The 72,089-nt window shown below is 33.6% G+C and overlaps 1 protein-coding gene across 4 annotated transcripts; it reads right to left on the bottom strand.

The window, feature by feature from the left end:
* Nucleotides 1-15,089: 15,089 nt before the first annotated feature.
* Nucleotides 15,090-68,470, bottom strand: LOC115886294 (transmembrane protein 189). Of its 4 annotated transcripts, none has more exons than XM_030905382.1 (5): nucleotides 68,445-68,470; nucleotides 37,780-38,033; nucleotides 18,662-18,873; nucleotides 15,951-16,169; nucleotides 15,090-15,515 (listed from the first exon to the last, which is right to left on the bottom strand). In XM_030905382.1, the coding sequence occupies exons 1-5, from the start codon at nucleotides 68,453-68,455 to the stop codon at nucleotides 15,255-15,257; spliced, it is 957 nt and encodes a 318-aa protein (XP_030761242.1). In that variant the 5' UTR covers nucleotides 68,456-68,470; the 3' UTR covers nucleotides 15,090-15,254. The 4 variants fall into 4 exon arrangements, with proteins under 4 accessions (XP_030761242.1, XP_030761246.1, XP_030761243.1 ...); XM_030905386.1 differs by lacking the exon at nucleotides 68,445-68,470 and adding an exon at nucleotides 53,856-54,149; XM_030905383.1 differs by lacking the exon at nucleotides 68,445-68,470 and adding an exon at nucleotides 49,985-50,351.
* Between the last annotated feature and the right edge of the window lie 3,619 nt (nucleotides 68,471-72,089).

Here is a 72,089-nt window from a genome sequence, read left to right as displayed (position 1 = left end):
CCAAAAAAACAATGTGAGAGTGTATAGCTTTCCAAAAGATGATGATCTCCGTAAAGAGTGGCTTCGGGCAATTGGTCGAGAAAATTTTGTTGTTTCCAAACATAGCAAGGTCTGTCAGAACCATTTCAACAAGGATTGTTTTAAATGGCATAATACATATACAGATGAAAAATCCGGGAAAGTAATCGAGGTTCCATTAAAATTTCCCAAGCTTAAAGTAGGTTCTTTGCCAACTATTTTTCCAGATAGACCATCACACATTTCTGAATCTGGAGATGAAACTACCGGAAGTGAAGATGAAAATAATGTTTTACGGCATGAACAAAATTTAGTTCAAGTAAAAAAGAAAAGCCCAGAAGTACGTTTGGCACCCGAAAAAGCAGTTACTTTTCAAACTTTTGATGAATTTAATACTATTTTCCAGACCTGGATACTTCCCGATCCCTGGCGAAAAGCGGTTAATGAATACAATGAGATTATTTTATTTAAGATTGCATTCTCTCCTATGCCTGTTGTAACTTATTCAGTAGTCATACATTTAGACCTGAAATTAGAAACCTATTTATATGATCAAAATATTACTGTTCATACAAATGGGTTAAAAACTCCATTTTCTTTAAACAACATAAGCCATTTAATAGATTTATTAAACGAAATCGACACTTTATTGGTTTTTGCAGATAAAGAACACTCCTCTGAAGATTCGCTTCGAAATAAAGCCAATAGTACTACGGAAAAAATTATCAGTCACGCTTGTTATCTACTAGATTCGTTAAAATGCGTTGAAAATAATAAATTTTTAACTTTTATCTGTGATCAGTTAAAGTTACTAACAATACGTAAAGAAAGATATAGATATTCACGAGATACTCTAATATTATGTTCAATATTGAATACTATAAGTTCACATGCTTATAAATATTTAAGAGAATATAGTAGCTTAATATTACCTCATCAAATCACTTTAAAATCTCTATGTAACTTTTTTCTGACAGACCCTACTGCTGAAAAACGGGAATCTTTTTTAACTTATGCAAAAAATATGTTTAAGTATGTAAAAGATAATCATAAGAGACATATGATTTTACTGTTGGAGGAAATTCAAACCAAACCTGATCTTGACCATAGAGGGGGAAACGCTTGGACTGCAAGACCTAATAGCCATTTAGTAAATTCTGCATTTACTTTCACGCTTATTGGAGTACGTTCAAATTTTAAAGAACTCATACATATTTCACCATTTGCAAAAATTGACCCTGATATTCTTTTTAAGCACATAAAATATATCATTATTGGCCTCGAAGAAATTGGATATAAGATTTTCTGTACTATAACTGATAATAATGCAATGAATATTAAAGCAATGAGCAACTTCTCAGTAAAAAAGCAGTTGAGTATTGTTTATCCTCATCCTGCAGGAAGTGAAAGGCCTTTGTTTTATTTGTTTGACTCAGTTTACTTACTAGAATGTATAAAATGTAACTGGATGAATTCGGAACCTGCTAAAATACTTACATATCCCGATTTTGAAAAATCAGACGTTATAAAATTTGCCTCAGTTCAAAGTCTAGTAGCATTAAGCAATACAGAAAGAGATAAAATACTAAAACATGTCTCTTCTTCAACTTTAGAAGCTTTGCTTTCTATAAATTCAGAAAAACCAGATGTTCAGTTAGCATTAGAAATGTTTAATCCTTTTGTCATTCAGGCTCTCTTGAGGTTTGGTACAAATATTATATATTCCCAAGATACCGCTTGTTTTATTGATATCATATTAACTTGGTGGAAAATAGTCAATGTTCAAACTCCATATAAAAGACTCAATGATGTGTATCAAGAACCAATTACCGCCAATTCTTTCAATTCAGGTGATGTAAAAATAACTTTTTTGCAAAATATGTTAAGTTGGTTAGAAATATGGAAAAAATCTGATCTATTTTCGAAAAAACTAATGCCACAAATTAATACCGCTTTACATCATTCAATTTATGGCATGCTGGAAGTGATAAAATATTGCTTTAACGAATTAAATATGGAGTATGTTTTACTAGGAAAATTTCATACTGATTCTCTTGAAAATGTATTTGGGAAATGTAAAGAGTTAGCTGGGGATCAATACAATATTTCTTTTCGGCGATTATATGAGAGTGAAAAGAGACTTAGGATTCATTCGTTAATGTCATTAAAATCCACTTGTTTTGGTTGTATAAAAATTGATTCGTTTTATGAAGCTAACGATACCTCGGTTGAAGATATTATACCAATAGACCTAGATATACCATGCGAAACCAGTACACTGAATTCTGATTGGTTTAACATCAACGTTACCATTTCCGATGAAGATATCGAAAGTGTGAAAGAAGAAATGCCTGTTATAACATATTTAGGGGGGTATTGTTGTTATGATGTCTTAAAAAAAATTAAATGCGATACATGTGAGACTAATTTAACATTTGCGGACGACATTGATTTTGAACAAAATTCAATTATAAAAAGCCTTACCAGATACAGCCTTAAGTTTCCAAAGGACGATGTAACTAATATAGTGTTATATGAATATATAATTTTTAACAAAATTTTACAAGGGAATGAGAAGCAGTTTATTAAAATTGGCAATAAAAAACTATTTTTATCAACAATAAGTTTTGATTACATTAAAAAGAATAACTTTCTATTGTACTTTCCGCGATGTAATGTTCATACTGCAGAAGGTATTGTCAAAATTGTTATAAATTGTATTACAAATACGTTTTTAAAACATTACTGTGGTCAAGTTCATCTTGATAAAAAAGGCATTAAAAGAAAATTAGTTACTGCATAAATTAAATACAATATCGGTGACGATATTTTATGTGGAATGCCAATTTTATATTTTCTCATTCATAAAAATTGCAGCGTAATGGAACTTTATTTCCTATGTGTATGATTAATTAATTAACATTCAAGGCCGTGACACACGGCTTTGAATGACGGCCGCGAGTCGCCCGTGACGCGCGAGCTAGCGAGAGGAGAAGTGATAGCGCCGCAGTGTTGCCACAGCTACCCCATTCGGGGTAGATCTACCCTCTGTAAAACAATTTAATTTCGTTATTTCGTAAAATAAAACACTAAATCACCACGATACACCAAAATATTTTTACTTTTACACTGGACGCGCGTTTCGCTAACCATGTTAGCATCATCAGCAGATGATTAAGACTCAGTGAGTCTTAATCGTCTAAAAAAAAATCGAAGACTAAGTGAGTTTTAATCATCTGCTGATGATGCTAACATGGTTAGCTTAGTATTGTGGTGATTTAGTGTTTTATTTTGCTGTGTAACACCCAAGGTTCCATCCCCCAACTGTAATCTTCGTTATCTCGTGATAATCTAGCTCGATGAAAAATAAGCTTGTGGCTTGGATGGGAACACTGGTTATATAGCCGTATACAGGGTGTCCCAGGCTGAGCGTTCATTAGAAGTTTCTAGAGAACCACAATATCTAGATCGGAGATTTTTTGCACATCATTGTTTCACAATGAGAACTATCGATTAAAAATATTTTCAATATGGCGGCACTTCCGGAAATACCGGAAGTTCAGCAACTTCCTTATTTTAAATTGGTGCCCCCATTTTTTATTACAGATTTAAATTCTCCGTAAAATTCTATGAATTTTGATATTAAACAATCTATACCTAACATTAACCGTTTTTGAGAAAAAAAAATATTTAAAATTTTTGGACGGAAAAACTGCCTGTCAAACATATGTGTATAGTCTAAATGTCAAATTTAGTGATTACCACAGCCACTGTACCAAAAAGAGAAGACGTGTGGCTATCTATTTCAAAAATTAAATTGTTTGAATGTCATATAATAACGACCACAGCTGTCATGCAATTTAGCGATTAAAAAATTATCATAAATCATTTTTTTCAAATGGAAACCCACTTTTTTTATTCAACTGCCGAAAAGGCTTTTCAATTCGTTACTTTTTGACCATACATGTTCCTATACCTAAAATAAGTCGTTTTTAAGTTATTTAAGATTTAGTTTTAAAGCGTATATTTTTCTTGATTGTAACCATAGAGATTTTAACCATCTTTAAACGTCAAGTGATGTAGAACAATAGATCTGGCCATGTTATAAATACACTTTTTAAATAACTCTTGCGCAGGAGCATTTATAATATAGGAAATTCAAATAATTCATTTTCTGACAAATGGAAATAAATTGTCTGACTGTTTGACACTTAATGTCAAAGGAAGCTAGATAAAATCAAGAAAAATATACGTTTTCAAACTAAATCTTAAATAACTTAAAAACGATTTAATTTAGGTATAGAAACATGTATGCTCAAAATGTAACGAATTGGAAAACCTTTTCACTAATCAAATAAAAAAAGTGGGTTTCCATTTGAAAAAAATGATTTATGATAATTTTTTTATCGCTCAGTTCCATGACAGCTACCTCCATTATTATATGACATTTAAACAATTTAATTTTTGAAATAGACAGTCATATGTCTTCTTTTTTATGTCACAGTAGCTATGGTAATCACTAAATTTGACGTTTAGGCTATACACATTTTTTTGACAGGCAGTTTTTTTCGTCAAAAAATTTTAAATATTTTTTTTCTCAAAAACGGTTAATGTTAGGTATAGAGTGTTTGATATCAAAATTCATAAAATTTTACAGAGAATTTAACTCTGAAATAAAAAATGGGGGCACCAATTTAAAATAAGAAAGTTGCTGTCAACTTCCAGTATTTCCCGAAGTGTCGCCATATTAAAAATATTTTTAATCGATAGATCTCGTTGTAAAACATTGATGTGTAAAAAATCTCCGATGTAGATATTGTAGTTCTCTAGAAACTTCTAATGCACGCTCAGCCTGGGACACCCTGTATATGTATAGCCATACGCGGCTAAGAAAATCACTATAATAAATTTGAAACTGTTTCAACCATGATTTCATGCATATTTTCATCGATAGGTTTGTAGCTTCTGAATAACGGTCTAGGTAGAGCATCTAGCTCATTTGCCACCTCAGAATTAGAATTTAGAGTTAGTAACTCGCATTTTCATTGGAGGACACTGTCTTATTTATTTCAAACCAATTATCAACGAGAATATTCGTATGATTTGTGGATCCCTGAGGGTGCATCCATACCATTCTAGAAAAAGCGGAAAAGCGGCGGCGCGGCGTATCGGCGGCGGCGTAACGACCTCGGATAGATTTCCAGTAATTCTATTGGCTGAAATTTGACTGATGAATTTTCGAAAAATTTCAGCCAATAGAATTGAAAATTATTCCATTTAGCTAATACACACTGAATAGTAGTAAAACAGATATAAAGGGAATTTAAATCAACTTTCGTTGCAATGACATCATGATGCGTCGTCTTATGGCGTTATAAAAGTATTATATTTACTCTTTAATTCCTATGATTTAAAATATTTATGTAACTTTTAACGCCTGCCGATATCACATTAAATACTAAGTGGAAAATAAGGAACGAGTTGCATTATCCGTGGGGAAGCAAGTACCAATTACACCCAGAGATGTATACCTTTCCAGCATCACTCCCAGCTCTATCCAGTTGAGTTAATGTTAAATACGCCACCTACCTTCTTGCCTTGAACTTTATTGGGCAATTGAATTAATGGAGATGTATGTATATATAGTAAGCAACGAACCATAAGCCTGGGATAAAAATCGCACTTGTATGGTTGAAGCCCCCAAGTAATTATATGACTCACGATAACCTACGTAAAGAAGATTTTCATTTGGATTCAAACGAAATCAATATCACAGGAATGATATAAAAAGTAAGAAGATGTGTTTGGTTCAGTTTCACAATTACAACGTTTATTCAATACTTTGCGGATCTAAGATAGTAAAAATAAGGATGGAGTACTACAGTTTGCGAAGAATAGGAAGGAGACCAAGGCGATGGAAACAAAAAATACATGGACTATGGGTTTTATAGGCATAGTAGGTTAAAGGTAGCGTATGGCATTACTTGATTGATATGAGCATAAAGTAAAACGGATCAAGGATCAGCCACGGATATGAAAGTACCACTTCGATTACACAGATGGTATCGTGCAGTGTATTTTTGAGATGTACAGGATTAAAGAGTAAATTACTTAAAAAGTCGTTGATTTTGAAATATTTAATAAGATTTGCATATTTTTTAACATATTTTTTAACACTCGATATGTTTAGGTATTACCTATTTGCCTTTTAAAATGTTAAATTTTGTTATTAATTTAGACATTTATTTTCATTAAATGCTATACAGGATTAAGTCTGAATCTAAGTCTTAAATAAGTGCAAATATTTTTAGGGGTAGTAGATATATTTTGACCCCAGAGACACATCTATGAAGTTTTTTTCGCGAAACAATTTTTTTGAAAATTTGGAACTTTTTTTGTATTTCTTGAATTTTTTTTAATGAGAAAATATTGTTACGTTTTTCGTTGGTTCCTTGTGGATAGAAAGTCTAATTTATTTAAACACAATTTATTTTTACACTAGTAACAAAACAATAATGATAAAAGACTTAAAGAACTATTTATAACTATTTATCTAGAAGGAATTTATTTTGAATTTAGCGCGGTAACTGTACGCGTCTATTTGTTTTGTCTCTTCTTTGCACAGGCCTCGGGTTACCCACAGCTAAACAGTTCTCGAATAGTTCATTAGATTATTAGGTGCATAGAGAAGATTTAGAATGTTCTCCTATGTACGCCTCCATTCCAGTGGAACTCGAGTGTTCTCGAACGTTCGATGAATCATTACGGTGTCTATTCTTTAATGCGATTCCAGGTCATATGGGGGCGGGACATATTAGTTAGGTTAGGCCGAGTCCACACGGGTCCGCAACAATATGTTTCTTTTATCGAAATCTACCAACCCAGAAAATATTTGCACTTAAAGACTCACCCTGTATATTTATTGTATATAATGTATAGATTGTAATTTGATGTGATAATAGTATAATTTGTATACAGTCTGTTCAACGAGTCTGGGAAGATTTCGACAGCTATTGTCTGTTATTTTAATATAGATATCCTCTCATTAGACAGAATTTATATATCTTTGTACTTATGCACTTTATGTGCGTATATTTTCTTTTCTTAGATTTGTTTTAATATTTTTGTTCTTTTCGTTATGTAGATTTTCTTATCGTTGAGGGCTAGCCCTCCTTTTTTATCATTAGGACTTTTTTATTATTGTTTATTTGGTATTAAAACATGGGGAAAACTATTCACAAATCAAAATATAAGGTGATCTGAGAACACATTATTGAGTATTGATAGCATTTTATTTGGCTAAATTAATATAAGCCCAACGTTTGGTTTAAAGCAAGTTAAAAAAAAATATGTTTATCATCGTGATCTTCGACAGGTTCAATGAAATTACACTGTAAAATCATGGTGCCGATAACCAGCGATGATTATATTGATATCAAAAGGTACAAGCAGAATATCGCGATTAGTCTAGAATGAGTGTTTCTTAAAGTGATCATGATCTAAACGTATCTTTAAATTATTTAGTTTAACCTCTTATTATGTTATTTGCTTATACTTTTTTGTCATAATAAATTCTTGACTTTGTCCTAGGCCATATGTGTCATATCGCTGTAAATAAACATATTTTTGTATTTTTGTAAATCGCTGTTTTATTTTAAAAGATCCCAATACCTAATGCGCCCCTAGCCGTAATCCAGTAAGCTTCGGTCGCGACTAGGGTGTTTGGTTTCTCGATCTTTTTTAATTCTCGAGGCACGAAAATTCCCGACTAGAATTTCTCGAGTATCTCAAGGAATTTTGAATTTTTTAATAAAACATGATGTTATTTTTGTTTTATTACAAATTGGACTATTGATGACATGAGGTCAATTAAATATGAAATGGTAACTTTTTAGGTACCATAAGTTACACTTCTAAAAATGTTTATAAAATTAATCAACAAAATTACTCTACATAGTAACATTATTAGGTATATAAGGTGATTCACGTCGATGGCACGTTATGGTGCGTCCAGACCTGACGAGACGAGCGCGAGACATTCCAAATCCGCTAAATGTGGACGGGTCTCGCGAGAGCCTCGCGAGACAACCCACGGAGCCTTTGCTATGCGTCCCCTGTCGGTGTTTCGACGGCCGATCAAAGGAAGCTCGCGGCTCAGTCTGGACGTGTTTTTGATAGGCTCGCTCAACTGCGGGATATTAGCTCTGATTTATGAATTTCGACTATTTAAAATAATCGTAATTATAGTAATCTCAAATTTTTAAATGGTACACCCTTCCCATACAGCCACGGTACGTACTATGTACGTACCTGGTACGTAATGTTCGGACGAACGTCAGGTCCCTGGTACGTACATTTTCCAACGCTATGTACGTCCCCGGTACGTCCCCGTGGGATGAGGTAAAGTACGTACTATGTACGTCGCATGTACGTACATTCCAGGTACGTACATTTTATGTTTTGTTCCGGACCAAAACTGGATGTAAAATGATCGAAAGTACGTACAATGTACGTACTATGGACGTACATTTTTCAACGCTTTGTACGTCCCCGGTACGTCCCTGGGATGTGGTAAAGTACGTACTATGTACGTCGTATGTACGTACATTTTATGTTTTGTTCCGGACCACAACTGGATGTAAAATGGTCGAAAGTACGTACAATGTGCTGCTCCATCTTTCTAAAATAAATTCAGCATTACAGTGTAGCCGCATCACTTGAAAAGTGATAGCATCTTTCTTATTTACATAGAACACCCAGTATATTATTACATATTTGGAAACTACTTTCATATCTCATAATTTTTCTTTTATACTAACCTATACATATCTCTAATAGCTTTTGAGATAAAAAGTAAAACGTGTAAATTTGACAAAACCATGATCGTGAATAAGCATTGGCAAAATCATGAATGAATTAAATTTTTAAAGTCGAAATTTGGGTTGTAAGTTAACGAAAGTCGATATATTCGATCTGTCTAAATAAACAAATTGGATTACATAGAGAGAGCAAAAATATTATTTATTTCCATTTGTTGTAAAATTACTCAAATCTTTGTTATTTTAAATTCAAGCCTATGAATATTATTCAAAAAATCAAAAGACTAATGAAATTACTTTTTAACGATAACTATATATCATGTTCCTATACCTAAACCTTCCGGGTTTTAAGTAGAGCTATTTAAAAATGAACAATTCTATTATTACAGTTTCATTTCAAGAATTTCGGTACCAAACAATTTTAGAAATTTAGCACGTAAACTCTAATTGATACATATTATTTCAGTAGTGAATGTTAGAAATTACTAGGAAAAATCTCTTTAAAATACCACATTCACTGATCCAATGCGTAATTGCTATCATTTCCTAGTGAATGCTAACAATTACTGAATTTCTGGCATTCACTGTAACATATACATAGTCGTAGAATCACATTGCGATAATTTAAGGCCACAATACAGGATGATCCAATGTTGCAAAGAAGCTCTAACAGGTTTCCTATTTGATTTTTTTTTCAAATTTCATTTTATAAAATATCCCTTTAATATGTATGCCTGCAATGATAGCGCATATTATTATTTTTTAATACATCTACAAAGTGATTGAAGTATTCCTATAACAGAAGTTATGTTTATTAAAATTATTCTATATTTTTTTCGTTTTGTGTATTTACCATAATTTACCTATTATAAAGTTTGAGTATTTGTCATGGCATCGATTTTCTTTAAACGAAACAATTATAATAGAATTATTATTTTTGACTTTGTTGTCACCACGTATCTATAGTACAGCTTGAATTGAAATGTTATATTTTTAACCTACTGCACCGCCGCTTACATTCGATCACACGATACATTGAACAAATATCTACATTTATAGGAAATATTTCATTAATAAAGAAAACGGTCTATTATCGTCTTTTCCGCAATTAGAATCCCACTCTGTGTTGTTAAAACAATGTCCTAAAATAACTTAATTACACTAATACCGTAATACCTACCTTTAACGTGTAGGTGTGGATATTTTCTATCAGAAGTAATTAAATACAGGTCATTCCTTGAACTAAACAAACAACTATAATTAATATTGCGGAAAAGGTGGGAAATTTCAGTCTAAAAAAACACAAAATTGTGCCTAATATTTTATTGTTCAGTGATAAAAATAGCGTCCGACTATACGTATATAGTCGTAGAATCACATTGCGATAATTTAAGGCCACGATACAGGATGATCCAATGTTCCAAAGAAGCTCTAACAGGTTTCCTTTTTTTTATGCCGGTAATGATAGCGCACATTATTATTTTTAATACATCTACAAAGTGATTGAAGTATTCCTATAACAGAAGTTATACAGAATCCGGCAGTTGTGCGTCGAACATCTGTAGCTCTCAGAATAAAAAACTAGGGAATTTTTGGAAAAGTGCCGACTGGGACACATTGAAAGGATGTCTGAAGCAAGAGTTCCTACTATGATAATGAAACGTGAAATAGGTTGAAAGATAAGGAAGGGTAGACCGAGGACCAGATAGAAAAAGGATGTTGAAGAGGACTTGAGAAGGATAAGAGTAGATGGGTGGAGAAGAAAGGCGAAAGACAGAAACAAATGGGGAAAGATAACCAATCAAGCCATGAGCCTTTTAGGCTTTAAGAGCTATTATATTTTAGCTGCATCATCACAAAATAAATCGTATTTATTAAAATTTTAATTGAGGGGCTTAGAATGAAAGGGGTACAAGTGACTTTTTGTTTTAAATGGACTTAAGTAAGAAAAAAGTCACTGGGGTACAAGTGACTTTTTTTCTAAGTACAGATTTAGATACTTTAGACGCCAATTTATGTGGTATAAAATGGAATTAAGCAATATCCACAGTAGTACTAAGTGGAGAAGAGTTGCAAAATTTGCTCTATTCAATTGTAAAATTAATTCTTTCTCCACCTAATGTCCAATTTTTGTTGCAAACTAACTTCTCATAACTGCATCTATAATTTACAACTTATCAATTTTGAGAGTGTGTATAGACGAAAGTTTAACTAAGAGAAAAAACAACATTTCACTAAAAAATCCACAAGATTAGTGAAAAATTGTATTTGAGTAGTCCTGATATGGCTTTGTTTACACTTTAAGTTTAAATAACAATGCTTCTCTTGACATTTTGACAAGGTATGATTATCATATACTTGTCTTTCTCACGCATCAAGAACTAGCACAATATATGGCTCTGGTGACTTTATTTCCATGGTCTGTATGTACGACCAGTTGACAAAGAGTACATAATAATCGAAGAAGACCAAAACCAATATTTATTTACCAAGTGTAAATACTATATATTTATTTTAGCTGCTTCATCACAAAAGAAATCGAATTTATTAATTTATGAGAAATTTAATTGTATAGACGAAAGTTTAATTCAAAAATATGTTAAAAACCACTCGGTAAATATAACATAGTTCAAATTTTGAAATTAAATTTTTAATAAGATTAGTGGAAAATTGTATTTGAGTCGTCCTGATACTGCTTTGTTTACACTTTTAAGTTTAAATAACAATGCTTTTTCACAATTTGACAAGGTGTGATTGTCATATATCCGTCTTTCTCACGCATGAGGGACTAGCGCTATATATGCTTCTGGTCCGAGCTCTGATCACCTTTTACTTTATTTCCGTGATCTGTATGTACGACCAATTGACAAACAGAGAGGGAAAATAAAAAACGGCGTACGGTGTTGCCGGTTCGTACGTGAAATAACATAATAATCGAAGAAAACCAAAACCAATATTTATATCAAGTATAAATACTAGATGCTTATTTTAGCTGCTTCATCACAAAATAAATCGAATTTATTAATTTGTGAGAAATTTAATTGTAAAATTAATTATGACTCCACCTAATGTTCAATTTTGTTGCAGATTAACTTCCCATAAATGCATCTATATTTTACAACTTATCAATTTTGAGAGTGTGTATAGACGGAAGTTTAATGCAAAAATATGTTAAAAACCACTCGGTAAATATAACATAGTTTTAATTTTGAAGTGAAATTTTTAATAAGATTAGTGGAAAATTGTATTTGAGTCGTCCTGATACTGCTTTGTTTACACTTTTAGGTTTAAATAACAATGCTTTTTCACAATTTTACAAGGTATGATTGACATATATCTGTCTTTCTCACGCATCAGGAACTAGCGCTATATATGGCTCTGGTCCGAGCTCTGATCACTTTTTACTTTATTTCCGTGATCTGTATGTACGACCAAATGACAGAGAGGGAAAATAAAAAACGGCGTACAGTGTTGCCGGTTCGTACGTGAAATAACATAATAATCGAAGAAAACCAAAACCAATATTTACCAAGTGTACATACTAGATGTCCATTTTAACTTCTTCATCACAAAATAAATCGAATTTGTTAATTTGTGAGGAATTTAATTGTAAAATTTATTACGACTCCACTTAATGTTCAATTTTTGTTGCAAATTAACTTATCATAAATGCATCTATAATTTACACCTTATCAATTTTGAGAGTGTGTATAGACGAAAGTTTAATACAAAAATATGTTAAAAACCACTCGGTAAATATAACATTGTAGTAATTTTGAAACAAAATTTTTACGAAGGGAAAAAATATCATTTCATAATCCACAAAATTGTATTTGAGTCGTCCTGATATAGTTTTCTTTACGCTAAGTTTATATAACAATGCGTTTTCACAATTTGGCAAGGTATGATTGTCATATATTTGTCTTTCTCATTCATCAAGGACTAGCGTTATATATAGCTCTGGTCACTTTATTTTCGTTGTTTGTATATACGACTAGTTGACAGAAAAAGAAACGACGTACAGTGTTGCCGGTTCGTACGTGAAATTGCATAATAATTGAAGATAATATATATCTCATCTATTTAATAATGCTCAATTCTGTTCCTTGAGAACTTGGAATATAATATCCCCAGTCACTCTTTTCAAATACCATAGAAATAAATATTAATTTGTTCGTTCAGATAAGTTCATAAATAGTGCTAGTAATTGTATTTTAACGTGTAAAATTTCGTTCTAAAACTACCCAGTGTCACCGAGCTACACGCCAATAGAATTGTAACTGAATTCAAACAGCTGTCAATTTTGACTTTAGTTATTATACTAACAACTATAATTGTTTTTGTAGTTTCACCAGTGACACAACGTAGTTCTGAGACCCAGGCTTAATAAGAATCTATTACAGCTGCAGTAAAATGAGTAACTAATTGTAGAAATTAAAGATTCACCCCTAGATGCAACATCTTTTTTTACCCGCTTGGGCTGTTTGAAATTTTGATGCAAAATCCGGCAATGCCGCATAGAAGAAATGTACAACCCCAATTTTTTCCTCTTTTTAATACATTTAATTTTTCATTAAGTTGTATCCATCACTGTCTTACACGTTAAAATACAGACCACACTACTTATACAATGACCAAAACTGCATGTTGCTATACGGCAACAAATAAGAATCTGTAATATAATTTCTATGTAATATAAATTTGAATCGTCCTGGTTTTGCTTTGTTTACACTAACTATCAATAACAATATTTTTTCACAATTTGATAAGGTATGATTGTCATTCCGTGAACATATTTTTTCTACGACTAGCCTAGAGAATGCAGTATGATACACGGAAAACTCGATCTGAAATTGGCGTTTTGCAAACTGTTGTGTGCTAAGGATTTAGCGCACGACACGTGTCATTTTGCACACGACATGTGCCAACTTTAACACTTTTAACCTCCAATGTTTAGCTGAAACGCCAAACGCAACGCAGCCGTCAGAAAAGTGTTATTACATCGCAAATTATTTCACAAAACTGGCAAAAACTGAGTGAGTCTGCCGCTAATTTGTAGTCGTAGAAAAAATATCGTAAAAAACTCGTTCAAAAACTTCTTTGTACACTCGTTCGACTTGTGGTTTTTGCCTGCGGCTCGAGCCAACAAACTATCGAACTCGTGTGCAAAACGTCGTTTTCGAAACTCGTTGTTTAATATACTATTTAAATTGTGCTCTATGATTACCCGCATATTTTCCAAGCAGGATTGGAGTGAATAAAAAGAAAACCCCGATAGTCAGCTTTTGCGGGACATTGGGCCCACTCTGTTTACATTTAACGATTTTCCTGTAGAAAACTATGTCTAAACTTAGATTGTCTAAATTAAAAATACCTATTATTCATATTATACTTATATACTCGTATTAAAAATACCTACATATATATGGCGTGTATCTCGGTAGAAAAATGTAATATTTTTACGGTTTATCAATACAAAAATATTAGTTTCACAAGCTTCATTATAAAATAATCTTCGACCACGAAATAATTCATCATCAATCATAGGTGCGCAGATTGATAAACTGCTACATTTATCTTTATAAAATAATCTGGAAAGATAATAGTTAACCTTTTCAAAATTTACATGAGATTTCCTATGTCCCCTGTTCCGATGCACTACACGGTATATTCTATTTTCATTTTATCACAATATTGTAGATATTATTTAATTTTAAGAACTCTTCTGTAGATTTAGTTTTAACAAACCATAGAATTTGCATAGATTAACACGCTACAAGATATAAACAATACTAAACTTATTATGTAGTGATTTTTATATTATTACTGAAACATAGAATGTATTGCTGAAGAGCTTATATAAAATATCACAAAAAAATATTATAAATGGTACGTTACTGAAAATAGTCATCCGTCATTAGTTCATTATATCATTAAACATAACACTGCCACGAAACGCTTATTCTACGGTGTTTCACGGTTTGTAATTAATTAAAGAGCGGAATATATAGTTGCTTTTCCGCACTAGCTAAACAACCGTCGGCGGTATTGGTATAGTATACAAGAAATACAGTCATTCGGTGACATTATATTTCGATATCTGTAAATGACGGTGGAAAATTGAATTAATTGCACATCATAATACGACCACCAGCAAACTCCATAAGACGACGCATGGTGTCATTGATGACGTGCAACGGAAATTGTTTTAATTTCCCTTACTTCTAAAAATAAAAATGATATAGATTCATATAGGATTATACATTTATATTCTGCCCTTTAATATAACATATATTTTTTCTTTGGTCAAATATACATATCTACTTCGATTCACATTAAAAAGCTTCTTTGGACCCATTAATTGACACCGCACAGGTATCGTACGAACACTTTTGAACTAATACCGATTTGCACTGTTCACTTGCGTTTTTCCGCCCATTTGAGATCATCGGCTCTGGGTTTGAAACCAGTCACTGCTTCGATTACTACTTCCAGGCCGCTCCAGAACCGTAGTTTTTCCAGTGGCCAATTCAGCCAGCCTGTCGTAATACAGAAGTACGTTTCGTGCGGCGCCACGTGGTGAATTCTGTGGTGGCGACGGGGTAGTATTATATGGTACTCTTGTAGGAACACCACCCAAGACGGAAGGCCAAAGTATGTGTGGGACCATTTGTGGATCTAGAAAAAGAGGGTAGCAATTTAGGAGCTTGTAATGAAGCTATATTTTTTTTTTATTATTTATTATTATACCGTTGTTAAGTACTGGTCAAGCAGGTCTTCGTGGAGAGGTGTCAGAGGTTCCGACTATGGAGCGCGAGACCTGTGTTCGAATCTTGACCGGGGCAAAATATTTTATTTTATTATTTATATATTCAGACACTGTTGTTCTTGAAAGTTATTGCCATTATAAAAAAGGAACAGTTTGTTCTTTTTAAGCCATATTGTATACAAGGTGGCGCACCTCATTCGCGTCGATTGATTTTACGAAAACGGAAAGATATAGAAACAATATATTTTATGGGTATATGTGGACAGGCAATGTGCACAATAATAAAAGCAATAGCCACATATTTTATATTTTAAAAATATGATCACATAATATGAATACATTACTTGGTTAGTCATAGCGACAAAAATTGCCAAAAGGAACACATAACAGTTCCAAGCAAATTTCTTCTGCACGTCTTCTTCTGTGAGTGCAATAAAGTCCCATACCATGCGACTTAAAAATGGAATGGTCACCATAAAGTTATCACCGTTGGTTTCAATGAAGTCATGCCTAGTTATGGAGGTGGGATCGATATGATGTTCTCTGAATGGTCGAAGAAAATTCTGTAACAGAAAATTTACAAAGATTGATTTAGTAAATTTGAGAAATTCTAAATAAAAAAAATATTCATATATGAAAAGAAAAATACATATTATACAGGGTGGACCGAACTCCCAGTGAGCATTTTATTCCTTTAAGGGAAATGTGTTCTAGGTGACGTGGTTGTTACGTTACCAGGCCCATCTTTTGCCTGATATAAAGCAATAAAATGCAGATACCTAACTGTTCCCTGAATGTGACAAAACTTTGCTCATTGGGTTGTATTCATATAGCATATTCTTCTAGCATTCAGGCATATTTTGCAGATAAAAATAGATAAAATATTCGTATAAATATATACTTTACGAAAATGGTCTCGACAACAAAACTGTGATTGAATATGATGAGCTTACATCGTTACATATGAAACAAAATTGTTTTCAATTTAATAACAATTTTTTTGAACAGCGGGAAGGTACAGCAATGGGTAATCCATTGTCTCCATTTTTGGCTAATTTATTCATGAGCAGGTTTGAAGTGGAGGCTAAAAATCAGTTTGAGTATTTTCCAAGAGTATGGTTTAGGTATATGGATGATATTTTTCCTGTTCTTGACACACATTCAGACACCATAGATAGTTTTATTTCTAAGTTAAATAATCGTTTCCCTTCCATTAAATTTACACATGAAATTGAGAACAACAACAAATTACCATTTCTAGATGTATTAGTTATTAGAAATACTAATAATTGCCTGGAATTTGATATCTATAGGAAAAATACTACTACGCGCAGATATATTCCTAATGAATCATATAATAGTGTTGAACATAAAATGGCTAGTTTAAATTTCTTAGTTCCTCGATTACTTAGTATTCCACTTACCAACGAAAGATATAAAATAGAAAGAGATTACATTAGGAATGTAGCTGAGTGTAATGGATATTCTCCTTCACTAGTTGATAAACTAATTAGAAAACGTAGGTATAGGTTAATGATTTCTGAAAATTCGACTTGTCAAGTGGAGAAATATACAAATCAAATGTCAAAATTTTTTCAATACCGTTTGATAGAGAGTTATGCCGTGGTCTAAAAAGAATTTTTAAGAACGTCAACTATAAACTTGTGTATAGTGCTAATAATAAATTACAACAATTATTAGGTAATCCAAAGGATAAAACACCTCCAATGGAAAGGTCGGGTATTTATGAAATTTCTTGTAAAGATTGTAATCAGAAATATGTTGGGTAAACTAGAAGATCAATATTAATTAGATTTAAAGAACATTTAGCTCTGATAAGATATGGTTGACCGGATAAATCTTGCGTTGGTGAATGAGAAAGAACATTGTATAGATCTTAATAATTTAAATTTAATTAAACAAGTCTCAAATTACAGGCAATTAGATGCATATTAAAGCATCAGAATTAATAAATGTAAAGATAGTAAGACCAGAGACAACGGAATTCCTTCAAGTTCTTTGTTCCTACTACTCTAGTGGCGGTAATCCAACTGTTACGCTCGGTGGGCTCTGACTCATCTGGCTAGATCTTGCCACGCGCACTCGGTACCCACTGAGCCAGTATATATAAACGCTTAAATTGTGCTTTTTAGATTAGTCTTAATCATCTGCTGATGATGCTAACATGGTTAGCGAAACGCGCGTCCTGTTAAAAGTAAAAGTGTTTTGGTGTATTGTGATGATTTAGTGTTTTATTTTGCTGTGTAACACCAAAGGTTCCAACCCCCAACTGTAATCTATAAATGTATGTCCTAAAATGCTTAGTTTTGGAGATACAGGGTGTAGAAGATTCATTTTTATTTCGATTTTTTCCAAATCGTTTCTGAAGTAACGTCGATCTTTGGATAAAAATTGGTTGTCTGGGAGTTTTTTGACATGACAAAATTTGATTTTGATGTCAATATGACCCTTTTGGCGCCACCTACATAACTGCTTTGAAGAGTAATAACTTTTGGTTTGTACCTGTATAAAACTACAATATGAAAGAATATACATATAGGGAAATTGGAACGACTTTCGTTGCATGTCATCAATGACACCATGCGTCGTCTTATGGAGTTTGCGGGTGGTCGTAGTATGATGTGCAACGAAAGTGATTTTAATTTCCCTATATTTGTCATTGTTTACGTATAAAATGACTCTTGATAAAAATCGCTGCGAGTAACCGTTCTAAGATAATTGAAGTGTAAATTATCATTACATATCATCATTAACTTTTAGGATATAACTTTTTACGAACTTTTTTACTTATTTTTATCTGCAGAATACGCTGCCGAAGTTTCCCGAATTTCAGACCACATTTCGATATGATATGAACAACATTTCGGACCACCCTGTATGCTGTTCTGGGTCGTGTTTGTGAGATATTCGAAATTATTCATCTCCCCCTCAGTCATACTCTTAGTTCGCACCAAATTCATTATCTGTGGTTCTCACTCACGACAAAGTCGTCAAATATCATCCTATATTTGACGAGTTGTAGTTTAAAGCGTACCTTTCCTATCACCGGTAACTCGACTGATCCCCACGTATCTGCCGCCCAATGGACGAAACCGGAACAGAAGTCGGCAGTTACGATTCCAAAAAATGCAACAACGAGGACGAAACTGAGCCTTTCGATTCTAATATGGAAAAGTATAAAAACTAAATTAACAGCCATAAGGGTTAGACACATTGCCACGCATATACATTCTTGGATTCGCTTTCCTGCAAGAGAAAATAAACAATTAGAAATTGGAATTTGTAACAATAATATATGTAATTGTTTTTAATAATTATTGAAAACTGTAAGAAAATATAAACTTGAAAATTATAATAACGTCCATTACCTATTTCATTGATTAGCTTAATAATAATAGATATAATTAAAAATTTACTGATTAATTTTATTTGGACATATATCATAGTTAATATCGCGGTTATAGTACGGTTTTTATTATTCCGTGAAAAAGGAGAGCGGCAAATCAAGTAAAGTATCATTACAGAACTGCTCCCATAACTTTCTTTGGCTAGTTTCCATTATTTTATGTATGCTTTTCAGCCAAAACGTATATTAAATAAAAGAAGAAAAGGTTAAGTCCCTTAAATTCGCCGCAATGCTGCTTTATACAGAGTCTCATTTTCAGAGTTATAAAAAGTAGATAAAATTTCGGAATAATATTGATTTTCCATATTAAAAAAATAGATTAGAATTTAGAATAAGTGGGAGGGGGGTTAATCTCTGCGACCTTAGAGATCTATTGTGTCCCCCTTTCTTGAGTTATAACTCATCATACAGTCCCAGGACTTCCTACGGAGACCCGTGTCCTTCACAGTCGAGGAGCTACGACCCAGACCGGGTAGACGAAACGGTAGCTTGTGTCGCCTGTTGGGTTTAGAGGTAGGAGGTAGGCTCCCGACCCCTGGAGGAGGTGGTAGCTTGTATGCCACTTGCAGGATGGTCTCACGCAAGTGTCAGCCACCTCTCCTGTAGTTCTCTTAGGGTTTGGCTCCTTGGGACTTTCATTGTTACTGTTCCCAGTGTCGCTAGGGGGTTTCCCCACAGCTTCACCGGTGATGTTTTTATTACTATTATTACCAGATCTCATAGTGTTCCCATGAGTCGCTAGGGACAGTCGGTCCACTTCTACAGAGCCCCGCATGTAGAAGTAAGGGGTAAAATACAATGGGGTGGCCTCCGATGCCCCAAGGTTGAGGCTGTCCGTAGCCTCGCCCGGTATCGTTATATGTCTTGGTGCAATTCCCTGGCCACGACACTACAGTCAGGGACAAGACGATGAGTGAGATGCTTCTTAGACCAAGCCAAGTGCTAGGGGGGATTCCCCCAGCACCTGACCAGGAGCTTCCCCACCAACAACAAGGTCTGCCATCTCCTAGGGGAAGTAAAAAAATAGATACAAATAAAGAAACGAGATTTGGTATGTTAGTATATGACATAAATTAGGGATTGGTTGACGTATTCAATAGTTTTCCGTCACTTCCTGTTTGACCGGAAATGACTACAACTTTTAATTTTTAAACGGCGCGGCACCCCTCGCATTTTTTTACTTTATTCAATAGAAAATGACACTCTGAATCGAATGACATATCATATGTCAACTTTTGACATAATCGTTCAATAACAAATTATATTTTAAATTTGAATCTAGGCTGTGTTTAAAACATTAATTTTTAATCAAGGAGCCTTGGGAAAATAGATTTGATCGTCTCATGTTTTTAGTGTCTTGTCCTGGCCGATTAAAAGATGCCCAAATCGTATTTTTAATAATATCTCAATTCATCAATATATCAATTTTTTCAAATGGAACGAGGATGGCTCATTAGAATATTTGGAAAAAGCATTTTTTTACGAATAATTTGATACCACACACATTGTATTTCGAGTCAAATTGTCGTTATGAACCATAGTTTATGAACCGCATGTTACAATTTTTAAAATCGGAACTGGCCGAAAATAATTGACTATGTCAATCAATCCTAATCGGAAATCAAATCTCGTTGTTTTATCTGAAAAAATAAAAAAAGTATAGGGGTGAGCCACTTTTGAGATGCACCCGGTATATGAAATAACACAGGTATTATATGATTTTTTCATGTATGATATGATAATAACAGTTTTTGATCTTAAGGTAGCTAGAAATAATATACTGCACAAGATCGGTAACAGCTGGGGAGCAAACGCCAGGGAACTTAAAACAACTGCAATGGCCCTCGCATATTCGGTGGCAGAATATCGCTGCCCTGTCTGGTACATGGATCATACTCATCTTATTGATTCATTCTTCTTCACTCGTCTTAACAGCGCGATGAGAATTATAACGGGCAGTATCAGAAGCACTCCGATCCAGTGGCTCCCCCTATTATCAAATATTACTCCCCCTCATTTGAGAAGACAGGCGGCCCTAGTTTGGGCCAAGTTTTCTTGACCGTCCTGCAAGTGCTTGAAGGTTCCCTTCGATGTTCCTGTAGCCTGGAACCCAAAGCAGGTTTATGTCGTATTTATTTGCAATGTTCATCTTCCCACCCATGATGATTGCGAAAATTTCTTGAATCGCCTGAAGTCCAGAAAACCGCCATGGGTATTAGGGCAGCAGCTACTAAATTCCAACTTTCGGGCTGAAGACTGCTGGCGTGAATGGTCACAAAATAATCCTGACCTTCATCACTTGATAACTGACCCAGTACTCTGCCCTCCCGGATTCAATTTGCCAAGAAAAACGTGGACAACACTCAATCGGTTCAGAACTAACCATGGCAGAACCCGCTTCTGGACACACAAATGGGGACTAACCGACTGTCCTAACTGCGATTGCGGACATTCTGAACATACACCTTTTCATATCGCAACAGAGTGCCCATTAACAAAGGCGCAGTTCTCTTTAAATCGTCTTCATGAGGCTGACCTGGATGCTATAGAATGGATCGCAGAGCTAAATCTTGTAGTGTAAATTTACGAGCCCTAACAACTAAATGTTCGGACAAACAAAAATTTATTATTTTTTTTTACTTTCATTAACTGAATTATTTACATTTAAGAAATACTTTTAAAATATATTAAAATCCAACATTTCTAATGAGTATTTAAATAGTTTAGTTTCTATAAACATTAAAATAAACTGTAGGCCAATAAATAAACAAAAAGATTGCACAAAATCGTGACAACTAAATGTTCGGACACTGAAAAATAACTGTTCTAATATGGCGTTACATCGGCATGAACTTTTGCAACCACTGCAAGCCTGTTTGGCATTGTTTTTATTAATGGTTGACATACGCCAGAATAAAAATTTTGCCATAATCCACTTAATACCATCGTCAAATGGGCAATGGTTTCTTGGGGATGGTGGCACAATTTTTGTTTTGTTTTATGTCACATGTCTCGATAACATTAAGGTCCGGACTGTGCAAAGGCCATGAGGCAACCTTGATGTTCATGTCCCTAAACCATTTTTACTAGTTTTAGCTGTATGGCATGCCCCGCCATCCTGTTGAAATATAAAATTATTGTCCTGGTCTTTACCAGAACAAATGGTTACAAGGACCTTTGTCCTTTCCACTTGACACAAGAATATTTTTCAAAGTTTTTTTGATTTTTTGACGCATCAATTATGCTTTCTACCACCTTATACTTTTCTGGGCCTATTTTGGACATACACCTTCAAATCATAATGTCTTTAGGAAATTTCACTGTCCTTTTGAGGCAATCTTTATCAAATAGACACTCTAGCGGTGTTCGATTATATTTATTATATCGATATATTAAGGTGGCTCATGTGCACATGTAACCCGTGCACTTGCCATTTGCGATTGGAATTAACTGCAAATTCAACTCAAAAATGTTTTTTGTCCTGACATGTAATGCTTTACATTTTATTTTTTAATTTCAAATCGGTGAGTTTTATCAAAAAAATACAAGAGATAAAAAAGTTTCTAAATAAACTAAACTATCAAAAATATTTTTTTTGCATGTGTTTGATAAGATTTTTCTTTAAATTTCATTAACAAGAATGATAGGGGTAGTTTATTTCAACCCCTTCCACTCATTTTAAAAAAGTGAAAAAATTACCAGAAAGTGTATTTTCATAACAGTAATTCTTCCGTAAAATTTCATTAGTCTCTATCTCTTTTCGTTTTCAAGATAAAAAATAAAAACAATATTTTTCCGCCATCTTTGTACCGCGATATCTCCCTAATGGTTGACTTTTGACCCAACGTTTATAAAGCAAACTACCCTTTATTTTGAACAAGGAATCACCCCCTGAAGTTTTTCGCATTTGTTTGAAACACCCTGTATATCTTAAGGTGCTTTATAAACAGCATTGCAGATTGTTTACTACTAAAGACTTTAATAGAAAAAACCTTACAAAATGTACATATTGTTAGTCGCAGCTTTCTCCAAGTCGTAATCTGACCGAAATTTTTTGGTTTTTATGGATTAATTGTCTCTTAAGAAAAAAAGTTATTTTTTAACTGCGTCTAAATCGCGACCGAAATGTCGGAAACTATTATCAATATTTGTCCGCTAATAATAGTGCGGTCAGTCAACTTTTAACCGCACTATACAGGGTTAATCAATGATTGCTAAAAGTATATTTACGCGGACGCGGTAACGTAACAAACTGCGAATAAACCATTAAGGGAGTTTTGTAGAAGGGTTTAGAAAATAATAAAATAAGAGATGCACTAAACTTAAGAGAGAAGTTGTAGGAATAACGTGTTTTTCAGTAGTTAGTGAACCATTATAACCACTATGAGAGAGAGTTTACAGGGTGTCCCAATATTGCGACTTAGAATTACGTATTTTTGAAATCAAAATAAGTTCATTGGACACAATTTACCTCTATACAAAAGTGCTTCGTTTGGGCATCAAGTTTAAAAAAAAATAAACACATTTTTTTAGATATTTTAAAAACCGCTATTCCGATTTGAATGAGGTTTAGGGTGTCTATGCTTTGCTAAGTGCTTTAACATTTTTTGACTTTCACAAAAATCAAGAAAAAGTACGGGAAGGGTAAAAATTACTCCCACCTCCCACCCCTATATAAATTTTAGTATAAATATTTTAATATTTTCTATACCGCCGACAGATTTTCTTTTCGTAAAAAAAGGTCCCTCTAGTATTTACTACATTTTTTGTCTCTTGTATAAAAAGGCCCCATCGCATATTCTTCGCCATTTTTGGGGAACTTATTTTTCCAAAGCAGACTTATCAAAAATAATTTTCATAAGCTCTTTATGAAGCTTATTGTCAAATATAATTTGTGATACTAACATAAAATTCCATGTTTTTGCCAACTAGATTATTAAGGCATATAGAATTTATGCGCTTCTATAACCTGATGTGACAAAAACATTTTTTGGAAGTCAGCTCAATTTTTTTCCTCAAAAAGTATGCGCGGTAGCGTTTTTTTTACAAGAGACAAAAAATGTAGTAAATACTAGAAGGACCAATTTACGAAAAAAAAATTGGTGCGGGGAGGCAGGTATAGTCGCCCATACTAAACTATGTTAATAAAAAGTTGGTAGGCAGTTCTTTTAGTATCAAAGTAAAGGAATTTTTCCAATTTTTTTTATCTCAAAAACAGCGACTTTGACTGATTTTGATGTTATTACAAATATTGGTGCAAATATTATTTCTAATCTTAACCCCCTCCCATACCTCCTTACCAACCCCCCACCCCCACGTAAAACTAATGGCCAGATTCACAGGTGCCGCAGTATTTTTGTGCTAAATTTGGTTAAAATCGGTTTAGCGGTTTTTGAGATATCGTGTTACAGACGGACGGACGGACGGACAGGCGGACAGAGAGACAGACAGACAAACACCATGAAAATAATTTGTATTTAGGTCATTTATGACCCAAATAACTCATTTTGAGTGAAATTAAAAAAACTTTTTTTTTGCCGATCTTAATAGCCTACCATACCTGTTGGTATGGTCGGCTAAAAATGTGATTATTTTTTTAAAATTTGATGTCCTCTAGCGGACAAACGAAGTACTTCTGCATAGGGGAAACTTATGCCCAATGAACTTATTTTGATTCCAAAAGTAAGTACTGTAACGTTTATAGTACTAGTTCTATGTCCACGGAGTATTCGGACACCCTGTATAAAGTTATTCACCGTCAAGGGTCGTTTACATTGGTATAAAAAATGATAGTAGAACTATCTCACTATTAGAATATTGTAAAGAGCTGTGGTGCTAGTGACAGTATGGTACTATAGATAGTCTAGGGGAGAGTAGAGTAGGTAGCATGTGTGAAAAAGGGCAGATGACGTCCATACTAATCCATTTATTTCACTAAAAAGTTAACTATGGATAGATTTTTATATAAATCCTGTAAAACCTGGAAAATAAGTTGGTTATAATAATGGTTTTATAATTCGGAAACTCTCTATTTATTTATCTAGTAATGCTAAAACACTCTATTTTAAAGTCGATTAGAGAAAATAGTATGATTCATTGGCAAGTAATGTAAACATTTACGATTCGGTAAAATTGTGATGTAAGAGGAGGCTTGGCTTGCCTACGGCGGTTCAGTAGTAGACTGGCCAGCCGGCTGTTGTGTTGTGTTTGTCATAGAGCTGATATTTGAGGGTTGAGAGTCTTTTGACTATAAACGTTGCAAGTACTGTAAGGCAACGGGTCGTTTGACCGGAAGAAAACCTCTGGTGACGTCTTTCCTTCGAGGTTGGTCTTGAGAGTTTGAGGTCTCCCGATTGACACGATGCGGCGTTGGGGTAGAGAGACTAGTGAGGTACCCCAATTAGCTTATTCGATTGGGATGCGAATCTGTTTAGCGGCAGAGTTGCGTCCGGGGGAAGCCCCTATACTATTTCAGGTGACACTAGCTAGTTGTTGAAGATTATTAACCAATATATAACCGAATGATATTTGAATTAGATGGAAAATATGGAATGTGATATATTGAATAGAATATATCAGTGGCTAGGGGGCGGAGTATCCCCCGGTGAGTCTTACTATTTAGATCAGTAAATGTTTGTTTTGTTATTTTCATGTACAATGAGATAGTGCTTGCCAATGATCAACTAAATGGATATTTGAGGTGAATTTGCATTGTGAGACCCGGTTGAGTAAGCCCCAGAAATAAGCGATTTTACAATCCGTCATGCGTCGCGTCGTCTCTTGTTGTTTTTAACCAGTTTAATTAGTTTATTTAAAAAAATATTTTAAATATTAAAATTTTAATGATTTAATAACAAACTTTATAGAATAGTATTCAGTAAATTAAATAAAAAATATGCGTCAACAATATAACGATATAAACATAAACATATTAAATAACAATATTATTAAAAGTTATTATTTAAATTAGGTAATCAGATGGAACCCACGTGCAATTAATTAATGTGAAAATGTTTACTCATAGTGGCTAATAAACTTTACATACTGAGTGATTCTCTTGGAATACATTCAGTAAATCAATGATATTTGATTTCATAGTAAGGTAATAATTATACTGGGACACGTCGATATACTATTGTGATTTTTTTATTGCACTTTAGTGATATAAAAAAATGTTAGGTAGGTATTATAGTTTCTAAAAACTTGCTTTCAGAGCTGCAAGCTCACTTAAGTCTTTTTTTGATTTAAATCATTTTAATTACTTACTTAAGTCATTTGATTTTAAGCTATTGTCTGAAAGCTGACTTTTTTAGCATTTTGAAAATGACTTAAATATTCCAGTGATAGCCTATATGCACGTCCCTGGTGAATATATTGACACTTTTTAGCATTAAAATATGTCGCACTTATATTAACTTTTACCCTCAAAATTCTATTCGAATCGCTAAAACCACTTGGAAGAAAATTATAATAAATCGAAAAAAAATTAAGACTACTACTGTAAGAATTATTTAAATTTCGCGCCAAAACCTAGGTTGATAACTCCTTCCTGGAAGCATAGAATTATGGGTAGTTAGTTGTTATGGTGCTATCAGTTGTTATTATTGATAAATAAACAAAATTGGAGAATAAAGAACGAAAATTATTTAAAGTCGTTTTTATTGAAAAGACAATAAAAATTCTCTCTTTTATACTACGAAACAACGTAGAACATCATGGTCCAATGTTGATATAAAATTTAAAATTTATTTTTACGTGAGGAATCTCCCACGTACATGTTTTTTGAACCACCTTTTATACAGGGTGGCGCCTTTCATACACCGCGGAAGCTCCAAGAAGAACGGTAGTTTATATCGAAATGAAATTTTGGCAGCATATGCAGGTTAACCGAAAGCATTTTATAAAAATATATAGAATTATACAGAGTGTCTCCAAAAAAAGTTACACATCAAAGTTGTGTTTTTTTCTAATGGAACACCCTATATATTAATTGATTTTCGGGTTCTAGGAAAAAAATAAAGGTGAGTTTTATTAAAGAAGCATATACCTAAAATCTAAGGATTTTGACATATTTCACATTTTGTGAAAATGAAGAGTAAATTTTAAATTTTGATAATAGCTACCTACATTTTAGTCGACCTTGTGTAGCCTGATATTTAATTACAGGAACCATTGTATGTTAAACCAAATTGAAATTTGACCCGAAAAGTTATACAGGGTGAGACAAAATTGATATGGAACATTAGTCATTTTTAAAAGCAAGTTATTCCTTTGTTTTAAATACAACACCCAGTATATTTTTCCGGTATTCAATGGGGAATTTATATATCTTCAAAATATTATTAAGGTTGCCTACTCCTCAGACAAAGATTTTCCTAGATATTATAATTTTTATGATTTTGCGTCAGTAGATTTTTAGTATTTGATAAAATCTAGGTGGCTGTATGAACCTTTTGTTAATTTAACAAAAATTAAAGATTGTAGAGTTAAATTCTCAACGGTAATAAAAAGATACACGTTTAAAACATATTTTAATTATTACAGAATTAAAACTAGATATAAACCTATAATTATATATGTGACAAAAATTAGCTAGATGAAATCAAATGCTTAAAATGCTCCATTTCCTGTTAACTGCATAAAATGATTGTCTTTTCAAAACAAAAAACGAGATTTGGTATGTTAGTATATGACATAAATTAGGATTGATTGACGTATTCAATTGTTTTCGGTCACTTCCGGTTTCACCGGAAATGACTACAATTTTTAATTTTTAAATGACACCCCCGGTATTTTTTTACTTTATTCGATAGAAAATGTCACTCTGAATAGAATGACATATCATATGTTAACTTTTGACATTTTCGCATATGGTTTATTTGAAATTATAACTTCCGGTTCGTAACGAAAATTTGATTCGAAATACCAAGTGTGTGGTATCAAATTATTCGTAAAAAAATGCTTTTTCCAAATATGCTAATGATCCACCGTCGTTCCATTTGAAAAAATTGAAATATTATTAAAAATACGATTTGAGCATTTTCTAACTGGCCAGGACAAGACACTAAAACATTAGATCATCAAATCTATTTTTCCAAGGCTCCTTGATGAAGAATTAGTGTTTTTAGCATAGCCATGGCACCCTAGATTGAATTTTAAAATACAATTTTTTATTAAGCGGGAATGTCAAAAGTTGAAATATGTCATTTTCTATCGAATAAAGTAAAAAAACCGAGGGTGCCATTTAAAAATCAAATGTTGTAGTCATTTCCGGTGAAACAGGAAGTGACCAAAAAAAATTGAATACACCAATCAATCCCAATTTATGTCATATACTAACTTACCAAATCTCGTTTTTTTATCTGAAAAGGTAAAAAAGTTATAGGGGTGAGCCACTTTTGAGACGCACCCGGTATACTCACAAAATTTCATTTCAGCACAAACTGTCGTTCTCCTTGGAGCCTCCGCGGCGTATGAGAGGCGCCACCCTGTATGTATAGTTAATACAAATTTACAGGCTAAATAAAATCAAATAAGATCTGGAAAGAACCAAAATTCAGAATTGAGAATAAACTCAATACTGCTCGCGCGTGAAAAAAAAGAAATAGTGCTTATTTAAAAAAGGAGACAGACAAAAAATGGGGAATTAAATATCGAATACATCAAACAGGTATTTGTCTTCGAAAAGCCACAAGCGTACACGACTAAAGGGCCGTTTAGACGCTCAGATAATTTATTTCGTCTTGAAATTGAAATAAATTCATTATAGATATTATAATTTTATCGTCAAAATCCGTAGAGGAAGTTAAACATAAAAGCATTACCAATAAGGTATGAAAATTGATTGGTGCATAAAGTATCGTGAACACAATGGAAGAGACGCATACATTTTTTACAAGCGGTATTAGAGCAGCAGGACAGGAGGGGTATCGTTTCCATTAACCCGCGCCTTTTTCATGTCTATCGATTGAACTGGAAAAGATCGATATTGTGAAATCTTACTTAATAGGTATTTTATTGTTTTGTTTGCTACTGAAAATAGAACATGTAGGTATTGGGATATGCTTGTAAGAATATATAATTAGCAATTAATGTCTTTTTTTAATTAGCCACTTGTTTTTGGATTTTTTTTGAGTACCACTTCCGTTAAAATATCTTTGAATGGCATTATAGGATTATCGATCTCGTGTTTATACTTGTTGAGCACTATTTTTTTTTGTTTTAACATAAGAATTGTAATTTTTAGAAGGGGAAAATAAATGTTTAAGCATTTGTGAGCTGAGTATATACGAATTAAAACTACAAGCACACTGACTTCCGTTATGCTCTTCCTGATATCTTCAAGCTTTACGAAGCTGTAACCTCCGAAGAAAAGATTCCGGGTACTATAAAAAGCCGGACAGAGGTACAGGATATGCAGGACCGTTTCTAGTCTAAGAGCTAACAACGTTTTCGAGAAAGTATTTTAACAAAGCTGGCTCTAATATATCTTTTGCTATGCTCTCTGGAACAGCGTGCGAGTCGTCTGGCTGCCGATAGACGGTGCGTCCACTACCGCGCTAAAAGATCCTATAATTTTTTATTTAGTCCGTTAAATTCTAGTCTTAAATATAAATCTAACACGTCTCCATAGCGCGGCGCGAAAACGTTCCGCCTATAAAGCGAGAAGTTCCTAGTTCAACACCGGCTCGGGGAAAACTTTTTTTTTATTTTATTTTTGTTTATATTCTGATATCGCAGTAAAGTAATAAATAATTGTTTTTTTGATCACCAGAATTATTTAATACTTTACTATCAGAATATAAACAAAAATAAAATAAAGTTTTCCCCGAGCCGTTATTGAACTCGGGACTTCTCGCTTTATATGCGGAACGTTTTCGCGCCGCGCTATGGAGACTTGTTCGATTCATATTCAATACTAGAATTTAAAGGACTAAATAAAAATATAGGAACTGTCCGCTGTTGCAGAGAGCATAGTAAAAGATATATCAAAGAGCCAGCTTTCTTAAAGTACTTGTTTTCCAGACGTTGCTAGCTCTCATACTATTCGAGTCCTTGCAGCTTCGGCAAACTTCGTTAAAAGGGATGCCCATTCTCGCCGCATGTTCGCCAATTGGCCAGTTTCCCGTATATACCGCAATTATCCACGCGACTTAATTATCAGCTTTCTTAAGGTAGTATTTGGCCAAGTTTTCTTGGCTGTCCTGCAAGTGCTTAAAGGTTTCCATTTACTGTTCGCCATAGACAGAAAATGGAGGTAAATGTCTTTTTTATAGTTTGGGGGGAGTAAAATCTTCTTCTGATATATCAAGGCACGATTCTCACCTTGAAAGTTCATCACCGCGTTCGTTCCCTTCGATGTTCCTGTAGCCTGGAACCCGAAGCAAGTTTATGTCGTATCTATTTGCTATGTAGGATAACTTGTCGCATGTTTTTTTGACTATTTTGGAGGATATGGTAGATGTGGTAGTTCAGCGCCGACATGGCAACTGAGTTGTCAGTGATTATTGCAGTTTTGCGCCCATAAGGTGTCTCCTCGCTCAGCCAATCGCAGGCCTTCCAAATGGCAGGTATCTGCCCAGAAAACACTTGATCTGTCCGGAAGCCAATAAGACCTTGCGAGGTTAGGCGTAAGTGAAAAAAAAGCTACAGTTAATAGTTCCATACATAATACAAAAAATCGATAGGATAGGATGAACAGATACTCGTAAGTGGTGGTTTTTGTAATATCGCCCTTGTTGTGTGACATAAACTTTATAATCGTCAGGTCAATTTTAAGGTCAGGGGCTTGGAACAATCTCAAAAATAAAATTCCACTCCTCCAACTCCTAGTGGATGACATACCAAGAATTTACAACTTTGAAAAACACCTCACAGTAGTATTGAGCAATAAAAACGATTGGAAGGGCATGTACCTTTGCTCAGCATGTAAAAGACCATACAATAACAATGTATACTGATGCTTCCAAAACCAAAGCAGGAACAGGGATAGGAGTATTTGGGCCGAGAACTAAATACGGCGAACCAATAGGCACCTACCAAATAGCCATCTTATCCGGTAGTCAAGCAGCACTAAAAGCGATCAACTACGTAACCATCAATTCGAAGTTGGTCAAAGAATGAGTAGAGAACCTGAACAAATTAGGCAAAGAAAATAAAGTCCACTGCTATGAGTGCCCGCTCACCAAGGGATAGATGGCAATGAAAAAGCAAATGATCTAGCTAGAAAAGGAGCAAACACTCCGCTAACTAGACCAGAACCGTTCTGATTTCCAAGCGGACACCAACTTAAAGCAGAACTGAAGAACCTGACAGATTCCATCCGTAACCTGGAATAGGAATCCTCCAACGGCATCGGTCTAAAACACTCAAAAATGTTCCTTATAACTTACGACCGCGAAAAATCAAAGATTTTCCTTGATCTAGCTAAAAATAATCTTTGGATTGTCACGGGGTTTCTAACAGGACACTGTCTCCTCAACAAACACCTCAGTAGATAGAAGCTGAGAAACAACTGAGACTGTATGACTGTATGATGAATTATAAGTCGTTATAACTCAACAGAAAGGAAATTGCCATCCTATCCGATAGTCATGCAGCACTAAACGCGTTCAACTCAGTAACCATCAATTCGAAGTTGGTCAAAGAATGCCTAGAGAAGCTCAACAAGTTGGACAAAGAAAATAAAGTCCTCCTACTCTGGGTGCATGCTCACCAAGGGATAGAAGGCAATGAAAAAGCAAATGATCTAGCTAGGAAAGGAGCGAACACTCCACTAACTGGACCAGAACCGTTCTGTTTTCCAAGCGGAAACCAGCTGAAAGCGGAACTGAAGAATCTGGAAGACTCCAACCGCAACTTGGAATGGGTGTCCTCCAACGGTCTAAGACACGCGAAAATGTTCCTCAGAACCTACGACCGAGGAAAATCAAAGGTTTTCCATGATTTAAGTAAAAACAATCTTCGGATTGTCACGGGGTTCCTAACAGGACACTGTCTCAGTAGGCTGAAGCTGAGAAACAACGGCGAATGCAGATTCTGTGGGGAATATGGGGAAACACCAGAACACCTCATCACTGAGTGCGCCGAGATGACGACCATTCGTGCCATGAACTTTGGTACGACTGATGTCAAGGATGGAGAGCTGGCCTCTATGGAGCCGTCTCAGATACTGACTTTTGTTAAAGCCTTGAGACTGTATGATGAGTTATAACGGGTGATAGCTCAAGAAAGGGGAACACACAATAGATCTTTAAGGTCGCGGTGACTAACTCCCCTCCTAAACATTCTACATACTACAACTTAACGGAACACACACTAGATCTGTAAGGTCGCGGTGATTAACACGGGCCCTCCTCTTAAACATTCTATATTCTACTCCAACCATAAGAAGATGATTAAAACTTCAGTTTTAGCCACCTGAGGATATCATGGTTAGCAAAATGCACGTTCGTGGTTTAAAGTGTTACGGTATATTGTGGTCAACTAGTGTTATATTTTTCTAAAGACGATATATTTGTTTATTAAATGGAAGACAAATAAAATACTGACATTACATTTTTTTTGAATTAATTTTAAAGCTAATCAATAATGACCGATACAACATGTTTAACCTCTAAAGTGAAGAACTTTCTTTGTTACTAACTGAAACTGACCGAGATACTGGAAGGAAAATGTAAAAATGTCGTGTAGTGTGAGCTATTTCGGCTTTCTCTACGATGTTCCATAGCCAAAAGGTGTATTTTTAAATAGCCGTACCACGACCACTGACCGATTAGAGACCGTCTGTCGCCTAAATATGCACGTTTTATATTTTGGAGTAAAATTTAATTACCTACTAGGAAAACATAAAATATTTTGTGTAGAAGGTATATTACTACTTTATGGGGGTGTAGGTACGCAATTTTTAAATTCCTTATTTATGTTTACTACAATAAACATAAATTACGAGGATCTTTCAATGGTTTTAGTACAAATAGAAGGGGTGTTAAACTCTCGTCCACTATCTCCATTGTCATCGGATCCACAAGATTTGACCCCATTGACTCCGGCACATTTCCTGATTGGAAAACCATTGATCGCAGTTCCAGAAAAAAATGTTTCTAACATACTGGAAAATCGTTTGTCAAATTACCAACGCCAACAAAAAATAGTTCTACAGTTTCGGTGAAAACGTGAATGTATTTCAAATCTTCAAACACGAACTAAATCGTTTAGAGAGTTTCCAAATATTCTTAAGTTGGATACTTTGGTTGTAGTAACTAACTAAATAATTAATTAAAGAAGATAATATACCCCTATTCAAATGGAAACTTGGTCGAGTTATTGAACTTCCCCTGGCTGTATTGCCGTGGCCAGAGAATTGTGTCAAGACATATAATACGTCATACCAGGCATCATCTACTCTCTGTGGTCATGTCTCACGGGTAGAGGGTGTTGGGGAGTCTTGGCTTAACCGCCCGGACCATGAAGAGACAACCTCGCCAAAAACCTAAATCCTACGATGGCGGGATCAGGTCAAAGGAATGCGTGACTAGATAGAAGACTAGCTTTACCGGTCTTAACCTTGGGGCACCAGGGGGCACCCCATTTTATTTACCCCTTTCTTCTACATGCGAGGCTTTGTAAAAGTGGACCGATTATCCCTAGCCACTCGTGGGAACACTATGAGATCTAGTATTAAAAACACCACCGATGAAGTTGTGGGGAAACCCACTAGCGACACTGGGAACATTAACAATAAAAGTTCCAAGGGACCAAACCCAAAAGGAACTACAAGAAAGGCGGCTGATACTTGCGCCAGATAATCTTCCACAAGTGGCACATAAGCTACCACCTCCTCCAGTCCTCGACCAAAGGTCGGGAGCCTACCTCTAGACCCAATGCTACACAGGCTACCATTTCGTCTACACGGCTTGGATCAACCAGGCGGTCTAGACGATCCTCTGAGAGTAGGTCTTAGCGGAGCAGAAGCACGGGGATACCTCCGACTGCTCCACGAAGGACGTGGTCCAGAGGAAGCAAAAGCAAAAATACCCCTCGGAAAAAAGGAAAGTAAAGGAAATAAGAAACAGCCTGGCGCATTTCCACCAAAGGACAAAAGAGGGAGTGAGAACCTTTCACCTCTGCTCCCGGTAAGGAGAGAAAGAAGCCAGGATGGAACACAACGATCGCAAAACAACGATCTACAAAACGCAACACAACGATCTACAAAATGTGGACCAGCTGCGTTTTGCGGGGATACCTATACTTTCGGGTGGACATGATCTTCATTGATTGTGTATCTCAAGAATCGGCGGATTGGTTGGTGGAAATCGCACCTAAGCTTAAAAATTGGCAAGGACCGGGACTGGTTGCAGTGAAGGGAGAAAGTAGTGCTAGCCACATTGCCTTCCTTGTATACCGGACGGCTCTAGTATGGCAAGCTGTACCATGCTACTCCCAAGGCGTTAAACGCTATACACGGGAGCTATTATATTAGTATAAACTTATCGGCAAAAGCATTTTCGTAGTTCCAATTTTCGGAGTCGCGCATTAGTTAGGTTACTAGTTTGCGCACATAGCACGCCCACTTATGGCCTCTAAAATTATGCACAGCGCCTGACCGGCCTAGTCATTACGCTGTTTAAACGCGAGTTTATTTTTGCGCACAGGAAATTTTACTCGTTTGCTCAACCTCATAAAAAAACAATTTTCGTACCACGAATTAGGGACAAGATTTTTATCTGTATACATATAGTATACCTAATCTGTGGTCGCAGCATTAACCCCCCTCTCACTCATTCTATATTCTATATTGAACTTCATGAAGGTGTCGATAAAATTACGCGTGTTGTAACACTCAGATGTAGTGATGGTTCTTTGTGTGTAAACGTTCGGTTACAAAATTATGTGTTCTTCCCACAGGAGACTTTTTATTGATATAAATATTTCAAGGCCGGCGGTATGTTAGATGATAAGTATTTTTATCATTTATATGAAGATGCCAAAAATTACCGTTGTCATCGATACATGGTTATTATATAGATTTTTATTTTTTTGGTCTGTCAAGATAATTTTTTGAATTGTAAAAAGTACAAATATAATATGCCAATAACAAACGGACCCAAATCAATTTAGTTTACAGGGTGCGTCTCAAAAGTGACTCACCTCTAGAACGTTTTTATTTTTTCAGATAAATAAAAAACGAGATTTGGTATTTTAGTATATGACGTAAATAAGGATTGGTTGGGCGTATTCACTTCCTGTTTCACTGGAAATTACTACAACTTTTGATTTTTAAATGACACCCTTGGTATTTTTTTAATTTATTCGATAGAAAATTCTCTCTGAATAAAATGACATAGAATATGTCAATTTTTGACATTTTCGCCTGATGGTGGGAACTAAATCTTCCCTATTTAAGTTACGTTCTTTTTACCAGCTTTCAATATAAAATTGTCAGTGATCAGTCCCTTTGATATCGACTCCTCAGATTAAAAAAATATTTAAAATACTTTACTTTTCATATATCTAGTATTATTGTACGTATACCTTCGGAGTACGGATATGAGAGTACGACTATATATCTCTATTCGATGTTTTCCGTGCTACACTCGCTCTGAATGAAATTTTTGCCAGCTGACATAATATTTCGCGACACTCTAATTTTAGAAAGAGGGCACCAACACGTGTATCGTACGGTGATTTTCATCTTCACTGGATATACTTTCTAACGAAAAATTAATAGTTCGATCGATTTCACTTTTGTTTATGTATTATGATTGATTGAATGATTGATTAGCACGTGTCGCCATCAAATTATCTCTTTAATAGAAAACTAAAAATAATTAAAATTGTTTTCTAACATATTAAGTTTCTCGCCAACTCAATGTCATTCACATCATACTCACTTATTTATACAAAGTATCCCAATATTTCGTGGGCATAGAAGTACTGCATATTTTTGGAATCAATATTACTACCAGAGTATTATTAGAGTTATTAGAGTTTTAGAAAAGTGCAAATATTTTTAGGGGTAGTTATAGGGGTAGTAATACAACTCTCTGGGCACCGAATATAAACTGTGCTCTGGGTCTACACTTAATTTTTCCTCGAGTTTTCCTTCACTTAATTTTAAAAACACAAAACAAACGTAATAACACGAACCAAAATGCAAAAGCTAATAATGTTTATAATTTTCCAGGAAGCAGGTTAAAAAAGTCCTGAAAGGGTAAATTTCCCATTGATTATCCTTATAAATACAGTAATTTCAACAAATGACTAAAAAGCAGTGATGGGATAACTCGAGCGAAAATTCGCTTGAGTATTCGATTATTGAAATAACCGACATCGTTCGATTATGAACGAGCAGTGCAAGTGACGAGTTACGAACGACGAACGCAATCGATTCTAGAATTAAATAAATTGAAATCTGATTTTAATGTGACATACTCGATACAAAGCCGAGCGAATTTTCTACATACATTGCAGGTAGCAAATTTATACGACGTTATCCGCTGCGTATCTGAGTGACAAAAAAGACCCGCATCGACAATTCTTTAAACCAAACTAAATCAAGCGAACTACTTGTCGCTTGCTACTTGCCATTCATCACCGAAAGAATATGAGCTCTCCGCACGCAACTTACTGCTTGGCGTTAAAAGCGACGGGCGAAAAACCGTATTTTCAAATACGAGCAAAATTTCGCTCGAGCGATCGTTTAAAACTCGAGTACCTACTCGATTATTGAAGTTAATCGGTTTTTCCCATCACTACTAAAAAGGTAGGTCTTTTTTACGTAAAAAAGTTGCTCTTCGTTTAGTCAGAAACTGTGAACGGTTTTCAAGATATTTACGTTTAAATATTACGATGCGTCGATTTTAGCATTAGAAAATTGATAAAATGTAAATAAATTATCAATTAATTAATCTCACGATTTCGCTAATATGTACTTTGCTAATACTAAAATCGATGCATCATAATCTTTAAACGCAAATATCTTGAAAACCGTTCACTGTTTCGAATTAAATGAAGAGTCATTTCTTTGTATTCATTCTATTCATTCGTAAAAAAGTCCTAGCTTTTTATGTCATTTGTTGAAATTACTGTATCTATAAGGATAAAAGAAGTACCACAAGTAGTACCTTCTACCCTAATGGAAAGTACCCTTTCAGGGCTCTTAACGGAATTTTACTATTTACTATTTTTTTGACACCCTGTATATGTTGTAGATTAAATTTAGAACGAAAACAAAAACCCAGAAAAAATCCAGTGATTCTCAACATTTAAGTATTTTTTTAAAATTTTTCACAGTAACATAAGTTGATTATTTTAGACTTATTTGAACAACGGTAAAGAGAAAATATGTTTCTTTTATCGAGAATTACCAGCCCAGATAATATTTGCACTTATTTAGGACTCACGCTGTATATAATATAATCATATAATAATAGGCGAATTGGACACAATTTACTTCTATACAAAAGTTCTTCATTTCTCCGTTAAATGGTATCAATCAAAAATAAACCTAAAAGTTAATTAAGTCAAAAATTAGTAAGCTCATTGTCAAAGATCATTTGTGGCGCTGACATAATAATCTCTTTTGAAAGTTTAGAGATGGTTTAGAAGTAAGTTAGTTCTCTCTTGCCAACTGTTTTGTAAATTATATAAACTATGAAGATTGGTCTCATAGGTGATAACATAGTACAACTTAGCAGACTCTCTGACTAAACAAAACAACTACTATGAAAATGTGGTTTACTTACCACCACTATAAAGATTAGCCAACTCTTGAGCCCCTCGATGTTGGGGACCCCATCTGGGACCGGTCACCACCTCCTGAGGTTCTGCCACAGCACAATTCGCGTTCGGGTCATCCTCCAGCATAGAGTTCTCCAGAATGTCGCGTTCCGTCTTGACCGGTGCCAGCAGGTTCGTGGCCACAGCGTCCACCAAGGGACATTCTAGCACCTGGTTGACTTTCGGCGAACAACTGAGAGGTATCGTTGGTAACGCCATCCTGGAAAATATACGACACAAATTATTTCCAAAATATCAGGAGAATAACAATTTACCTGTCACTTAAAACGGGACATTTATGTCATTTTTGACTGTTGGCTGATATTTAAATTAACAATGAAAGGTATACATGGAAACATGGTAACTATGTCTAAATCTAGAATTCCATTATTATAATACAGATTTATCGTTCATAATTAAATAGATAGAACGACGTAATCTATACTAATATATAAAATCCTTAAGTGACTGACATACTGGTTAATCACGATCCCGCTCAAACCGCTCAACGTAAGAAGCTCAATTTTAGCATACAGGTTGATTCTAGGGTGTAGAGGTCCGATAAGAAAGGATTTCACTTCCAAGAGGGTGAAACCACCCCTCAAATATTACAATATTTTTTATTTAAAAAACAGTAAAGTTTCTGAAAAAACGCTTAAACAAGTATATTTTATTTTGTTTTTTTACATTTTTAAGATTTTTTAAAAATGTATACAGGGTGTCTCGAAAAATGTGGTCATTGATTAATCACGATCCTGCTTAAAGCGCTTGACGTAAAAAGCTGATTTTTTGAAAACAGATTGACTTTAGGGTGTAGAGGTTCGATAAGAAGGGATTTTTCGAAACTCGAATTCTAAGGGGGTGAAACTATCCCTCAAATATTAAAATATTTTTTATTTAAAAACCGGTGAGTTTTTCGAAAAAACTCTTAAACACGTATATTTTATTTTGTTGTTTTATATATTTTAAGATTTTTTTATAAATTTATACAGGGTGTTTAATAAAATACGCAACCATTGAGTAATCACGATTCTGCTTAAACTGCTTGACGTTTAAAGTTGATTTTTGGCAAACGGATTGACTGTGGGGTGTAGAGGTTCGATAAGGAGGGGCTTCTCGAATCTCAAATTCCAAGAGGGTGAAAACGTCCCCCAAATATTACAATATTTGTTATTTAAAAAACGGTTAGTCTTTCGGGAAAACGCTTGGACAAGCATAATTTATTTGGTTTTTTTACATATTTTGAATTTTTTTAAAAAATCATACAGGGTGTTCCAAAAAGTTGTGTAATTTCTTAACCACGATTCTGCTTAAACTGCTTGACGTAAAAAGCTTATTTTTGGCAAACAGATTTTTCCAAAGCCAAATTCCAACAAGATGAAACTACCCCTCAAATATTACCAAGTTATATAATAATATCGCCATATTATTTTTTCTCATGCTGACATAAATGTGAGAAAATTTTATCCAGTTTGTATGTTAATGGAAATTCTTGCTTTGCTTTATCATCACCGTTACAAATGATTAATTCGACGCGAACGAAGTCGCTGGTACACGCTAGTTAAATAGATATAGACGAACGAAATTTAAAATTAGATTTATCACCAGCAGCGTTCAAGCAATTAGATTTATCACCAGCACTCTACTAAAGTATGTCCCCGGATTGTTCTAACAAGAAGAAAAACTTTTTTATTATTGACATTTTGAGAAAAATCACCCATAAAAATTTTTGCTTCTTCTAAAATAAATCTTTTTTATACTTTTCCAAATTTCCATAGAGTTTTAGTTAAAATAAAAAAAAAATAAAAGTGTAATTGATTTTTTTTGAAGTCCTAAAAATTAAAACGTGTATCTATGGTAATATAATTCCGTTTTCATTCTTTCTGGGATACTTTAACAACAGCAAAAAATATCACATTAAACAAAATTAATAAAAACCATCTATCAAAGAACGAAATCTAATTTTTATTAACACAGAAAAGATTTTTAGGTCTTCAACCAGAGAATCTTCCATATTTTCATGTTCCTTTTTAATTTTTTCTAAAACAGTATGGAAATTTGGAAAAATATAAACGGGATTAAACCATTTTAGAACAAGCAAAAATTTTAGTGCAGAGTGCATATTTTTCGAAATGTCAATATTAAGAAATCTTTTCCTCTTGTAAAGACAATCCGGGGACTACTGTATACTGGGTGTTGTCAAAAATGGCTCACCACTATAACTTTTTTTTCGGTAGAAAATTACACTCTGAACAGAATGACATGTTCAAATTAAAAAAATAGCATTCATTCATTTTAAATTTCAGTTGAGGGTGCCATGGTCATAAATGTAACGGCAATTTGATTCGAAATATCAAATGTGTTTTGCCAAATTATTTCCAAAAAAATGCTTTTCCAAATATGCTGATGAGCTACTCTAGTTCCATTTGAAAAAATTTTAATTGAAAATGCAAATATCTATTAAAACATAACATAATAGATAAATATTATAGGACCTTAAACGAGAAAAGAGTTTGATTTCGACCGATAGAAAGTATCAAAAAACTTTTTCATATAACACAGGGTAGTAGTAAAAAATAATATTTTAATTATTGTTACCGAGTCCCGAACGAACAGGGAATTTATTTCGAGGCAAAAAGATCTGAACCCTATAATTGGTAGTATTAATTACAGTTTCCGGAACCGTACTAAAATATTTTCGTTCAGTGATTGTGGAGTGCGTCAATCAGCATGCAAGAATTGAAAATAATATCAAATTATTAAGTCATGAGAAAGTAAACATGAACACAAATGAACACAAGCGAAAAAAAAACGAAAACACATAAATAGCTTAAAAATTACTTCAAACAACATCATCCAACCTCGAAACCAACCTAACTAAATTTGAAAGAAAAACTTACATTTTCATTTAAAGATGCAAATACCTATAAAAACTTAACTCAAAAAATATATAATATAATACATTTAGCAATATTATACTAAATAATAAAATAACATTATTTAAACTTCAATAATTGCTAATAAACATTACAGAAACTTCAAAATAACTTCAGAAGTAAGAACAGTAAGAGATAGCATCACTACTTCTTTAGAAGAGTTTAATTTTTACAGTGGCGGATACAGGGGGGGGGGGCCCATGGAGCCCGGGCCCCCCCTAAAATCTGACAATTGGGTTAAATATTAGGCTTTTAGGTTAAAAATGGCGCCCTAAATGGCATATTTGGCATTATTTTTTATTTGGCCCCCCCCCTAAAATAAATTTTTTAATTATTATTTCCGAGTCCCGAAAGTACCAAAAGAACCGGGAATTAATAATTTTGTGTCCCGATTTTTTGATCTCTCAAAAGAGCCGGGATTCCCGGTACTTTCGGTAACGGGATTTCCCGGTTCTGAACACTAGTTCATTCCCATTATGTGGAATACCAAATAAATAATAAAAAAATCAGCCCCGATTCACAATGCAATTTAACGAAATATATTAACGTCGATGAAATCAAAATAAATTTTGCTTTCATTCATAAAATTGTAAATATATGAATCTATTAAAAGATATTGTAAAATCGGGCACTGATCCAACAATATATTTATAATATTAAGACGCTTCTTGTCCACACCTTTTATATTTAAGTTAAATAATCTCAAGAATCATCATATTTTAACTAAAAAATGACATTCCTTTAAATATGAATGACACAAATCGTAACATTTATTTAATTAAAGTCTGTCCACCATGACAGTAACAGTTGTTCAAAGAATATACTAAGTCAATGTCTGTCGTTTTAATTTTTTTGTGTATCAGAACTTAAATTATTGACACTGACACTATCCAACGCTTTAAGACACTCGAAAAAGTTCCTCAGAACTTACGACAGAGACAAATCAAGAATTTTCCTTGATTTAAGGTGATTTAAGCAAAAACAATCTTCGGTTTGTCAATATGACCCCTACTTGTAGAGGGCGCCACCTACGTATTTTTTGACTAGTTTGAAGAGTAATAACTTTTCGTTCGTAGTTGTATATAAAACTACTGAGTAAAAAATACATTTACGACGTTTTTTACGTATACAGGGTCTTTTGGTAAAAATCGCTACGATGTAATGATTCTCCAGATATTTGGAATCGAAATTATCAATACCTGCCATCAATGATAAATTAAACATATTGACTAAGTAGTTATTAGACTGAAATTATAAATTTGAAATGTTTTTGTGCTTGAACGGATTTGAAAAGTTCAAGGAAACTGTTTTAACATCATTTTTTCGAAGAAAAATATATGACTAATTTGAAAAAATAAAGACTTCCCAAATTTGTCATTTTATTTTTCAAATAACTATAGGTATACTCAACATGTTTATTTTTTGTCAATAATTACATGTATTGACTATTTCCATTCTAAATATCTTAAGAACGGTTGTTCGTAACGATTTTTACCAAGAGACATTTTTTACGTAAAAAAATCACGAAAATGTATATTTTTCCACTCAGTAATTTTATACAGGTACGGACGAAAAGTCTGGATTCAAGTTCAGTACGGACTGTACGAATAGTTAAAACACATGTAGGTGGCGCCCTCTGCAAATAGGAATCATATTGGCATCAAAATCAAATTTCTCGTGTGGAAAAACTCCTAGACACCAATTTTCATCCAAATATTGACGTTACTTCGGAAATTATTTGGAAAAAATCGAAATAAATATGAAAGTTATGTAATATGAACCCCATGTATTTCCGAAATTAAGCATTTTACGACATATACATTTATACGAAGTTTTTTACTTATTTTTATCTGCAGAATATTCTGCTGAAGTATCCATACAGTTCGGACCACCCTGTATATTTTTATAACAATTTTAATAACTACTAACATTTATTGTTAACTACAACGTAAAATGAAACAATAAATTGTTGAGTCATATTTGGGTCTGCCCTGTGTTATATTTTACATATTTTAAATAAAATTAGAACGGCACTCGTAAACCGAAATTTAAGTCAGCCATATTAGGTCCCTATCACCCTCACCCAATTTTTTTTTCTATGTCCCTTCTTTTTATTCAAAGATTAAACCTGTAAAAAAAAACAGACACCTGTTATTGCTGTTTATTTATCGATAGACAGACATTGTTCTTCAATTTGAGTAAAATCGCAAATAATACAAATAATATAAACTCGTAAATAATATGACATATCTTTCTCTAAATTTCAACACTAAATAAAAACTAATAGTAGATAAAAATTGTTGAATAAGCGATTCGTCGTTGTAAGGGTTGATTGCGGTCAACGTCAACTATATAAATGACTCCTACTACTGCTGAACTTGGCACGAAACAATGACCTTTTAATTTAATGAATTGCCACGCTGCAGTGTCACTGCCTACAAAATAAGACGGAGCTAAGCAGTGTAAAAATTATGCAGGTTTATTGCAACGTCTTGTTGGATTTTTCTAATAGCTGTATTCATTCAATAAAATTAGTTTTGTATTATTGGCCCCTGGCCTGGAAGTTGTAGACAACGATGAATTTTTTCTACCTTTTTTCTAATTTTGATATTTAAAGTGATGTTTTTCAATTAATCCTTTGACGTTTTGAAAAACTTTTATTATTGTCAACTTTTGTTATTTCGGCAAAACTGAAAAACCTTTCAACGGGTGCTGATGACGGTACGAAGGTGTTACCTATATCTTAAAAATAGTTCTGGTATAACAGGAAATCGATCTAATAATTTCAGGTCCATACTTTGATACTCTGCGTACTCTGCAAAATCTCAAGTTCAAATTTCCTTCTATTGCAACTTTGAAGAGTTTCCGGAGAGTCGGAATAGTCTAATTCAAAGATTTCACCGGTAGTGCAACTAAGGAATGGATCCTGAAGCTCTTTAATTATTGTCTTCAATTCAATAGGATCCCCAAAGTATGGAGGAAGAGCAAAGTCATCGCTATCCCCAAACCCGGGAAGAGTTTGCACGACCCCAAAAATTTTAGGCCCATCTCCTTACTGTGCACACTCTATAAACTGTTTGAGAGAATGTTATTAAATCGTATCAGCCCTAACATCGACGATCAGATAATACCGGAGCAAGCGGGATTCAGACCGGGAAAGACCTGTACCGCTCAAGTTTTGAACCTCACACAACATATTGAGAATGGCTTTCAAACAAAACTGGCTTCCGGAGCTGTCTTTGTTGACCTATCGTCAGCATATGACACAGTAAATCACAACCGTCTGATATATAAGATTTATCAAATGACGAAAGACTATCAACTTGAATTGGGTAGTGATCGAAGCCGCTGGCGGATTCAAAAGAATGGCTTACCACAGGGGAGTGTTTTGGCTCCAACTCTTTTCAATATCTACACAAATGACCAGCCGCTAAGTCAACACATCAGAAGCTTTATTTACGCAGATGATTTAGCAATAGTTAGCCAAGATAAGGATTTCTGTAAAATTGAAGATAATTTAACATTACACCTGATCGCGCTAACCCAATATTACAGAGAAAATAGCCTTAAACCAAACGCCTCGAAGATTGTCACTAGCTTGTTCCATCTAAATAACAGGGAAGTTAACAGAGCCATAAATATCAATTGGAACGACCAGCAACTGAGATTTTGCCCACGGCCAACTTATTTAGGTGTCAGATTAGACCGGACCCTGTATTTAAACATCATGTCGAGAAGACTAGGGCCAAAATTTCTACAAGAAACAACCTGTTTGGAAAGCTGGCAAGCTCCACCTGGGGGGCTAATCCGCACACACTAAGAACTACTGCTCTTGTACTCTGCTATTCTGTTGCCGAATATGCCGCACCAGTTTGGGAACGCTCCTGCCATGCCAAAAAGATAGACCCGATGCAGAACCAATCGTGCCGTCTAATCACCGGATGCCTAAAACCCACATTGGTCCAACAGCTACACCTCCTCAGCGGGATAGCTCCACCCTACATAAGGAGACAAGTTTCCAGCATGAAAGAGAAACAGCAAGCTCTTTCCGATACCCGGCACCCGCTCTTCGGACAATACGCCGCTGGACCCAGGTTGAAATCTCGAAAAAGTTTTCTTTCTGCCGTACAGCCACTTGATAGCAGCACGGCATTCGCAAAGAGACTAGAGTTGTGGTCAGCAACTTCAACAACTCCAAACGATTTTGCTCTAAAGCCAAAAGAGAGCCTACCACCTGGTGCGGAACAGGCATGGCCGGTGTGGAGGAGTCTGAACCGTTTGCGTACTCAGGTTGGCAGATGCAAGACAAACATGAACCAGTGGGGCTCCCTTGACGGACCTGTATCCTGTGAATGCGGAGAGGAACAAAATATAAGGCATCTTCTCGTATGCCCAAATCTCCCTAACATATGCAATAAGAGTGATCTGGCGGAGGGAAATACCAACGCTCTGGAGTGTACCAAGTACTGGATATCCTGTATATAACCGCTGTGTGCATATACATATATTTTTTGTAGTTTGTCTAATTCTGTACAAGTTTTGTTCCTATTTATGTTGATTGTTTGACTATGTTTTTTTAAATGTATGATGTACCTTTTTTATTAATTTGGCCGTTTTGTATATTTTATATGTAAAATGTTTTTGTATTTCTTGATTTTTTTTCATATACTGAGTTGGATACGAATAAATAACCGGTAGTGTGTATTATAATTTTGTTTTCAATGGATACACTTTTCGTTGCGTCTATTTTCCGGGCTGTCTCTACTACAAGTTTATGCGTATATATGAGTTGATATCGCCAAATTCACCTTCTCTGCAAACAGATTCGTTAGATATAAAATATCCATAAAAGGTATTTTTTCACATCGTAAACTGTCAATATTGAATTTGCTAAATGTTTCGAGATTCGGGCAGTAGTCAATTAAAGAAGCAATTTCAACATCTCTGAGCATCTGATTTTTAATACCCATCTTTTCGAATAGCTCTATTAAACAGTCTTATTCTTGAATAATTTATGTTAGAGCATAATACAGAGAATTCCAGCGTGTTGTCCCTCGATAACTTAATGTGTGGCTAAGGGTTCTTGAATAATTTCCGCGGCTTTGGTTCGACTTGCCATGTTACATCTTTCTGAATTATATTTTTTATATTGGTAGTCGCAATAAGATTCAACGTATGTGAAGTACATCGAATGCGTTTAGGTAATAAGATTGTGATATTTGATTCCATTCCTTCCAGATTTTTTGAGATATTTTTAAATTCTAAATCCCCATTTTCTTCATCTTCATATTCTTCATTCATATACCCAGTTGTAGTCCGAATATTCCGTTCTTAAAAGCATTCAGAAGTTGAATCCGTTATACGACACGGTAGCCAGTAGTTTTCCAGACCTCAAATTATGGAAATTTTTAAGGATAAAGGATTAAAATTTAAAATTTATTCTTCATTTTTAAAAAATTCTAAATATTTCAAAAACTTTACATTTTAGCCACATACTTTTCTAATGAAACTCACCTTTATTTTTTTCTGGAATCCGAAAATTAATTAATATATAGGGTGTTCCATTACAAAAAACACAACTTAGCTAAAATTACTGATTTCATTTGCCCCCCCCCCCCTAAAATAAATTCCTGTATAAGCATCTGACTAGTGGTATTGAGCATAGCTTTTTATTCTGTTGCTCGGCTGCCGCCTAACAGCTTAAAAAGAAATACTGCTTTTAAAAATGTATCATAAAATATATATATAAAAATCTGACTTAAGCATGTTTTTATAAGAAGACTTAAATCTTTTTAATGACTTAAGTCTTTTCTAAAAAGACTTAAATCTTTTTCTATTTCGGAATAAAGATTTAAATCTCAAATAAACTTCATAAAGACTTGAAAAATAACTCAAAATCAAATGCAAACTTAATGGCATTAAAATGATTTAAATCAAAAAAAGACTTAAGTTTTCTGTGAGCTTCTCTGCGTACATGAACGTATCAAATGGACGAGTCGGCGCTTATGGAGCTTGACTGTTATTTCTCGAATATTTTATTTGACGTAAAAACGGAAGTATTACTAACTAACTAATATAACATTATGTCATTGTTAAGTATATTTAATGGTAGTAATTAGATCAACGAAAAAAGACTAATACGTTTTAGCACTTCCTCATCATTGCTAGCGAGTTCATTTCCAGACAGTGGTAGCAACTGCTTCAATCCGCTGCAAATTAACACGGGGGCACCGTTCGGTCATGCTCTATTTAAAAGAGTCATAAAATCTGACTCATAAATAAATTGGTATTGTCGCCGTTTCGCATATGGGCTTGGATGTGAGCACCATTCTCTTTAAGTTAAATATTTAATTAGCGTTTTATTTCTATTCGGATTTTATTAAGGTGTTTATGATCTGATAATTTTCGTTAAAGGATCTAAATAAATTTATTATTAATTTGTTTCTACAATATTTAAGTTTTTGTGACTTATTCTAAAATCTCTTGTTGTTCGTCTAGGGTGTCCCATTTACGTGTGTTTTATGGGGTTTCTCGTTTATGAGTGAAAAAATAAAACAAAAAAATTATATACAGGGTGTCCTATTAAAAAAAAATAAGTCTGAGTTATATTTCGAAAGTGAAAAACTAGTTACGCACTGGATTCTACGTAAAAAACTCTACAGAAATCACTTTTAACCCTTTCGATAATTTATACGATGTAGAATGTAGAATGAGTGGGAGGTTGTTAATCACCGCGAGCTTACAGATCTATTGTGTCCCCTTTTCTTGATACATCATCAGAGGGCTTTGACAAAAGCCAGTATCTAGGACGGTTTAACAGAGGGTAGTTCTCCGTCTCCGATATTAGTCGTACCAAAGCAGTGTTTCCCCATTTTTCTCACAGAATCGGCATTCGCTATTTCGCCACTGAGGCGTTCGTTGAGGAGACAGTGTCCTAAAACCCCGTGACAATCCGAAGATTGGTCTTACTTAAAACAAGAAAACTCTTTGATTTTTCTTGGTCGTAAGTCCTCAGAAACTTCTTCTCGTTGCAATATTCCCATTCCAGATTACGGGTGGAGTCTTCCAAGTTCTTGAGTTCCGCTTTTAGTTGGTTTCCGCTTGGAAAGCAGACCAGCTCTGGTCCAGTTAGTGGAGTGTTCTCTAGATTCTCTAGCATTTTACCTAGATTATTTGCTTTGTCATTACCTTCTATCCCTTGGCGAGTTGACACGAAGAGTAGGAGGACTTTATTTTTTTTGCCTGATTCGTTCAGCTTTTCTGTGCAGTCTTTGACCAACTTCGAATTGATTGATACTAAGTTGATCGCTTTTAACGCTGCTTGACTATCATATAAGATGGATATTTCTTGTTTCCGATGGTTCCTACCTAAGATAAGTTGTACGGATCTTTCGACAGCGTAGATTTCTGCCTGCAGGATGCTAGGGTAGGCCCCCATTGGTTCGGAGTATTTAGTTCTCGTCCCAAATACTCCGATCCCTGTTTCTGAAGCATCTCTAACAAGAGTCCAAAAGTAGTCCACAAGCATGGAAGGATTACAATTTCCCTGGTACCTTTTCTCCATTCTTAACATGCCTTGATGAAAGCGAAAGCGTTCGCTGTGTTCATCACTTACAACTCCGCAGCTGTGGGAAAAAATGTCCAGGTGTGAGTGAAGAAAAAGAATCTTCAGAGACATATTGTAACCCATTTTTTGATATGATGACAGCGTATTTTTAAGCAGAGGAACGTAATAATCAGCTTTTTTATCTCACAAGGTAGTGACCACCAGGCGAAAATCAGTTTTTTTTTAATATCTGTTAAAGTGTTATTAAAATGTTCGTCTTTAAGGATATTTCGGATTTGTGGCCCAATAAAAATACCTTCTTTAATTAGTACTGAAAAGCTGGCCCATCTTTAGTTAGTGCTTTAGCAAAGATTTTCATTAGGTCCAATTTGATTTGGTTTTATACATTTATTTTGTTTGCACATTTATATTATTTTTGTACAAAATATACATAATAAACCATATTCGTTCTTGCCCCCCCAGTATATATTGTAGTATTAAAGAAAAACGCCGCAACTACAATTGAGATACAAGTATGTAACTAAAAAATTAAGGTACCTATATTTTCCAAGGAAATCAGAAAAATAAAATACCTTATTTTGCTTTATTTTGGGAGATATAATGAAATATATAACCCTAAAGTGTAAATCTGGCGGTTATATTTTACAATTAGAACGAAAAAAAGAACGGCGTCAGAGATGGCTGTGAAATGAAGATCACTGTCATTTTGTACGCAAAGTTATATGGGGAATGTCATCGATCGTCATTTCCAAGCCAACTTTTGTTTACAAAAAGAAAACAATTTAAATATTTGTAAAAGAATACACCGATTAAATTACACCATCATTATTTCCGCCCAAATATGAATTAATTACATACTTAATTGTGTCAGTTAATAAATTATTCTAAATAAATATGGATTTGAATCAGAAATCAATATAATAATAAGTTATGAATGTGATGTCTCTGTTGTTATAAATAAACATTCGTCAAAATGAAATAAGATTTATAAGGTGTTACTTTTTACCACACTGTGTAATACGTATACAAAATTCAGTTTTTTAAGTATTTCGAGCAATAATTATTAATCAACCCAAACAGTCATTTAATGTAGTTGGAATACTGAGATATTAATTGGTCCTCTTTAACAAACATTTAAGCAGTTTTTTTATTTTTTAATGAAATAACCGAACTATATCGACAATAAACTGTCGTATATACAGCTGCCGTATGCCATTCTGCCGAAACTGTGATACTGTTATAATGGGTTTTATATTGTGTATTATTATGTACCCTGTATATTATTACTATATCGACACTATATACAATATAATATGTGTTTTTTGTTACATCTTTAAAAATAATGCAAAAAATTATAAGGAAAATGCTTTTTCTATAAAAAAAGAGATAGGTAAAAAAATGGTATAATATAATTTGATAGACAATTAAATTGTGCCATCTGGTTCTTGTAGAATATATAGTGTGTTCTATTTAAAAATTGATTAATTTTCTAAAAATCTAATCGTGGGCCTACAATACTGTGTGTGAATAACCCTGTAGTAACAGTGTCGAATAACCCTGTATATCTTCTGTTGCAATATTATGATGGTAAACATATATTTTACCTAATATTACTGTCTATAGTATGTAATGTACATTTAATTAATTACTCTAAACTTACACACTTACCTCATCTCTGAGTAATACCTGCCAATCCCATTCGAAAATAATAAAATCAAATAGTAAAGTTTAAATTTACTAGAATCTAAAATGATCTTGTTTTACGGGTGATGACATCGTTATTATTTAAGTACGTTACGTTACTCCTAAACAAATCAAACTTGTCACTGTGTAGCATTTTACGATGTTTTGTGTTATAACAAATATTGTTGATGGTTTTTATTAACATTAGGATGCTATTTCACTTTTTCCGAGTTTAATTTTAGTTAATTGGTACATTAATTAACACTTTCCATTAACACTTTCCTTTTTTTCCTAACAGAGCTTATTTTAAATTTAAATACTCAAAAAACATAAAATTCACGATATCTTAAATGATTCCGCTGAAAAAATATCGCGTAAACACTGTCAGCGTAGGTTTGCGACTGAATGAATTAAAATTAAACGGTCTCAAATGATTTTACGAATGACGATATTGTCGCAAACATTTTACGATTCTGTTCAGACAGTCATGAATTGGCCTAGTCATAGACCTACCACAGCCTACCATAAGTTTCATCAAACGAAACTTTTTCTATTTTTTACCTACAGTGCGTCTGTCCGTTCTGTAGCTACGGGGTATCCGTGAGAGGGGAAATGATATTCTCTCGATGCTTTTCGTAAAAAAATTAGAGGACGCGTCCCATCAATAAAAATTCGACAAATTTTCAAGTAGCCAATAAAATGAATGGGTGGAGCGATTTGCGGTGACGTACTCGTCAAGTCGACGTATAAAATATATTGCTGTTTATTTAAATGTTTTTTGTCCGCATTCCTTTCATAGACACAGATCCCGCAGACGCACTTTATATGTATAGATTATACCATAGATATACTGAATGCGTCTGAAAAGTGGCTCACCCCTATAATCACGCCGACACTAGATGGGTTTCTAAAGCTAGAGCCGTTAAAGCTTTAAATATGCAACTGCCCCAAATCTGGTGCGTACTAAAGATTTTAACTACCAACGATTACAATGCAGAAACAATAGCTACAGCTGAAAGCATTATGGGTCTATAATAAACTATAAATTTATATGTACTCTGCCAATTTAGGATCAAGTTTTGGAGTATGTTGATAGGGTAAGCGTTGCTTTACAGTCGAAAACTCTTGCTATCGACAAAGCCTCTGAATTAAACAAGGAATTAACAAGGCAGATTCAGAATATTCGCGAGACTGTAGATAACGTTTTCGAAAAGGCAAAAAAAGTTTGTGAAGAATGTAAAATTGAAGACAATTTTCCGGAAAGACGTAAAAAGCAAGTAAAAAGACACTACCTAAGAGAAAGCTCAGATGCCGGCTACGATATTACACCACAGCAAAGTTTTAAAATTAATATACAGGGTGGTCCGAACTGTATTCCGGAAACTTCAGCAGCATATTCTGCACATAAAAATAAGTAAAAAAGTTCGTATAAATGTATGTCCGAAAATGCTTAGTTTCGGAGATACAGGGTATAGAAGTTTCATTTTTATTTCGATTTTTTCCAAATAATCTGTAAAGTAACGTCAATATTTGGATGAAAATTGGTGGATGGGTGTTTTTTGACATGATAAATTTGATTTTGATATCAATATGACTCCCTTTTGTAGGTGGCGCCACCTAAATGTGTTTTAACTGTTTTGAAGAATAATAACTTTTCGTCGGTACCTGTATAAAACTACTGAGTAAAAAAATATACATTTGCGATTTTTGTTGCATAAAAAAGGTCTCTTGGTAAAAATCGCTACGAGTAATGGTTCTCGAGATATTTGGAATCGAAATTATCAATACCTGTCATCATTGACATAAATTAAACATGTTGACTAAATAGTAATTAGACTGATCATAAATTTGAAATCTTTTTGTGTCAAAAGTTCAAAAGAAATGTGTTAATCATCATTTTTTCGCAGAAAAACTTATGATTAATTTAAAAAAATAAAAATTTATTATTTCAGTCAAATAACTATACATAACGTGTGCTTATTTTTTGTCAATAATGACATGTATTGAGTATTTCCATTTTAAATATCTTTGTGCTCAATCAACGTTGAAATTAAGCGTTGAAATCACTTTTGGTCGCTACATTAAATTATACCAGCAGAAAGAAAAATAAAGGTGTAAATAAAAATAAGATGTTTTCTCTCGGAAACGGGAAGTAGCTAAACGACCAGTAAATCCCCTATGGATAGGTTAGGTTAGGTTAGGCTAGTGAAGCTCTATATTCGCCTCGTTTAAACTGTGTTTTGAAAATGCACAGTTTCCAAGATATTTAATTTGGAAGATTTTGATTTTCGATCTTCTGAATACACTATTTTGAAAAAATCGAATTTTTTATTTATCAACTTTCTCCACTTTTCTCACCTGGTACAGTTAGAAGACGTTAATGAAAGAATTTGTAGTGGTTTTGCATGTTATTTGATTAAATTAATTAATTAATTAATCTGTTTGTATGATTGTTGAAAAATTGATTATTGTGATGTCTAGGTAGTTTTTCTTAGGTAGTTATATAGTCAGCCATGTTGTTCACAATGTTGTTGTTTCCTTGTTTTTTTGGCGGGATGGACCGCTTTCTTCGTAGCTACAGATTGGTTGCTTGTATGTTGCCAACTTAAGTTTTGTTTTGGCATGGTGTGTCACCACAAATTCTATATGCAATTTGAGCCGCTTTTTAGTTTATGTTGTATTTTAACAAAATTGCCGAAAAATAGTTATATTATTATAAAAAAAATCTGTTTTTATTTTTGTTCTCACCCTGTATGCACTTTTTTGACAATCTGTGGACACTAAAAAATTTAACTGATCAATCTGCATCGATTGTCACCCAAAAAATCTTTCAAATCAAAATGAAATTTTTTAGTATCCCACAGTTTGTTAAAAAGTATCTACATACAGGGTGAGAAAAAAAACACGTTTTTTTTCATTTTCGGCAATTTTTTTTAAATACAACGCAACCTAAAAAGGTGGTCAAATTGCATTTAGAATTCTTACATTATCGTTTTTTAACCGTAACAGGTGAGAAAAGTGGAAAAAGTTAATAAATAAATAATTCGATTTTTTTCAAGGGTTATATCCAGAAAGTCGACAATCGAAATCTTTCTAACTAAATATTTCAGAAACTGTGCGTTTTTGGAAACACAGTTTAAATGGGACAAATATAGAGCTTCACTAGCTCTCTCCGTAGATGCTTCACTGGGAGGTTTAGCTACTTACCATTAACGAGAGGAAACATCTTATTTTTATTTACATCTTTATCTTACACCTAGCTGGTATAATTTAACATAACGACCAAACGTCAAAATTTTCGAAGTGACTTCCACGCTTAATTTCAACATTAACACCTTAAAAATTATTTAGAATCATTAGAGATATTTTTTGTTTTTACTTAATATGTAATTACAAATAGGGTTCAAAATTAAAATTTAAATTTATTTAATTTTTTAAAATTGTTTATTAAATTAAATTATTAATGATTTTTGATTACTTTTTTTCCTTCCTCAAAATTTATTCTACTGCTTATGTCATATTATCAAGGTATTATGTTTTTTAACTAAAAATGAAAAAAAATGCAAAACATTTTCGAATAATAAAAAAAAACGTAGAAGCGTACCTGGAACGGTACTGGAACATATTATTCCTAAAAATATGTGCACCTCTTTAAAATTCATCCTGTATATGATTTTTAATTTTATTAATGTAGAAATATTTTTCAACTTTGGAAAAATAAATTTACTTAATTTTTATGTTGCGTCAGTAACGCGCGTTTTGAGTTAATATACTTTATATATATTATTCTTTCATTTTATTAAAGAAAAATCATTATTTTTGTTCTATTCTATGTAATTTAGATTAGAATATTCACCTGCACAAAATTTATGGTAATCACCATCCAAGGCACAACAAATGTTTCTTTTTCAACCCAAACATTATACTTCTAGCAAATAAACGTCTATTACACCGGTTGTTTAATTAAAATCTAGATATTTTTTGGTAATACATTATTACTTTTTAACTTTATTAATGAAGTAATCTTTTACAACCGGTAAAAATTTTATTTCTTATTTTCTTATGCTTCATCGAAAGCGCGCGTTTCGAATTTCAGCTTGTCCAGTCCACGATTGCGATCGCGCTGAAAAAATTGAGCCACCTGGCTGCTTTCGATGCCAGTTCGCGACTGAATTCCGAATAAACGATCTGAAATTGTTTCATGACAGGCGACAGGTCACCCACACTTTTATTCTATTGTCGATGGCCCCACGTTAAGCAGTAAAACATTTTTAACCCTTAAAGAATAATAATAATACATTTTTAATTTTGATTTCTATGATACAGTTTTCTATTTGGGTTATAGGTCAATAAAAGACACTTAGAAGTTCTTAATTTTATATTTTGTCAACGTTTCGATCAATGTGTGATATTTATCAGGACTATAAGGTTTTCAGAATTCTAGCGTTTATTCAATTCTGTTCTTTATAACATAGAATTTAAATTTTAGAAACATTATCGCAGGGATGTAGGTAGTAGTGGGAACTATCGAATGAATACTATCGAAACATTCGATAGTTGCAATTCATTCGAATAATTCGATAGCTAGTAAAAAAACATTCGTTGAAAACTATTCGAATAAAAATTATCGAATAGATGCGTCATCTGCCTTGAAATATTGTATTCTAGTAATTCGGCAGCAAAAACCATTCATTTATAAAATTCATTCATTTATGAAATTCATTTATTCTCAGGATCGATTATAATAAAATATTAACTGGATTTTAGTTGTCGCCCGGCGACGTAGGTTTCTTTCCGAGAAACCCGACAGCGGTCGGTGGCAATGCTATGAAAGAAGCCGGCATCTTTGATTTTTTGCGGAATCATATAAAGATAAGGACACATTATTTTTTTTATTGAGGTGCTAGTCGCTAGTATGTACACAGAAAATACATTATGAAGGGCGCTATTGCCATATATTGGTATTAGTTGGTATTAGCAAAGAATATTATTGTTTGGCTTTAGTTAGTTAGGGATAGTATGTCTATATATTTTGCATTTTTTTTATTAATATTCTGTTGTTACACTGCAATAATACTTGTTATTTTGGATGTAGGAAAATTATTTTTAATGTTTTTGAGCAAAGACTGGTTTAATAAAAATAATAATAACAGTAATAATTTGTTATACCTATTAACAACAAAATTTAAAATAATTTAATATAAACATTTTTTTTACGTAGTAGCAAAATATAAACAACAAATTAGATGTCAAAATTATTTATATTAGATCCTATTTAAAAATAATATATCTAGTCTTTAAATTTTTTGTGGCCAACGTTGGTTTATTAAATAATAATAATTACAGAACTAATTTGTTATATTAACAACAAACTTTAAAATCCTGAAATATAAACATTTATTAATTTTCTAAACATGCAGTGTAATGGAAGAAAAATATAAATAAAAAATTAGAAATCAAAATTATTTATATTAGGTACTTTATATTACTATTTAAAAATAATATTTACTTTTACTGGCATTTACTTTAAAAAATAAATGAAATATTTCTTCGCAAAAACTACATGTAAGAGAATTAGCATAAACAAAATACAAACATGGTTAACTTTTTTTAAATTGGCACGTGTAAAATTTTCAATTTAATTTTCTCACCCCATAGTTTGAGTTCGATAACCATTTACTTAACCACATTACTTAAATATGCTTATTAAGTTCAACTAATTCATATTATTAAAACATCTAAAATACAAATATGTATTTTTAAAATTAATTCTAAGTTCATCTCATCTCTCTTAAAAATTGCTACTTCTCAAAATTTCCCATTAAAAAATAGACCAGATATACCATATAAAATAAAATAATTGAAAGATCGGGCTACGGAAAATCACACAAATTTTCCGAAAGATTTTGACACCTGCACACACACAATCGTCAATTAAAAAAAACTACTATTTTAGTATTTTAAATATTTTAATAAACGCAAAAATAGAACAGTATTTATAAGGTGAAGTTATAAAAATTTAGAAGAACTAATAATGCCCTGACGCACACAAAAATCAAACGAATACTAAATTTCATTTATCAAAAGCATTCGATAGTCATGGCTCAACGATAACCATTTAGTCGCACAGCGAGGTTGTCACATATGCTTTAGTATACAAATGAATGAAACCTAGATAGTTGAAATCATTCATTCAGTAACCATTCGATAGTCTAATTCATTCGATAGTTCCCATCGCTAGATGTAGGACGTAGAATGAGTAGGAGGGGGTTAATCACCGCGACCTTAAAAATCTATTGAATCCCCATTTCTTAAGTTATAACTTATCGTTCTTTCTTAAGTTATAACATCATACTGTCATGAAAATTTTACTGTTGTCGAGGGGACAGGACAAGCGCGCTTTTAGGGGAGGAGTAATGGAGGTAATTACCCCCCAGACCCTAGACCGATCAAACTTCAAAAAAATAATTTAGTAAATTTTACATTAACTTGAATGTAGGTGTACCTATCTCAAAACGTCATTTTTTACGCTTGAAAGAGAACTGTGTATTCGACGCAACACTCCCTATGACTCCGACTTCCGACTCCACAGGGCGTCACGTGAACGTCTATCCGTTTCGACGATCACTCCTCGCATCCGCTTGTTTAGTGATTGTCGTGAGGCAAATGAGTTTTCTCATTTGTCTCACGAACAGTCGAAGGGTCCCAATAACCACTGCTTTCTATATACCGGGTGCGTCTCAAAAGTGGCTCACCCCTATAACTTTTTTATTTTTTCAGATAAAAAAACGAGATTTGGTATGTTAGTATATGACATAAATTAGAATTGATTGACGTATTCAATTGTTTTTGGTCACTGTCTCACCGGAAATGATTACAACTTTTGATTTTTAAATGGTGCCCTCGGTATTTTTCTACTTTATTCGATAGAGAATGACATTCTGAATAGAATGACATATCATATGTCAACTTTTGACATTCTCGCTTAATACAAAATCGTATTTTAAAATTCAATCTAGAGTACCATGGCTATGTTAAAAACACTAATTCTTAATCAAGGAGCCTTGGAAAAATAGATTTGATCGTCTGATGTTTTAGTGTCTTGTCCTGGCCAGTTAGAAAATGCTCAAATCGTATTTTTAATCATATCTCAATTTTTTCAAATGGAACGAAGGTAGCTCATTAGCATATTTGGAAAAAGCATTTTTTTACGAATAATTTGATACCACACACTTGGTATTTCGAGTCAAATTTTCTTAACAAACCGCAAGGTATATTTTCAAATAAACCATATGCAAAAATGTCAAAATTGACATATGATATGTCATTCTATTCAGAATGTCATTTTCTATCGAATAAAGTAAAAAAATACCGAGGGTGCCATTTAAAAATCAAAATTTGTAGTCATTTCCGGTGAAACAGGAAATGACCAAAAACAATTGAATACGTCAATCAGTCCCAATTTATGTCATATACTAACATACCAAATCTCGTTTTTTTAACTGAAAAAATAAAAAAATTATAGGGGTGAGCCACTTTTGAGACGCACCCGGTATACTTTTCTACTATTTTGAAAATCAAATTTCTCATGTCAAAAAGTTCCCAGACACCAATTTTCATCCAAATATTGACGTTACATCAGTAATTATTTTTAAAAAATCGAAATAAAAATAAAATTTCTAAACCCTGTATCTCCGAAACTAAGCATTTTAGCACATACATTTATACAAACTTTTTTACTTCTTTATATCTGCAGAATATGTTGCCGAAGTTTCCGGAATACAGTTCAGACCACCCTGTATATATCCGCTGTTTTTTACGTAAAAAATGTCTCTTGGAAAAAATCGCTATGGATATTCTCAAGATATTTGGAATCATGGATATTGGTTCTCAAGATATTTCAAATTGAAGTAATCAATACATGTCATCATTGACAAGAATTAATATGTTGACTAGATAGTTGTTAGATTACAGTTGAGGGTTGGAACCTTTGGTGTTACACAGCAAAATAAAAACACTAAATCACCACAATACACCAAAACAATTTTACTTTTACACTGGACGCGCGTTTCGCTAACCATGTTAGCATCATCTGCTGATGATGCTAACATGGTTAGCGAAACGCGCGTCCAGTGTAAAAGTAAAAGTGTTTTGGTGTATTGTGGTGATTTAGTGTTTTTATTTAGTTGTTAGGCTCAAATAATAAATTTGGAAATGTTTTTGTGCCAAAGGTTCAACAGAAACTGTTTTATAAATTATGACAATATTGATTTGATTTTTGATAAATGATTTTCTAGAAAAAGTTATGATTAATTTAAAAAAATAAAAAGTGCCACTAAATAACTGTCTAGTCAACATAGTCAACATGATTCGTCTGTAATTCGTCTATGATGACATATTTTAATAAATTCCATTCCAAATATCGTGAGAAGAGTTGCTCGTAGCAATTTTTACCATACTCGTACTTTTTTTACGTCAAAATAGCGGAAATGTAAACAGGGGATACGCCGCGCGCCGCGGAAGCTCCAAGGAGAACGTTAGTTTATATCGAACTTAAATTTTGGCAGCATATGCAGGTTAACTGAAAGCATTTTTTAAAAATATATAGAATTATACAGGGTATCCCCAAAAAAAGTTATACATCAAAGTTGTGTCTTTTCTAACGGAACACCCTATATATTAATTGATTTTCGGATTCTAGGAAAAAATAAAGGTGAGTTTTATTAAAGAAGCATACACCTAAAACCTAAGGATTTTTATATATTTCACATTTTGTAAAAATGAAGAGTGCATTTTAAATTTCGATAACAGCTACCTAAATTTTAGTTGACCTTGTATAGCCTGATATTTAATTATAGTAACCATTGTATATTAAACCAAATTGAAATTCGACCCGAAAAGTTATACAGGGTGAGACAAAATTAATATAAAACATTAGTTACTTTTAAAATCAAGTTACTCCTTTATTTTAAATGGCCTAGTATATTTTTCCGGTGTTCAGTAGGGAATTTATATATCTTCAAAATATTATTAAGGTTGTCTACCCCTTAGACAAAGATTTTCCTAGATATTTTATTTTTTATGATTTTGCGTCAGTAGATCTTTAGGTATTATTTGAAAAAATCTAGAGTGACTGTGATACAACACTGTCTTTAACATATCCCCATAAAAAAAACAGACTAGATAAAATCAGAAGCATTTAAGTATTCTATTAATTGGTGGATGCACACTGCATTTACCAACTAATAGAATCATATTAATTCTCTCTGATGTAGGATAAGTTTGCATTTTCAGCAAATTTCTGAGAATTTTTTTTGTTTTAACTGTTTTTAAGTTGTTACTCTTCAAAACAGTTAAAAAACATTTAGGTGACACTCCCTACTAGTAGGAGTCATATTAATATTGAAGTCAAATTTCTCACGTCAAAAACACAATCAATTATCAAAAAACCGATAGATCTCGTTGTAAAAGATCGCCCATCTTGATATTAAGTAAAAAACAGAAAGAAAATAACTTAAAATCTCGGCATAGTAACTGGTAAAAATAACTCAAATCTTCTTCTGCTTTTAACTTATGGACCGTTTCTTTAAGATAATGGAAGTCTTTTTTAGATATTGTAGTTCTCTGGAAACTTTTAATGCACACTCAGCCTGGGACACCCTGTATTATTATTATTATAATTCTTTTTGTGTTTGGAAAAAGTTAAACGATAATCAATTTAGCTCGAATTAAGAATAGTTTTATCATATATTAAATTCATATAGGTTTTAATTTGATATCTAAATCTTTTTACAAGAAAATATTATAATTATCTAAATGTGACCTAATTGCAGATATTATACTAAACCTGAAAAAATACATTAATTTATTTGTGAATCATTATTTCATTGGTAGGTTCTATAAACATTTTCTTGCGAGTATAGTATATAAACTATACACAGAGTCAACAGAGTCGCCTGTCTGCTTGTTTGAAATTCTTGCAAAGTAAATTAACGGCCTTGTTTCTTACCAGTGTGTCTATATCCTTAATTTATTATTTAACAGCAGTTACAAATCGATAATATGAATGATTGATAGTAATGATACTTTACATAAAAGAGAATATTTAGGTTATTGTATTTCTTTCAATTATAGTTTCCTTGTGTGGGAATATTAGTAGGTGCTTAAACAATGGAAATATTTCTTTACTAAACCAAATATTGAAAAATAATGAAAAAAATAGTAATTTATTTAAACAAACGCATATTTACTAGATAAATAGCATATACTACGATATAATATTAGGAATAATTTTAATGTAGTATGTGTTTAGAAAAACACGTTACAATGGATATTTTTGTGTAGATTTCGTTTTTTCAACATTTCACATATAAAATGAGATGAATTTTTATAATGGAGAAACACCAAACATCTCATCACTAAGTGCGCCGAGAAGACAACTCCGTACCAGACATTAATGTCTGGTTCTTAGGATTGGCAAGCTAGGAAATTCGTCTTTGTCCTGGGTTTCTTTTTCCCTCAATTTTTCGTATTGTAAAAGTTGTGAAATTTTATAAATTGTAAAAAATTATTGCGCAAAAATGTTCTCGGCTTAATTCCATTTTTCGACTGACTCATAAATTTCAAAAATTCAGTTTAGGTACAGCTTTAAACGAAGCCGTCTAAAACTTTGGCGTTAAGTTAACTAAAAATGACAGATAATTTTGACATTTGATATATGTTGACAGGCGCCTACTACGTGTAAATTCGTGTGCAAAAAAAATAATATTTTTAGGGTTTAATAAATGATCAAGAGTTTGACCCATTCATTTATTTCTATTGGTTTTTAAACGCTTTTGAAAGGTCAAAAGGCATACAAAAGGCAGTAAAAAAGTAGATCAACTAGTAAAAAATTGCGTTATATTATGGCTTTGCGTGTGTTGTTTTTTACGATTTCATTATGATAGAGACACAACGGCGCCAAACTCGCCAACTTAACGTTCAATTAAAAAAACTATCTATGTATTATATTGTGTAAGTTTTATAGTTATGGAATTGATATAACTTCGAAAACACTTAAAAGTTTAAATTAGGTTTATGTTTGATAAGTATTTTACGAGCTCTAGACATTTTATATAATCTATCTAAAATTTATTAAGTTTAAATGATATACTTAACCATGGAGTGCTGAAGTAATAAAAATTTTTTTTTTGGGAAGAAAGTAATTACTACATTTTATAATTTTCATCGCAAACTATATGAATATTTTGTTAGTAACCCCAAAAGAGTAAAGTTGTTTTTTATTGATTTTAGGTCAAATAAAACTCAGATTTTTAGTTTTGTATTTGGACGTTTCAATATTGTCTTCTACTTCTTAAGGACGAACATATGATTCGATGATATTGATAGGTCCATATACAGGGTGAGTTTTCTACGATGTTCTCTATGAGTATCTCGGAAACTACTGGAGATAGAGGGTGCGTCTCAAAAGTGGTTCACCCCTATAACTTTTTTATTTTTTCAGATAAAAAAACGAGATTTGGTATGTTAGTATATGACATAAATTGGGACTGATTGACGTATTCAATTGTTTTTGGTCACTTCCTGTTTCACCGGAAATGACTACTACTTTTGATTTTTAAATGGCACCCCGGTATATTTTTACTTTATTCGATAGAAAATGATATTCTGAATACAATGACGTATCATATGTCAAGTTTTGACATTCACGCTTAATAAAAAATCGTATTTTCAATTTCAATCTAGAATGCCATGACTATGTTAAAAACACTAATTATTAATCAAGGAGCCTTGGAAAAATAGATTTGATCGTCTAATGTTTTTAGTGTCTTGTCCTGGTCAGTTAAAAAATGCCCAAATCGTATTTTTAATCATATCTCAATTTTTTCAAATGGAACGAGGGTGGCTCATTAGCATATTTGGAGAAGGCATTTTTTTACGAATAATTTCATACCACACACTTGGTATTTCAAGTCAAATTTTCGTTAGGAACCGCAAGCTATAATTTCAAATAAACCCTATGCGAAAATGTCAAAAGTTGACATGTGATATGTCATTCTATTCAGAGTGTTATTTTCTATCGAATAAAGTAAAAAAAATACCGAGGGTGCCATTTAAAAATCAAAAATTGTAGTCATTTCCGGTGAAACAGGAAGTGACCGAAAACAATTCAATACGTCAGTTAATCCCAATTTATGTCATATACTAACATACCAAATCTCGTTTTTTATCTGAAAAAATAAAAACGTTATAGGGGGTGAGCCACTTTTGAGACGCACCCGATATATGTCCAAGTTTACAGAATAATAATATTTATTCTGTAAACTATGACAGTAGTGACTGTAAGTAGAGGGAGATGGCCGATTCACCATCCTCCTCAAATGTGCAGAAAGCGACGTCATGTGACGTGAATCAGCTGAAAACATGCAAAATACGCTAATAAACAATAATAAAAAGTTTTAAACAGGAAACGCTTTAAAACAGAAATATACGAGTTTGAACAAAAAATTAACAGGTCTTTTGTTGTTAAGCTAAAAAGCTGTTCACAGCAGTTCGAAATCTGCACATTGAGGAGAATGGTGATTCGGCCATCTTCTTCTACTACCGTAGTACTTCGTCTGATCGGCACTTAGTAAAGGCTGATTCATGGTACACCGTGACGGGCCGGGGCCGTGCGACGGTGAAGGCACGGCCAAACATTGTCAAATGTTATTTATACTTATGCATTCATGCTAAGCCGAGCACGGGCCGAGCTTCGCCGGAACGCGTCCGTGCCCCGTCCGAGAAATGTCGGTGTACATTTTTCCTCGGATCCGCTACGGTCCGGCCCCGTTGCGGCAAACATAATGAGTCGCCCGGGCTAAATACTTCGTTCGTCTACGGGCCTATAGCGACTGTTTACCAGCAGTGTTGCCGCACCCAACTTTTAGCGCGTACCACATAAACTAAAAATGTACCACTTTGGTACAATTTTTTAAAGCACAACAAAATACATCTGCAAATGACTTTAACCGTTTTGGTCGCTGTGAATTTCTTCATAAATTTCTACATAAAAAAAACTTCCTTGAGAAAGACACAAATCGAGACGAAAAACATGAAATAGAAATTCAGAAAACCCAATTATAAGTATGTATAGGTTGAAGAAATCTAAGTAATTCTAATACTACACACAATACTTGGAAAACTTAAATTTTATTAAAAAAAACGCAAATATAGAAGCATGTTAGAAACAGTAAATTTTCAAGTTTTTTCTTCGGGTTATTTAATATAGGCAACGCTATGGACATTACAACGTTTATAATACGTCGTTAATTAATGCGGATTATCTCCGAATGGTATCGGTAAGCGCGTTTAATGCAATATCAACGACAATAATTATTAAATATCTATTCATTTTCGGTGCGCGTGGGAAATAATTATTCTACCAAATTATCCTGGATTTGAAAATGTAGTACCACTGTACCAAATAGAATTAAAAGTATCAAATTTGGTACAAATGTACCACTGCGGCAATACTGTTTTCTAGAATATAATCGGCACGGACATAATCCCAGTTGTCCACTCGGTGTAGCATATATTGAAGGCCCGGACGTGGCCCGGTGTCTACTGCACGGAACGTGCCCGGCTCGGGTACGGCCCGGTGTACCATGAATCAGCCTTAACGCGGAGTGACTGCACTAAACTTACTCTGTCTCTTGCCGTCGAAATCTGATCATTATTGCTGTTCCAAGTCTCTTTGCATTTATTTTTTATTTATTTTTATACTATCATAATCCCCAGTTACTGAATAAAATGGCTTAATATTGTTTTCTTAAAATATTTATCTAGTTACAAAAATCAAATACAATCCAAGAATAACATAATATAGTAAAGCAAAGTAATTTTAAATAGCAATTTTCGTTGACAAATATTGCTAGTGTGTAGAATAGCTACAATCTAGTGATATTTTGATAGACAATGGCAAATGTATGTATCTAAACTAAGCGCTGACCACATCCGTTCACAGCGCAGAAATTGTGTTTACATTACATTTATAGTATTAAAGGTAAGAATCGATTTCATAATAAATTTAATGGGGCTAAATGGCTAAATATAGAGGTACGTGGGAATTCGCATGCTAACTATCAGTATACGTGTATTCGTCTTACTGTATTATGTATAGAGTGTTTAAAGAAATACATTTATGGTACAAAGAATTAGGCATTTATCACAAACACTACATAACAAACTAGTAAGAAGGTGTGTAGGGTACCGGCTTCTGTAAACTGGAGCTAGCTGCTGGCTGGAGCATATCCATCGGAGCAGCGGCATTTTTATTCCCAAATAAAAATTCAAAGCCGCGATACACGAGTTAGCGTGACGCAAAGGTCGCCAAGCGTCACAAAAATGGTAACGATCTTGGAGCGTCTTAACTCTTGTTCTATGAGAGCTAGGGGGCTGAAACTCGGAGTGTAGATCTTTTCATATTCATATATATTATCAATTTTTATATATATTATCAATGGCGAAAAAATCGTCCGATTTAATCGGTCTTTGAAGCGTCCTAACTTGGGCCCTATGTGAGCTAGGGGGTTGAAAGTCGGAATGTAAATGTGGGTCAAAGAGTCCAATCTTTTCATGATATTCTGACGACGTTTAGTGCACTACGAAACTCCATCATCAATGAATCAAATCAAAATATCGTCCGATTTAAATCAAATTTGGTACGTCGATAGATTGAACCAAGGCCGACTTGACCATGTACGACACGTGTCACTATGACAGTAAGTTTTTACGTAAGAAACCTTAAAAGTTGATATGGTCCGATCGCGACCAAATTTGGTGGATGGCTATGTGAGCGACGGTGCACACGGTCCCACCCTGCAAAGTTAGATACGACGTTTCGTTTACATTGTCATCAGATTGGGACTAAGGATTTGATATTGAAGAAACATGTGGATCGATTTCGGCATAATTGGGGACGGGCTACAGGATGCCGCCCTCGACGTTTCAATCCTATATAGCCTCTAAATGGACGAAATTATCAGGATTTTTCTTAATTATGGCTCAATTGAAATCAAACTCGGCACGTGGATAGAGGTATACCCGAATAGAGTCCTGAGACGGACAGACTGACAGACGGGCAGACGGACAGACAGATAGAGAGAAGTAAGAAGTTTTACTTCAAATATGCGCACATAGTGCACACACATTTTTTTTATGTAAATTGTGTGATATAATAACCGACAGGCAATGAAAAGCCTTTAACGTAATCAATTTGTACCACTTCTAAATAGATGCTACTAAAAAGAAAGGCATTTTACCAGAATTTCATGTGACCGACAGAGATAACGTTGAAGGATGTTGAAGGAACATCGCCGCGAACATCGATGTTGACCTTATAGACCAAAGATTTTAAATAATTCGCATATTATTAATTTTATGGAATCAATCAATTAACGAATTTATGGGAAAACTATAAAATAATAACTTTATTTGTTTCAATAAATTGAGTTTAACCTAACCACCTCTAGGAGTCTAACTTAATCTCGTATCTTGAGTTTTGATGATCGGTGGATATATACTTTCGATATTTAAGAACTTAGAAAAACAAGTTTTTTAGAAGCTTGTGAAACTTCTAGAAGTGCCTTTGAATTTTGATTTAACTTAATTTTTGTAATAACTCATCTTTGACAAAAGCTATTATGTGTTTGGTTTGGTTTAAATTTAGTTCTCTATCTCCGATATCAGTCGTACCAAAATTTATGGCACAAATGGTTGTTGACTCAGCGCACTCAATGACGAGGTGGAATTTCTTCCCCACAGGAACTGCATTCGCCTTTGTTTCTTAATTTCACTTTACTGCGGTGTTCATTGAAGAGGCAGTGTCCTATTAAAAACACCGTGACAATCCGAAGATTGTTCTTACTTAATTAACAAAAAAAATTTTTGGTTTTTCTAAATATCTTCGAATTGGGGGACCCCATCGGTGTGTTACTCACTGTCGAATGAATTGTGTGAAAAAAAGTGAAACAAGGGCAGAGACAAGCGAATAAGTTCATACTAGAACATTCGCAAAAATTCATGGCAGAGTTGATAAGCAAAGACAGAAAGACAGTCAAAGCTGTAGTACTGGTTAACAAGGCATTGTAAGCTGAATAGGCATCTAAAGCTAATGTGATTGACGGACAAAGCCATGTGCAGGTTCTGTTAACCTGAAGAAGAAACGACAGAACACATTTTATACCGGTGACAAATGTGCGATTCTCGGTAATGGGCTAAGATACGATAAGCCATAGGCCACTGACAGAGAGTATCTATGTGGTATCTATAAGGGGGGTTCAGTCTCCAGGTTGCTAGAATTTGTGAAAAAGATAGGACTGGAGAATGTAACCTAAGAATCAGGAGAAGACCACAATAGATCTGAAAATAAAAAATAATTTCAAGTCTTTAAAAAGCTTTTTACAGTACAAACTACAAAAAACACGAATTTTAGGAGCCAGACAAATCACAAAATTTGATATTGGCCGTAGAGGTTGATTACGCGTCCCCTCTCTTTCCTTGTTTAAGGTCGAAATTATAGAATTTTTATTATCGATAATTCATAAACAATGAAAAGGATGGTACGGCTGTACTCGACTTGGCGATTAGCTACTTTACTACTTTTTGGTGTAATATTTATTTTTCTATATCCGTTCGTGTTTAAAAATCATCAACAAATCATATAAAAATGTACTTTTAAGAAAAATGGGTAAACTTACTGGTGAGTCACATCTTGATAGTTCTCTTGCGTGCAGAGGTGCACCGTTTTTCTGCGACGTCGAAAAGACGCACCGATTGCAGTTCGTGATTTGCTCCCCCTAGAACCCATCAAAAACTTAAATTCTCTCTAATAACTAACGTCTCTATTACTAACATATTTTACAATAATTGTAAAATTTGGCATTAATTGCATTAATTAATTATTAATGCCATTATAAATTATAAAGAAATTACTAAATCGATGATGACATTGTTTGAAATTAACGTTCAATTTGTTATTCCCTGTTTGTATTTTCCTAAATAAATGATTCAAATCAATCGACAGTTGAAAGAATAATCGTTAGATTTCAGCCAATAGAAATGTTACCAGTATTATAAATTATGAAGATATTTGTGACATGGTATTTTGATAATTTATTTAAATGGTTATTAATTAAAACATTTTTTATATATTTAGTTAAAGAGTAATACTTTTCGTCTTTTCGTACGTTAGTAACAATATAGTAACTAATAAGGACGTATTAATTTTTGATATCGCAAAACAACATAAGAATTCTGATGCCTGCTTTGTTTAATATTGATTTAAGAAATAGTAAATATTTTTATATCTTTTTGTCTTAAAAGTTCTGTTGGGGGGGATTGCACTTTACATTCATTCATGATGCATTCAGCAGGCTATGGACTAGCCTTAACATGATGGAATTTAACCATATAGAATTTCTCGAGGCAGTATTAAAAACATGAAGACAGCGAGACTTCGGCGAGGATTGTCTGACCACCTTAAGTTTTTCTGATGATAGTAGATGAAGAAAATATATCAGAATGGTGATTGGAAATTAAATTAGAAAAAAAGCAAATTTTAAGTGTTTATAAATGCCAAAAAATCTGAAACATAAGTTAAAACGTATAAATGTTTATTTAAAGAAGGACTCAATATCGAAGGTAGAAAGCAAAGCAATTGATTGGATCACTGAAGTTAATATGGTGGGATAAAAATATTTCCATAAGACCGGGCCTCTCACCTCTCGCGGGATAATCTCAACTCTGCTCCGGCAAGGAGAAAACAAAGCCTGGATGGAAAGTCATCCAGCACCAGCACCGAGAGGCAAGCAGTGACGTATCACCAGTTTTACCGCTATTGCTGAACAAATGAAAATGGCGGTGCTGCCAAAAGATTACCCAGAGATTGCACCGACCACCGATCAGCAAACGGTTCTACAAGAGGCAATACTGAACGAAGCAGCAGCTTTGGTTGTCTTGACTTGAGGGTAATTATATTGATTTAAGTAATTTTACTGACTTAACTTACAGATCATCATGATTTAAGTCGAAAATATAGACTTAAGTCATAAAAAAGACTTATATAACGTTATATTGATTTATGTCTTTACAAAAATGACTTGACAAAAAAGACTTAATACTTAAATCATTTGAACTTTATGGTGAATTTGACTTAAAACTTAAATCATTTTGATTTTAGAAATGACTTAAGACTTAAAACTTAAGTCTTTTTAAAATTGACTTGTTGCAGCTCTGTCTATAACAAAGATAAAGTTAACTTCTTTATCTTTGTTATGGTGTATGTTTTTGTTTTGTTTTTGGTGTATTAAATACTTTGCTCGTCTCTGTTTAGAAATCTTACATGATTACTATGATTATTAATATTAAAAAGGATAGTATAAGCATAAAAATATTAGTAACTTACTGGTGCATCATATCTTGATCGTTTTCTTGTGTGCAAAGGTGAATGGTTTTTCTGCGACGAAATGACACACCGATTGCAAGTCGCGATTTGCTTCCTTTCGAACCCATCAAAGAAAGCTGAAGGCTGAAGCCTCTATTACGACTCGTATTTCTTAGCGTTATTGTCATTATTAATTATTAAGAAATGTTAAAATCGATGCGACCGGAAATTAGCGCTCAATTTGCTATTTCCCATTTGGATTTTCTCAAATAAATAATTCAAGTCAATCGATAGAAGAATAGTCGTTAGATATTAACCAATAAAAAAATGTTAGCAATATTATAGAGATTTTTTGTGAAATTAATTTTAAATCGTGATATTATTTTTTTAGAAATACCTGTCAGAAAAGTTTTTTTTTCAATTTTAAGGATTTTACAAATTTTGAATGGCACAAACATAATCCACAGGTCTGACTTGCTCGTTAGTGTATAAACGGGCACCTTAAAATTTTTGATGTATTACATCCGCCTCACGGGTACCTCAGCCGAAGACAAGCTCCTCGACTCTGAAAGGCACGGAGCCGGAAAGCCAAATATTGGCCACACCCCAAACGTGAAAGGCGAGTAAAATAAAACAGAAAAAATATTATCAAAAACGTATTAAGTTCAATATATTTTTTTCAGTGGGTCGATTTTAATGTTTTTTTTTTAAATATAACTAACTTATTTGACTTTTTAGTGTCTCTTTCTAAATTAAAAAAGAAAGTTCCCATCTGTCAATTAATACGAGGGAAAACAAAATCTCGATATTTTGATTTTTGAAACACCTTATGGAATATCTTAAGACAGCAGGGAATTTAAAAATACCGACCTTTCTTGATAATTTGTATTTTTTTGGTTCATCTCAATAGCTTTATTTTTGTTGGAGATATTCGCTTTTGAAGAAGACGCTAATATTTCTTCGTAATTTTTACATCAAAACCGTGCCTTTACTTTTGGGCTCGATTAAGTTGGCCCCCCACCAAAATTTTCGTACCTTTTTTATGCCATAATTTTGCACATATTTTGCACAATTTTGCACAGGTGTTTTCAATTTTAACAGGTTGCACAGGTGTTTTCAGTTATTAACATGTGTTAGTGGGGGTCCAATTTAACGCTAGCCCCCCCCCCCAATTTTTTCAAAACTTTCATTATGTTAATTCGAAGCATGATTTTTGCAACTTGCAAACTCCCATTTAGAAGATATAGAGCTTAGAGAAAATGGTGATAGCCCCCCCACCCCCCCACTAATTTTTCATTAACTTTTAATACGCCAATCGAAAGCTTGATTTTTGCACAATTTTGCACACACAATTCCAATTATTGCACAGCTACCCTAAAAGAGATAAGACGATTTGAAAAAATGTCGGTAGCTCCCCACTAAACTTTTTGCAACTTTTAATATACCAATCGAAAGCGTGATTTTTGCAAAATTTTGCACAACCAATTCCAATTTTTGCACATTTACTCTAAAAGATATAATGCGATTAGAAAAAACGTCGGTAGCCCCCCCACCTAACTTTTTGCAACTTTCAATATGCCAATCGAAAGCATGGTTTTTGCACAATTTTGCACAACCAATTCCAATTTTTGCACAGCTATCCTAAAAGAGATAAGACGATTTAAAAAAATGTCGGTTGCCCCCCCACCAAGCTTTTTTGCAACTTTTAATACGCCAATCGAAAGCTTGATTTTTGCACAATTTTGCACACACAATTCCAATTATTGCACAGCTACCCTAAAAGAAATAAGACGATTTGAAAAAACGTATTAAATGTCGGTAGCCCCCCCCCCTCAACTAAACTTTTTGCAACTTTTAATATACCAATCGAAAGCGTGATTCTTGCACAACTTTGCACAACCAATTCCAATTTTTGCACAGTTACTCTAAAAGATATAATGCGATTAGAAAAAACGTCGGTAGCCCTCCCACCAAACTTTTTGCAACTTTCAATATGCCAATTGAAAACATGATTTTTGCACAATTTTGCACAACCAATTCCAATTTTTGCACAGCTATCCTAAAAGAGATAAGACGATTTGAAAAAATGTCAGTTGCCCCCCCCCCTACTAAGCTTTTTGCAACTTTTAATACGCCAATCGAAAGCTTGATTTTTGCACAATTTTGCACACACAATTCCAATTATTGCACAGCTACCCTAAAAGAAATAAGACGATTTGAAAAAATGTATTAAATGTCGGTAGCCCCCCCCAAATAAACTTTTTGCAACTTTTAATATACCAATCGAAAGCGTTATTTTTGTACAATTTTGCACAACCAATTCCAATTTTTGCACATCTACCCTAAAAGAGATAATGCGATTAGAAAAAACGTCGGTAGCCCCCCCACCAAACTTTTTGCAACTTTCAATACGCCAATCGAAAGCGTGAATTTTGCACAATTTTGCACAACCAATGCCAATTTTTGTACAACTATCCTAAAAGACATAAGGCGATTTTTAGTTTTTTTTATGTTTTTATAATATTAAACTATAAAAGACATGTTAACTACGACACCGAACGTATTCTTATAGGATTTGCTGTTGGCACAATGTTTAATTTTTTTTATTATTTTATTTTTTTATGATGTTATATAAATACTTTATAATGTTTTATTATTTTTAATTTATTTTTATTACTTTTTTAATATTGTTACATGAAAGGTTTACATTTTATAGGTAATGTTTATTTTTTATGTTTTTATAATGTTAAAATGAAATAAAGTTTTATGTGTTACGCACTGTAGTATTTATATGGTTTCACTTAATTTTGCAGACATGTTAAAACTATGACACCGAGAGTAGGTATTCTTATAGGATTTGCTAGTGGCACAATAATATAATAAAAATTGTAACCCTCTGGCCCGGCTTTTTCAAATCGCCTTATCTCTTTTAGGGTAGCTGTGCAAAAATTGGAATTGGTTGTGCAAAAATCACGCTTTCGAATGTCATATTAAAAGTTGCAAAAACTTTAGTGGGGGGGGGGGGGTTACCGACATTTTTTTCTAACCGCATTATCTCTTTTAGCGCAGCTGTGCAAAAATTGGAATTGTGTGTGTAAAATTGTGCAAAAATCAAGCTTTCGATTGGCATATTGAAAGTTGCAAAAAGTTTGGTGGGGGCTCTATCTTCTAAATGGGAGTTGTGCAAAAATTGGCATAGGCTGTGCAAAATTGTGCAAAAGTCATGCTTCGAATTAACATAATGAAAGTTTTGAAAAAAATAGGGGGGCTAGCGTTAAGTTGGCAAAAATTGAAAATGCCTATGCAAAATTGTGCAAAATATGTGAAAAATTATGACATAAAAAAAGTACGAAAATTTTGGTGCGGGGGGGGTGCAACTTAATCGGGCCTTACTTTTGATCCTAGTTAATAGACCTAATAAGTTGCGGTCCCGAAGCACGTCTTCTTGACATAAGATTTGCTTCGTTTAATCTTCTTCTTGTCTGTTCATTTACATACAAGGTGACAATTTGAAAACGAACAGTATTTAATATTACCTCTACCGATGATAGTATGAAAATTTGGAGAAATACGTCAATTTACATATGAAGGGGGACAATTTTTGAGGCATATGTTGTGTTATTTTCAACCCTTTGACCCCCAGGGCACCTACCACTCAAAAATTTG

The sequence above is a fragment of the Sitophilus oryzae genome, unplaced genomic scaffold, assembly GCF_002938485.1.
Source record: "Sitophilus oryzae breed Bouriz unplaced genomic scaffold, Soryzae_2.0 scaffold_482_pilon_pilon, whole genome shotgun sequence".
Taxonomy (NCBI): Eukaryota; Metazoa; Arthropoda; class Insecta; order Coleoptera; family Curculionidae; genus Sitophilus; species Sitophilus oryzae.
The sequence above is the reverse complement of the archived record's forward strand: the minus strand, read 5'-3'. Positions and strand labels throughout refer to the sequence as shown.

Bases quoted from the DNA above. Each gene is read 5' to 3' on its own strand.
- LOC115886294 (XM_030905382.1), bottom strand. The intron at 16,170-18,661 runs GTACGCTTTAAA...TTTCTGTTACAG, and splicing joins AGTTACCGGTGATAGGAAAG to AATTTTCTTCGACCATTCAG. The intron at 15,516-15,950 runs GTAATGTATTCA...CTCTTTTTCTAG, and splicing joins TTGTCGCTATGACTAACCAA to ATCCACAAATGGTCCCACAC.